A 72,089-nucleotide genomic window follows, 5' to 3' on the forward strand; every position below is an offset into this window, starting at 1 on the left:
GTACCTGATGAAGACGTCAAGCTAACCCCGTTCTTGCCAAGGTCAGATCAATTATGATCCTCAGATCATCACCTAGTAAGCACTCTTCCTTTAAATTAAATCATCCATCTATACCTTACAATTGTTGCACCATAATTCCTTATTTTCTATTTTATTTAAACCAAAGTTAGCAGGCCAACCTCATCACCTTGTCATTTTCTGGCAAATTTTAAAATCTGACTGGTCCCTATATTAACTATAGGTAAGATATTTTTTTTCTATTTGATTCATTCTTAAATATTTCACACAGATGCATCTATGTTTTCCTCCAATGCACCATCACTCACTAAGTGACTCAATTAGTTAGAGGTGTTGAGTTCAAAATAGAGTTTAAGGATTATAAGACCCTACTAACTCAAACAGATAACGTGGTTTCATTTCAAGGAAGCTGATCTAATTAAGTAGGGTTTGGCTAAGTAAAACGGAATAGCATTCGTGTTTCAAATCACGAGTTGGATCGAATGATTGGTGATTCCCAAATCAACGCACGTTGTGGACAAATATTCACTGGAATCTTATCAAATCTTCTTCAGATTTCTACTCATAAATCAGGTAGATGATATTCCCGGTTGAAAACATTACGTTACGTTGAATTTAGTTGATAATTAATATGTACATTGAATTTATTTGAGCATCATTATGTAAATTGAAATTAATTGAAATTATTTAATTCTCATTATATAGATTAAATTTATTTGAGCATCGCATCGTAGCATCAATTTTATTTGATTTCTATTTCATATTGTAGAATGTATTTAATTGACTCGTGTTGTGGGTGCTCTGCCCTAGAAATGATCAACTCATTATGGGTGCTCTGCCTAGGTCATTCCCGAAAAGGATATTTATTTTATTTTGTATTTTAAATTTTAGTAATTGTGGACATTCGATATCTAGCCGTGTTTCAGGATCTATGTCGTATATGAATATTCAATCCTTGGCTCGTGTTCCAGGATATAAGTTCAATTTTCTTTATGTGAGATTAAGTGGGGTGCTCTGCCCTAGCCAAGTCTAAAAATGGATCAGAAGTCATTTTGTTTTATTATTTGACTTCGTTATCAGAATTTTAGTTGTTATTATTAAAATGTTAAAGTTCTCTTATATTTGGGTTGTAAATGTGTAAATATAATTTTGGTGTACACATTCGTGGGCCACAATTCCCAATAGGTATGGGACTATTTGGGATCGGGAGTCAATCATTTTGGAATCACTTCGCATGTTAGGTATGAGACTAATGTCAGTTGCAGTCTTTGGTGCTAGGCCCCTACCAGCCCGTGATACCACGTACCATGACTCGATCTTTTAGTATATTCTCTTTTGTAACATGCCTACTTATGATAAGTCGGGTTGACTTTATTTATTTTATCAAGCTATACTTGATGCCAACGTAGTATTTCCAACTTTGAAAATGATTTGACCCTATGAGCCATTGCGCTAACACCTCCGTAGATTGTTTTGCAGTTACAAAGATGAAATAATGCGAGTAAGTCAAACAAGACTTCGGTTTTATTTTTTGTTTTAGGATTAGTTTCATTTTAAATAATGATTTATTATTTAGTTTATTGTTATTCCAATGTAATAAAGATTTGATGATGGTTTAGTGAACTTCCAATTAATGAGAAGGTTTATTATTTAATTTTCTCTTTTAGTTTGACTCTGATTACCTTGAAAAATGCATAGAAACTGTGGGTTGTATCGTATATTTTGTTTAAGTACAATCACAGTCCAGGAATTCGGGTTCGGGCCTGCCCAACTCGGGTACCGAATTTCGGGAAGTGATAACCTAGACCTTTAATGACACATGACAACCTTGACTCTTAACACATGACAATCTTAACCCTTAACATATAATAACCCAGACCCTTAACAAATGATAACTTGGACTCTTAACACATGACAACCTCAACCCTTAGTACATGACAACCCGGACACATAACAAACGACAACTTGGACCCTTAACATATGAGTCCATGACACCCTAACACGTGACAACCTCAACCTTGGTTGACATGTGTTAAGTGTCGAGGTTAAAATAACTATTCAACCAAGGCAATACATTACAAAATTCAGATTATATCTCCTTCATTGTTTTCCACATGACAACCACAGCCATCCCTCTTTACCTCAAATCCCTTCCAACAATCACTTTTCCCAACAACAACCATGACCATCTCTCTCTATTAATGACTAAAAGTGACTTCCATCTCTAAGAAAATGTTATTTCGTAAAAAAAATAAAATAAAAAATCCATATAAAATACCTTTCATGTATCAGTGGCTTCTATTTTCTAAGAAATGTGATCGTCGAAACAAAAACAATACTAATTTTTAAGGCTGTAGAAGTTGTTGGTAGTACCCATACATCAAAGAAATTAATGGTAGTGACCTTAAGCGGGAAAATGCAGTCAGAGGGATGGTGATGGATCCTAGGAAGACATGTTTCACAAAGGAATAAGCAGAGTTCCAGCAAAACAATAATGGGTCCTTAAATGGCCTCCGACCCTACCTAAAGGGTCTTTGGATGATGTCTCTAAGGCCAACCATGTGGTACGCCTTGAATCCATTCTATCCATTAAAGTTAGAATTTGATAAAAGGTCATGGTCCAAAGAATAACCCACATCTGCTAATCATGTGGACCACACCACATGAAAATAGTTGACAATCACTACAAGAAATGCTGGAATTACCGGTGCTTTTTTACAAGTGGCTGACACCCGTAAATGACCCGCAGTCACAGATATGTTGTAAAAGCTCCGAAACCCTAAATCATCTCACCTCTCTCTCTCTCTCTCTCTCTCTCTCTCTCTCTCTCTCTCTCTCTCTCTCTCATCTCCTCCCTAAAAAACCCACCAACTAACCCTTTCTCCCTTAAAAAAAAAAACCCAATCTCTCGTCTTCTCCACAAAATACCCTTATCTCTCCATCGTCTTCTCCTCAATCGATAGTCCCTCTCTTGCTCTCGGTCTCAATTTTCCTCTCTCTCTCTCTCTCTCTCTCTCTCTCTCTCTCTCTCTCGTTGAAGATGGTCGGTTTGCCGTCCATGCCAACATCGATGCTGATAGAGGTGAGTTTGGAGATGATCAGATCTCTGAGTTAAAGGAGGCATTTGGCATGTTTAAGAAGGACGAAGACAGTCAGATCCCTTCGATCTTCACATTTCCCCCCTTTTCTGCTAGAAATCTGTTGATTTTATGATTTTTTATAGCATTTTAATGGTTGAAGAATTTTTTTTTCTTTTTTTAATTCGATTTGATGTTGATTTCATCAAATTTGATGGTTTACTTCTGAAATTCTCTGTTGCTAAGTTCTATTCAAAATGACAGATGTGCAGGACATCCAATCCGTTGATCAAAAGGCGGGGACCATCATGAAAGATCAACTGAGGTAAAACTCAGGCTGACTGATTCATTAGGTGGGCCAATCTAGTACAATGATACAGATCGTAGGTCTTCCATTGATTTCAAACACAGGGCCTACCTGAAGAATGAATGGCTTGGATTTTTCTCCTGGTGATCTCCACCGTAGGTCCACATTTTGCATTGCTCAGATGTATACGCTAGGGGCATAAAAGGCATACCATGCTAAAGTATGAATGGTTGTATGGGCGCTTGTACAGACTTTAGTGGCGCTTTTTACACTTATACCAGTGCTTCTGTCAGAAATACCAGTGGCCACCAAAAGCATCGATAAAGGCAGAATGAGCACTGGAAAAGGATACACAATTAGCAGCGCTCAGACAAGTGCCGGTAAAAGTGTACGTGCGTCGCTAAAGCTTTTACTGACACCCCCATTTATCGGCGCTTGCCTAGCGCCGGGAAACGAAAATGCCAGCACTTTGAGGGCTATTAGCGGCGCTTAAAAGTGCCAGTAAAGGCACTTCTGCTTGTAGTGAATGAACGACCATCATTATCATTTGTTGGGTTTTGTGGGCCACAAAGAGCTCATATCAAATAAGATTACCGCCTTTCCAAAAAATTAATAGGCTACAAAGAGGATAAAAGGATTGGACCTACCCTCTAGTGGGACCAATCACTATGTGATGGTCACAACATAATGCGGGATTGAAGCTACAAAGGTTCTCCAACATGCAAAGGTCTATAAGGGCATTGAGTTTCAAAGCAGGGGCATTTTCATCTACTAATTCTCCAAAAAGTTATTAGAGGAAAAAAAAGAAGAAAAAAGTAAGACTTTGTAAAGGAACGCCAATCTGGTAAAAACCACGTAGCACTAGGAAATTGTGGTCCCAAAAATTAAGCAGATCCAAATTTCAGGTGGATCACACCACATAAACAGTGGCGATTGAATGCCTACCATTAAAAACATCCCAGGTCCACTGCAAGTATATTCATAAAGTTTATTTGCAATCCAAGATGTTATTAAGGTCAAACAAACCTGGATGAAGGGAAAATACAAGGATTAGCTTGATCGAAAACTTCTGTAGCATACAAAAAGTTTTAAATTGTCTTTCACTACTTTTTTTTCCAGTGGTGTTGTCCACCTGAGATTTAAATCTTCTTACATTTTGGGATAACATTCTAAAATGATCTGCAAAAACAGATGAACGGCGTGGATATACTACACTTTCATCAAGGTGGGCCCCACACTGCGTGGATATAAAAAGAACAGCTAATCTGCTTCTCTTAGCTTCTTCCTTTCCAAATAATATTTATACAGATAAATTGAACCCTCACATACAAATTCTCTCACAGGAAGTTTTTATGGACAGATATGCCTGTGACAAATCCACTCCATTCATTAGTTCTCATATTAGAATAGGACAGGAGTCCAAAAATAGGCAGATCCAAAAAACTCATATTGTCCACACCTGACGAAACAACAGAGATTGAACGCTTACCATTGGCAACTTTATGGGCCCACTGAAGTTTTGTATCAGGATGATATTTGTTCCTACATTTTATCTGGCTGTAATAACCCTATGAACAGTTTGGATGGCATACAAGTATCATGATCTTCTCCGGGAAGATTTCAACGGTGTACATTTTCATTTTCACTAATTTGCGTGGGATGGTCCACCTGAGTTTTTGATCTGTCTGATTTTTAGAATCATGTTCTATTATGATCTTTAGAAACTGATGGACAGAGTGGATTTATCACGAGCATCTCTGTGGGTGCCACATAAGAACTTTTTGATGCAGGGCACAGGCAATTTTAGGCCTCATACCATAGTAATATATGGAGATGGGTTTCCACCATGTTTTTTTTTTTTTTTTTTTCACACACAACCCCGCACGCTTAGAATTTCACCACTATGGACCGGGAGTTGAAACTCCTGAGAGTCTACCACCCGAGGAAGGGTAAGGACCCAAAATCACATTATTATTCACCTTGTGATTGCATCTTAGAAGATGATCTAAACCGTTCATGTCCTCCTTGCTGCCCTATAGAACCTACACCACAATCCTAATGAAAATTCACACATACATGGTACTTGTGATACTGTGGGCACTGTATCCTATCAAAACCCTTGTCCCTCGATGATGGACAACAATCCTACACCATTCAAATTTTAAAATTTGTAGACTCCTCAATAAGTAAGCAGAAAGAGTGATAAGGGATTCCCGCCGTAATATAGTATATAAGAATGGGATGTTTGTACATAAATATCTGTGATGCACCGGATATTTTACCTTTGAATAAAGGTGACCTGATCACGTACTCATGGTGCGGAATCATATGATACTCGGCCCACATTGTGGCACAATACACAGGAATTCTAAATTATGACAGTTTCGGTGTTATGGTTTGGTAATCCAGACCGTTAATTCATGTTATCATTCCAAAGATGGAACATACCTAAAACGTCTTACTGACCATCTTAGCCTTTTGATAAACAGATAAGAAGAGAAATATAACAATGGTCCATGTTAAACTAAAAATTTTCTTTAATTATATTGTCATTGGGATTTCCAGTTACTAAGACCTTTGAGGCATGCTCCATCAGTGGTTGGGCTCAACAGATCAATGGTCTAGATTGTGGGACCATTGAGCCCACTTGGAAGAATTGAAAACCTCTGTATGATGTCCCCTGATGTGTGTTATTGTATTATATAGTTACCGTTGGGACTGTATACATTGACTGTCGCATGCAAACTTTTGCTTTTTCTTCCTTTTCTTTTTCTTTCTCCTTGCGTGGGCCTCTCAAAAAGAATGGATAGCTACAGTTACAGCTGGGCATGAGTCGTATAAGACAGGGGGCTGAGGGCTGATCCGAATCAATCCCATTTTGAAATAGGCCTGATCCGTACTTGACCCGGCCGGTACGAAGTCCAGCATGCATGACTCGATCCGAGTCCGGGTCTGGCTTGGACTAATCCAGACCGAGTCTCATTAGGTCACAACTACCGGAGTCAAGTCAAGTGCGGCAGGTATCCACGGGCTAAAATCACAACTCAAAACCTAGATTCACCTGACAGAATTGTAACCTCACCATCAACCACACGGCATCTCACGGCATCTCATCTATGAAACGTTAGATTTAAGTTTATATATATATATATATATAGACACACACACAGATTTAAATGAGTAGCCGAGCCGAGTGGTCCCGTGCCAGCTCTAGCAACAGTGGATGTAAAGCTATTGCGGGTCCGCATTACCTACAATATAACTATAATAACTAAAGTCACTAGGAAAAGAAGATAATTGAACTGGTAGAGCAGGAACTACAATATAACTATAATAACTTTAGTCACGGGGGAAAGAAGATAATTGATTTGGTAGAGGGGGAACTACAATAACTTTTTGTCCAATCAGGTCTTTGCTGCCAACATGCCACATGTGTGGAAAATCCATGCCGTGCATATGATAGGCCCATCACAAAGATCGCCAGCTGGCCTAAAAATTAGACCAATTTGCAAATGAGGTGGTCCATACTTGTATGTTGTGTCAATCCATTAGTTGGCATTAATTCCAACTTGTGGTCCACTTAATTAATGAGTGAAGGGACTGATTTTTGTCCCAGATGATCTTTATGGTGGAGCCTACCATTTGCATGGAACGGATTTCATGACTAGGTGGTTTGTTGGTGAGAAAAGCCTAGTTGGATGACCAGTTACTTGATGGTATATTACTAATCCTGTGGAGAGATTAGGTTAACACGTGGGGAGTGGATTAGGTGTTTTTAGGATAACACTGAACTAAGTGGGGCCCATTGGTGGGGGCATTTCATTGGCGTTCAGGCACATGTATCAGAGGACCTGACAATGGTTTTCAAGTTCACAGCATCCACGTGCTAATGAAATGACGTCTACAATACTCTTTTTGAGTGTTTGACATAGTATACTTGGATTTTCTTACTACATTAGTTGTACCAGCCCATGACAAGTAAAAGTAAAAGCTCTAATGTTTACATGCATGGGCTCATGTTGGGATATGAGCCAACAACCTGGTAGATCTAGAACTCAAGTGGGCCAAACGATGCCAAAGACAGGTTGAAATCATCTTAAAGTCTACTACAACATTTATACAATGCAAACTTATTCATAAGCTGTGCCACTAGGGGCGTGTTTGGATTCACGGTTTCGAGTGTATAGTATCGTATTAGTGGGGTTGATGGGATATGTCCCTCGTTGGTAACGAACGGTGGACGACGCATTCAACGCGCACTAATACGCCCGAGAACCACTTTAATCATCGATGGAATTGTACCGCGCAACCGGTCGGACGTTCAGTTAAACGTAAACAAGAAGAAAGCATTTTCTTCTTTCACTGTGTTGCTGGTAATGCCCAGTATGACCGTCTTTTGACAAATTCACACCATCCATCATCTTCCTCTCGAGATTTAAACCTTGAATGGTGAGCTTTGATCATCCGATGATGTGGCCCGCTGAGACAATTAAGCTGAAACAACAGCCGAACGGTCTTCTTTTGATCATTGTAGCAATCATGAAGAAGTACATGGTCATGAAAGGTCAACATGTTTTTTATAGGTTTTCTCCCTCTACCTAATGAACAGTTCAGATCCACCTTTCACTGCATGATGGTGGCCCACAACGAAAAGACGGAACCTCTGTTTCGCAACAGAGTCAACGTACGTCAACTCTGTGAAGTTTGGTGGCCCACTTATTAAAGCTTCTTGAAAAATCTACTCCATCCATTGGATTTAGGACGAAAAACCATCTAGAAGGGAGTGCTTTTGGAGTGAAATCAGCGTGACCCATGAGGGTGTTTACTCCGTTGTCCATTTTATGTTTAACGGTTGAGATTCTTCAATAGTTTGCATAGAAACGAAAAGACACCTAGGCAAGGGTAATGCCCACCCTCTGAAGTGAATGAACGACTCAGATCATTCAATGGAACAATGAATGGGCCCCACTATACGTACGTATATACATTATGTGGCCCTTATCCGATCGTTTCCAAACATTGATCTAACATGAAATTGTATACATGCTAAAGTAGTACGTCATATCCAAACATTGGTTAGTGGCACATCTCCGCTGGATGTATTATGAATATCGCCCAACGTATACGTGAACAGTATCGGATACAATACAATACAACTAAAACGTGAATCTAAACACAACCTAGGATACAAGGAAAGCAAAAATATTAGCCCATACCAAAACTTCATTGCCCATGAGAACGTTTCAACAACATGCATCCTCATTTCAATAGCTTGTCTTACTAGAGTTTGAGTTCTTCCTGACTCTCGGACTCATGTCTCGACTAATAAATTGAGCAGTTAACACACAGGCTTCCTATGAATTTATGAAAGAAATTTGTCAATGTAGGAGCATTTTCATACCAGGTTCAAGTGAAGTGGCCTATAAGATACGAGGCCACACTCGAAGTGGGCGACCCATGTAAAGTTAGTGGCTCATGCGAGGCAGGTAACTCATGTGAGGTGGAACCTATGTGATGTGAGGCTCAAGAGGGGATTCGACAGAGAGCCTATAACCGATAAGATGTGAGGCTCATGAGGAAGTTTGACCAATAAGCTAACCCATGAGATGCGGAGCTCACGAGAAAGTTTGGCCGATAACCTAACCCATGAGATGTGAGGCTCACGAGGAAGTTTGGTCGATAACCTAACCCATGAGATATCGGGCCTGATATGTGAGATAAATAGATTGATTCACTATGCTCTACCACTTCGATTTTTTAAAGTAAATGACTAAATATCCTACATCATTTGCATCCATGAATAGTAACTGAATTTTACAATGACACCCATGGTTTGAGGATCATAACATGACCTGATGGGTCCAAGCAAATCTTGCATCTTTTTTCTTAAAAATTTATTTTCAGAGACTAATGAAGAGTTATTTTTTATTTTTTTGTTCGGCCTCAGAGAACCCAAAGAGTAGCTTCCATGACTTCCCCAGCTACTCCATCGGGATACCCTTGAAATGACTCGAACTGTATTCATAGGGCGTGAGGTGTAATAACCAGCTGTGCTATCTAGTTGGGTGCGCACATGGGTGTTAGTATGTTTCATCATGCATTTTTGGGCACACCCAATCCAAGGTAGGCCCCTCATATCAACAGTTTAGATCATCAAGCCTAGACCCACTTGTAGAAGCTCAGAACACCAACCATTGGATTTTTCTTCCCTTATTTATTTCTAGTGTTGATTATAACCGTGCTTAGGCCCACTTGGTTGGTAATAAAATTATAACTTACCTTCCAAAGAAATATAAAGTCTTATAAGTTCACAAGAATGTTTTGTTAAAGAATAGATACATAGGTAAAATTAATAGATACTTGATTAGATGTTAGATATTCTTGTATATCTTCTATTCTCTGACATGTTCACCCACAACCCCTCCTGTTGTAACTTGCCATACCTACCAGCTATATATGTATGTGTGTGTCTCGTGCCTAACTTGCATACCTACCAGCCATGTGTGTATAGAGAGAGAGATCTCAAGTCCAACTGGTTGGACCACAGGTTACCATCCACCCAACGGATGACTTCAAATATATGAAGTCCATGCGACATTCAACCCTTTGAATTCGTGTCCCACCGTGAGAATCATCTAGTGCACAAATCAGCTGCGTCTACTCATCAGGTGTACCGCAGTATAGAAAATAATATCTAGCCATTATATATATATATATATATATAAGTATATATATATATATATATATATATATATATATATATATATATATATATATAAGTATCCTCTTTTAAATGATTAAAAGTAACTTTTTTTTCTTTGTTGCGGAAATTGATTCAAATGATGAGAGAAACTTATTAAACGGTTTGGATGTCAATTATACATGAAATCTAGCAAGTTATTGACTGTAACTTGCCATCTAAACAATTGGACTTGTGACCTTCTCTCTCCGTGTGTTTGTGTGTCTATATATATATATATATATATATATATATATATATATATATATATATATATATATAATCCCTTCATCCAAGTCTGTGTAACCTAATTAACCGTCATCATGTATGATGTGAGTCTAAAATCTGAATGGTCCACGTGATGCAGCACCCCATGAAACCTTAAAGGCCTAACTTTTACTTTAATCCAAAACTTTGGTTTTCTCCCTTGATTTGTATCTCTCTTTCTTATGACCCACTAGAGTTTTAGATCAGGGTGAAAAATATTGGTCCCCGGGGGTTTTATGGGATTCCGTATCTCATGGACCATTCGGATTAGACGCCTATGATGCGTGTGCAAAGGTGCATAGGTGAGCATTCCTCTATATAAAAAATTATGGTCCACCTAACAGATATTTTCTAACTTGACAAGTACAGAGACATCCAAACTGTCCAATAGATTGGTCGCAAAAATCAGCCCTATCAACTGATAAAATGGACTATACTTTTATCTTTCTATTTATGAATGGGGTGTAGGTAAACTTTCCGCTACATCTATATAAATGAAAAGAGACTAATCTATACAAATTACAAAGAGAAATCCAATTGGATTTTTATAAAGTGGAGCAACTTACAAAACTTTGAGAGAAAATGGATATATTTGAAAGAAAGCAAAATTGTCTTTATATGCTAAAACAATAGCTTCAAACACAAGAAAGGAAAAACGAGGAAAAAGACATCCAAACAAGAGAACAAAAGCTACACAAAGCCCTTTTGCTCGTTGGGCCATATTCGCTTGGTAATGGCAAGCATGCCCTTTTCCTTCTCTTTTAAGTGGGCCCACAAAGAGTAGCTTTTGTACTGTGAGCATCGTCTCTCTCTCTCTCTCTTCTCTCTCTTTCCATTGGGCATCATCTCGTATGGGTTAGCTTTACCCAAATTATATCTATTGACAACTGAAATAACAGACTTTCAAACTACCGAGTCTATTTAGGACTCACTGAATTGAGTCTTTTCTTTTGGGTGTATTAGGTAAGCTAGGCAAGAAGGCCATCTTGCTAGCTATCTCACTGCTAAATGGGCCCATGGTGAATGTATGTGTTTTATCCACACTGTCCATCCCTTTTTCCAGCTCATTTTAGGGGTTGAGCCGAAAATTGAAGTATATCCAGTACTCAAGTGGACCACACCACAGTAAACAGTGGGAATAATGATCTCCACCGTTGAACACTTCCTATGGCTCGCATTGATGTTTATTTGTCATCCAACCTTTTCATAAGATCACACACACATGGATGAAGGGAAAACACAAATATCATCATAATCTGAAACTTCCGTGGCTTTTTAGAATTTTTCAATGGTAGACATTCAATTCACAATGTTTCCTGTGGTGTGGTCCATTTGAGCTTTGGATATGCTTCATTTTTAGGCTCGAGCCCTAAAATTATCTAGTAAAATGGATGGTCAGAGTGGATAAAATACATAAATTATGGTGGACCCACAAAGTTTACTCATACTGAGTTAATAGGCAATCCCCTTCCTCTGGTTGTCTGATGGGCCTACTATATCTATGGTCAACATTAAGGGCCCGTTTACCACCAAATAAGTTACTTTTTCCACTTACAGCAGTAGATAAGTAACTTATTTGAGATAAGTAAGGTTGATTTATTATTAACCATAAATAGCTTTTTTTATTATTTAAAGTTACTTAATCACTTTAATTTAATAAGTAGAAATCAAGATAAACTACTTGATGTATAAGTAGCTTATCTTAAGTAACCTATAAGTGTCAAAATAGCTATGATAGTCTTATTTATTAGCATGACTTTGGAAACATAAGACATTAGTGATAAGGCCCACTGGATGGACAGTCCCGATTGAAGTTCGCTGGACTCTACTCCACCGCTTGAGGATATGGGGGGGCAATAGGCTGGGGCAGCCCAACTGGCTGGACGAGCTTCACCCCACTTTGGATGGGCTTGGACCTAGGGCTGTCAATGGGCTGGTCTCAGGCATGCAAAAAATCAAAATTTTGAGTAGGACCAGCCGGAAAAAATTCAAAATCCAGGCCGAGGTCAACCCGTTGACAGCACTTAGGACCTATTATCTTAGCCCATGGACCGGGCTTATGCCTCAAATGCACAGCCCGATTAATTTGTAGGTTGGGCTTGGGCCCAAGTCATTTTAGCTTGACCTGACTTCGCAGGTACATCGCCTGTATGCCATTCCATTCCTCATTCAGGCAATCCATTAATCTTTGATGTGGGCGGTCCATCATGTGGGCCATCCATTATGGCGGGGCCCACCTTGGATGTTGCCATTATCATTACCACTTTTGATGTAGACCGTCCAGTATGTGGGGCCCACCTCAATGTGGGTCATCCATCACGTGGGACCACTATCAAAATAAATTGCCCATCATGTGGGGCTCACCTTCAATGTCCATCACCTATCATACAGGGCCTACCTTTCATGTGGACCGTACATTGTGTGGACCCCACCTTTGATGTGGGCATTCATTATCTAGGGCTGAATTGGACGCGGGCCATTCAACATTAAGTACCAACCTTTAAGATGGGGCCCGCCTTGATGTGAGTCATCCATCATGTGAGGCCAACTTTAATATCCACTGCCCCTCATGCGGAGCCCACCTTTGCTATGGATTGTCCATAGTGTGGGCCCCACCTTCAATGTGGTCATCCATCATCCGGAGCCTGCTTTGAATGTGGACCATTCATTATTAGGGGCCTACCTTTGATGTAGATAATCCATAATGTGGGCTCATCTTGAAATAGGCCATCCATTATGTGGGGCCCTCCTTTGATGTGGACCATCCATTGTATGGGCCCCACCAAGAGAAAAGTAGAAAAGTCAAAAGTGCAAAAGCAAAAGAAATGTTTAAATTTACAGGGATAAGTAACATTCAACACATAAGTTACTTATACAATGGTGTTTACCAAATTAACATAAGTTAAGAAGGCAACTCATTAACTCGAGTTAAAAGGGTGCTATCCAAATGGACCCCACTTGATCAACTGGTAGATTAGGAAGATTGAAGTGGGAAAATGGATTTTATCAATTTCGGATTGGACCTGGCCTCAACTAATTTTGGGGGTTTAGGCGTTTTATGCTAGCTCAAGCCAACTTGGGCCTGGGTCTTAAGTGTGGGGTGGGTTGAGCCGGCAAGACTGAGCATGGCCTAATACAAACCCAGCCCATTCTATTCTTGGCAACATCATGGACGGGGGAGCCAAGCCTTACATAGCGGTGGAGAATTGGTGCACTGCATGATCTTGCATCCTACAGCGGTGGGGCGCGACTTGGCTGAGATCCTAGAATTAGAGAAGTGGGCATTTCCCTAACCATTAGACCCACCTTGATGTTTGTGTTGTATATCCATGCCATTTGTTGATGTTGAAATCTGGTTATCTTTGTTAGCCTGCCTTATACCTACAATTTAATGGAGAAGAAGAGCAGTCTTGCCTCACCTTTGCCGCTAAATACCCACAATTTAATGGAAAACAAGAGAATGCATTAGGGGCACCGATTAAGATCAAGTCGGGGACCTTCCGATGCCTAAGCAGGTGTATGGACTCACAATATGTGTAGTAGAATCGAGATAGTTATTTATACCTTTTACCCATGGCAGATGTATTTATAAATTTTCTAGGCGATCTGCGTATCTGAGATGATTTGCTTAAAGGGTCGTATTGGAGTTGGATTCTAATTTTAAGAATATATCCGACTTTACCTCGATTGACATAATTTTCGGTGGAGAATTCGGGAGGTAATCTCACCTGTATACAGAGAGGATTCTTTTTTCCATTCCGAGGTCGAGGCCAGTATCCGAGGTCAAGGTCGGTACCTGAGGTAAAGTCAAAGGCTAAAGTAACAACTCAGACCGATGTAGAAAGTAGCCGACACTAAAGGTTGGGATGATTTTTCGGCCCTCAAGTAATATATAAAGTCACTGATTCTCACTGCTCGGATCATATATTTCATATATTTGTTTAACTCCATTTTACTCATAATAGTGGCCCCATACTTTCGAGCTCTATACTTTATGTGCTTGGGAAGTAACTTTTGAACTAATGTATGAGCGATGAGTCTTGATTCTTTAACTAGAGAAGGTCAGCTCGTTCCATGTATGTTCCTCGATTTTGTTGCCTAGTAGTTGATGTGGGAATTGGAAAGGGATGGGCCTGCTGCTGTGATCGAGGAGGATATTATGATAGTTTCTCCATATGATGAGTCATGCATAGCGTGGCGAGCGTCGTTTTGCCTTTATGTGTGGGTAGCATGCATGATGACTTAGTAGATATGATAGTCGAGCATGTAGGATTTTATTCGATAGTCGAGCATGTAAATTTATAGTCAATAGTCGAGCGAGTAGATTTTCAGGTCACATAGCTAGTATACTAAATATTAAGAATTAGAAAGAGCACATTCTTCCCTTTAAGTGAGGGAGGTCACTCATAGTTAAGCACATAGTAGATAGGATGAGGGACTTTTTCCCTTCAATGAAGGGGGGTTCCTTGTGGTTAAGCACGCAGGTCTAGCAAACCAAATAGTAGAAATAAAGAAATACTTTTTTCCTTAACTAGGGTGAGGTTTCCTTATGGTCGACTTGGATATAAAGATAGTAGACAAGATAATAGAAGCAAAAGAGAGGACCTTTTTTCCTCAACTGGGAGATGTGCCTTATAGTCGAATACAAGTAGCCTTTACTAAGGCGACCAGTCAAGCATACTTGTTTAACTTGTTGGATTTCCTCATGGGTAGTAGATCTTCAAGTACTCGGTGTTCCATGGGTGATGTAAGAGCTTACCCTCCATGTCTTCTAGTCGATATGTCCCTCGTAACGCATCCATGTCTTCTAGTTGATATGTCCCACGGTACCTGAGGTCGAGGTCGAAGTTGGCCGATGAGCCTTATTATCGAGTTTGGTTGACTGGTTTAGCTTGGTCATCAGGTTCACTTGCTCATCCCAACTTCCCTAAGTACCTGCTCTGGCTTGGTGTTTAAGAGAGTGTATAGATGGAAGTGACTTTCTGGACGTCGGTTGGTACGCTGGCCTCAGTTTTGGTCATCCTCCTTCTTTCTTTTGCCGTTAGCGGAAGAGGGCTCCCTTTCTTCCTTTCGCTTCCTATCCTTAGCTAAGTTGTTTCTTCTTCGAATAGCTATTCGTGAACTGAAGAATTTATCGGTGTTATAATATTTTTGAACTCAGTTAAGTAGATAGGCGATGGTAGTTGGAGGGTTTTTATCAATAGAGAAGATGAACTTTCCTTGTTTAACGCTGGCTATCATGGCGACCAGATCTATCTGGTTGGAATAACCATCGATTCGGACAACTTCAGCATTGAAATGGATGATGTAGTCTCTTAGCAGCTCGTCTTCTGTAACATCCTGAATTATTGTTATTTTAGATTTTCAAAAATCCTTGAAAATTTTCGATATGGCTAGCCTACGTTGTGACTTACTGACCCTTGATGCTCAAAATAAGCCTATACGCAGGTAGTATAGGTAAAGAATTGTACAAATTCAATTAATTAACCGTATAAAGCCGACGAATCCACCCAATCACTTAAGCATCGAGTTTAATCTTGTGATTTGTTCACATAGGGCCGAAATCTAGTTAACCTTTCATTGACTAATCAAGACGACCACAACTAAATTAAGGATCTACCCAAAACTGAAATAACTAAGGATCAGATCGTTATTAACAAACCAAAGTGACCCAATTATTCGTTTACTCTACGAACCAACGGTTTAAAGTAATTATGACCCTAAATATAAGGCTCATCCAAGGGTCACACCACAGGAATTGGGGATTGGAATGCCTACCATTAAAACCTTTTTGGGGCCCACCGAAGTTTATAATGGGGCTAGTATTCAATTTTGAGCATGGATTGGATACCACCCTATAAGTACCTAGATAGAGAAAGACGGTCCCATCAGGGGACCTGTGGGTCTACTGTAATGTGTGTGTGTGTGTGTGTGTGTGTGTGTATATTTATATTTATATTTATATTTATGTTGTTCATTTATTTTGATAAATCATTTTAAGCACAAGGAGGTAAATTAAAAGCTCAACTAGATCACACCTTAAGAAACAATAGGGATTGAATTTCCACCATTGAAAACTTTTTAAGGTGCACGTGATATTTATTTTTCATTAAACCTTTTCATAAGTTCACGTAGACCAGTATAAAGGGAAACAAAAATATTAGTTTGATTCAAAACCTCTATGCTCCTAAGGGCCTGTTTGGCTGGACCGATCCCACGGAATTAGGAGGGATGGGATCACGATATCCCGGGAGCCAAACAGACCTGGTGAACTTGTCCCAAGATATAAGCAATCCCATGGATCTTAAAACAATCCATTGACATCACCATCATTACCTTAAAATTGATCCCATCCCTTGGATGGATTGGAAGGTAAAATCCCGGGATATGCCGGGCATGCCAAACAAACCCAGTAAGCTTGTCTCGGGATATAGCAATCCCATGGATCTTAAACCAATCCACTGACACCACCATCATTACCTTAAAATCCATCCCATCCCTCCTAATCCCATGGGATTCGCTTGGCCAAACAGGCCCTAAGAAGTTTTTATCGGTAAGAATTCGATCTCTACTACTTTTCATCGTGTGATCCACCCTTTTGAGCTCATCCCAAAAATGATCCTTCAAGATAGATAATGTGGATAAAATGGAAACGGATTGGCTACTCCCCCTTCCACCTGCCAATGGCTGGTTGTTGGTGCTCTGTGGGCCCCACCATGATGTATGTGTTTCATCCATTCCGTCCACATATTTTTATAAATCATCTTAGGTTATGAGACCAAAAATGAGGTATATCCCAATCTCAAATGGACCACGTTACAGGAAACAATGTTGAATTGATGTTGACTATTAAAAACTTTTTGGAGCCCATAAAAGTTTTGGATCAAGTTGATCTTTGTTTTTTCCCTTCATCTAGGTCTTTATGACCTAATCAATGGATTGGATGTCAAATAAATAGTACACTAGGCGTTGGGAGGATTTTAATTGTGGATATCCAATCACTACTGTTTTCCTATGGTATATATGGTCCACCTTAGATTTATATCCCTCTAATTTTTGGTATTAAGCTTTAAAATGATCTTTAAAAATGGATGAACGGCATGAATGAAACACATACATCATGGTGGGGCCCACATAGCATCGACCACCAGCCACCGGGCTAGTGGCAGTAGAGCTGGGCAATCCTGACCCGATCCAGTGGATCCGACCCATTCTGATTCGATCTGACCTGATCCAAACCGATCCAACGGCCTGGATCAGTGCGAATTGGGTTGGCTAGGCTAGATCCGAAATCTCTTCGGGTCGAATTCGGATCCATGCCTACCCGGACCGATCTGACCCGGAATCCGATCCGATTGGATCCGAATCGACCCGATCCGGATGTATGTGTTTCATTCATTCCGTTCATTCATTTTTAAAGTTCAAGTTATGGCTTCGTACCAAAAATGAGAGGAATATAGATCTTAGGTGGACCACACCACATGAAAACAATAGTGGTTGGATATCCACCATTAAAATCCCCCAAGGCCTACTATACTGTTTATTTGACATCTAAGGCCTACTATATTATTTATTTGACATCCAATCCGTTGATTAGGTCATACAATCCCAGATGAAGAGAAAAAACAAAGATCACCTTGATCCAAAACTTTTATGGCCCTCAACATGTTTTTAATGGTCGGCTCTCATTCAACACTGTTTCCTGTAATGTGGTCCACTTGAGAATTGGATATACCTCATTTTTAAACTCATATTGTAAAATGATCTGTAAAAATATATGGACGGCATGGATGAAACATGTACATCATGGTGGGGCCCACCCAGCACTGACTATGTCAGGGAGAGTAGCCAGTCCGTTCCCCTCTCCATATGCCCACATGATATATATCTGACATCCACTCTCGTCCCGTCTCCAACTATATATAGGTATGTGTCGTGAGAAGACGAGCATTGATGCTCCTCGAGCTCCGAGTTGTACGAACGGTTCAAAGGATATCAAAGTTGCATGGCCCACCATGATGTATTTATTATATCTACACCGTTCATATATTTTTAAATATCATTGTAGAGTATTATTCAAAAAATAAATAATATCCAAAGCTCATTTGGACCACACCACAAATAGTAGCAGAGAATGATTTTCACCGTTAAACAATTCGTGTGGTCCCCACGATAGTTAGATCTATCTTATTTTTTGTCTAACCCTTAAGCTGAGCTCGCCAAATGGATGGATAGTTTAGATAAAACACATACCCATCATCAGCAAGTGACGTGCTTCGGTACAGTCAGTGACGAATGACGTGACACTGCCATAAACATGGTAATACATATGGGAAAGCACTGATATAATTTTTTCAGAGTTATGTAGGGCCCACCTTGCTGTATATGTTTTATCTAAGCCGTTCATCTATTTTGATTTATCATTTTAGGCGTTGAGCAAAAAAATGTGATATATTAAAGGCTGAAGTGGACCACACCACATGAAATAATTGAATTAAATTTAAATGATTTGAATCGTATCAAATCCGATCTGACTTGGTTTCCCTAACCAAGCCGGACTCAATTTGGGTCAGGCCAACCATGTATCGGATCCGTCCGAGTCAGGTGACTCGGACTCGGTCCCGGATCGGTCCGAGTTCGGATCAGGCTATAGAGATTTCGGATCGGATCAGGTTATACCCCATCCGATCCAATCCGGACCGATGCCCAGCTCTAAGTGGCAGGGGAGTAGCCAATCCTTTTCGGGATAAAACATATACATCCCAGTGGGCCCTACAGAACCCCTAACAAGACTGTCAGTCTCTATATAAGCCCTGATGAGGGTAGTAACCAATCCACACCCTCAGTTTTTCTCTCCAACAAGACTGCGTATCTAGCTAAGTCATGTGAGGGTGGTAACCAATCCACACCCTCAGTTTTTCTCTCCATGGGACTCACCTTATGTACGGATTGGATGTCATAAAAAATCATGGTGACCCAAGGAAGGTTTCAACTATGGGTGTTCCCATCCCACCTTTCCCTGTGGTGTCGGCAACCATACTCCTAGATATATCTGATTTTTGGGCCCGTCCTCTAACACAAGCTGGCTAAAATGATGGACGGAATGGATTTTACACACACATCAGTGGGCCCCACAGGTAGGGCTTTTTGTTGTGCGGGCCTGGTGTGGAAAAAGAAAAATGAAAAAAAGATCTTCGGCTCAGTGAAATTTAGGGGCCTTATCAGGGAATCCTCAGCATCAGATTATCATTCTGGATCCAACGGTTTGTTGGGCCCGCTCGCACAAACCGTAGTAAACTCTGTGGGGCCACCATCATGTATATATCCTAACCACACTGTTCATCCGATTTTCCATATAAATTTAGAGGATTAACCCAAAATGTAAGCATATCTAAAGCCGAAGGAAATAATACGAATTAAACACCCACCGTTGAAAATTCTTAAGGGCTACAAAAGTTTTGAATCAAACTAATATTTGTGTTTTCCCTTTGTCCATGGGACCATGTCGATGACAAATAAACATCAATGTGGGCCCTACCAAAGTTTCAACGGTGGACCTCGTTATCAAGTGGTAGTTGGATATACTTTAATTTTGGTCTCATTTCCTAAAATAAATTGATAAAACGGATGGACGGCCTGGATAACACACATACATCACTTTCGGGCCACATTGTTTAGTCAGTACACAATCCGCTCGGATTTCCTGGGAAAGTCTTTCGCAGGAAGTTCCTGCGCTGGAAACTTAGGTTGGCCCACCGTGATGTTTGTGAGAAATCCACCCGTTCATACGTTTTTTGAGCTCATTTTAGGAGATGGCCGGGGCAAAAAATGAGCCTGATCCAAGACTCGAGTAGGCCAAAAAGTGAGGATTGTACGTCCACAGTTGAAATATTCGTGTGGCACAGAAATTTTGAATCAGTATAATATTTGAGTTTTCTGTTCATCCCAGTAGTAATGAAGTTATGAACGGTATGGATGGAGGGTAAACATCACTGTCGACCCCAGGGAGGTTTCAACGGTGGAAATTTCCCTACCCACCTTTTCCTTTAGTGCGGCCCACTTGAATCTTGGATGCTTCTAAATTTTGGTATCAAATCCTAAAATAAGCTTAAAAAACGGATGGACGGGGTAGATTTCTCACAAACATCACAGTGTTGCCCACCTAGGTTTCCAGCGCAGGAACTTACTGAGAAAGAAATCCGCGTCCTGTCTCAAGATCCAGTGTCCTCGGGTCGAGTAATAAGTTTTGTAGAATTCCTCGTCTCTCTATATAAGAGGTGAACTAGGGTTTTTCCAATCTCCCTCTGGTGTTGGTGCTGAAGAGCTTGAGCTAAACAGCTGCTGCAATCGCTTCTTCTCTCCAAATTGCGCAGGTGCGTAACTTCACCTTAAAAAATCTAATATATCTGAAATCTGTGATGCATTGATTTGTATCTTAGACTTATACTGGATTCTGATGTAAAAAATAAATAAAAATTGGACGATCCATTCCCGCCAAAAAAAAAAAAAACATACATACATACACACACACACATCCGTACGTACGTACAGAATCATTCCATACATACATATGTAGAACATACCTGATAGTGTGGTTCAGCCGTATAACGATTTTGTTCGGAAATTGTGCTCAGAAATCTTGCTCACGAACAATGTGGGTGCTGTTGCCTTAAAAGCGGGTCGACCTGATCGTCAGGTGGGCCAGGCATGTATGGATGGATGTATATGATCGGCGGCCCAAATTTGACATATTTATAATCCACTTGGTCACTAGACTTGTTTGATTTTGAGGCAACAGCTTATGCAATGTAGGGCCGACCTGATGGATGGCCCGGATGTGCTCGCTCATATGTCATGCCAGTAGTAATGAGCCGTTACAGGGGTTGTAATGGATGTTACAGGTCATTTTTTTCTGTAATGGCCCTTACGGCCCCGTAATGTGTAATGGTTGCGACCATTACCTTTACGTAATGACTTTTACGGCACACCATGGGGAGAACTAAAATGCACGAACAAAAGGCAAAAAAAAAAAAAAAAAAACCCAAAAAGGGTTGGCTCGATCTCTTATGCTAAGGGCATTTCTCACCCGTCTCATCGTCTCAATGTAAAAATTTGGTAAAATGCTAATGCTTTTATAAAAGATTGATGCACGTAATATATAACGTTGTACAACTTCCTTTTTGGGGTGACAACTCTTTTTGTGGAAAAGAGGGGAAAAAAAAAACAAAAGAAGAAGAAAAGGAAATAAATGATGCATGATTGAAGAACTAAAAGGAATAAGCTACTCTAAAATGAAAAAAGAAACCAAACTAGGATGAAAAGGAAACTAAGAAAACTACGACCTTACTTTGGGGACTCCGTTCTTACTAAGCCTTTAACTTTGACTCTTCTTACTTCAAAACTTCTTTTCTTTGGCTAGAGATTTAGAGTATTTGAGGTTTCGAGCTCGAGGGGTAAAATTATTTTTATATTGGTTTCTAGGGGAAGCGGATTGTATGGATAGAACATTGAGCGCCACTATGATTGGCACCTTTGCATTGGCGCCACTCGCAGTGGTACCCATGCCCAGTCAGATCCCCAATACTTCTCGACCTTAGAATTGTACATTATGTCAATGCGGGCATTGGATCGGCTTGAAATTTAAATTGTAGGTTTATCTAGTTATGAAGTTTATAAACTATGGTTGTTTTTCAACTTTTATAAAGGGTCTCCCAAAAATGACCAGGTAGCTTCCAACTTTTTTGCAATGCATCTCTTAATCCAAAAGTTGGATTGATTTGAAATTTTAGCTAGGTGTAAGTTGGCTATATACTTTAAGTTGTCTGGTTGGTTTTTATTTATTTATTTATTATTTAAAGATCAGAGTAATATTAATGTGGAAACAACCGGTCGGCCTATCTTTTCTTTTTGACGCGGCAAAAGGTTACACTAGCAATGGCATCTTTTGTTCTCTCTATTTTTATTTTTATTTTTTTGCTTGGTTTTGATGCTAAGATGTTTGGTGCTATTTAGATGGGGCACCAAGATGCAAGAGACTCACTATTTGGATGATTTTTTATGCCCATGTACATGCACATGGGCACAATGATGCATATGAAAGGGTGTTGGAATGCGACAGAAGCAAAGATGTTGAACCTTGGTGTCTAACTGTGCGCAAATGCGTCGATTCCACATGCTACGATTGATATCCTAATTTTGTTTGGTAGGCACCCAAAAAACAACCTACCCTCCAATGGAGGTTGCTCATCTTTCATGAGTGTACTCAGTGATAACCAGGGAACTCAAAAAAACCAAGTTTTCACACATGGTACATTGCTAGTATGCCACCTTCTGTATTCAAGTAAAATTTCATGGAATTCCTTTTTCCTAAACAACAAATTCGTAAATGGAGGGAAAATTTTCTAGAAAATTGTGTTGAAAAACAATAAAGTAAAACAACTTTTCCTTTCTCACAGTTTCCTAGAAACTTTGTTTACCAAGAAACACCATTTCCTCCTATTTTCTATGAACCCAAACATGCAGTTATTGTCCCTATTATTAGACCAAATGTGCTCCCAAACTGCCAATCAAACTAGTCCTGCAACTGCCCACTACAAGTCACCCCATTCCAACCTGTATCCTGTCCATTAAACAACCCATTACTTTACCCTCAAACTTTCATTATGTAGTTCCTCTATCGACTATGATACGATGTTGTGGATGCCCACTAGAATTGGGACCTTGTTTGAAGATGAAGACTAGTAAGATGGTCAGCATGAGATGACTCTGCTATACTTTATGGAATTAAATTTGCTGTTGCTAGTAGTGCATTCACCAACAACCCCTAAGGAGGCGAAAATTGAGGACTGGTTATGCACGAATGTCAATGTAGCCTTGTAGGGACTGGTAGATCAGTTGAGGATTAAAGTATAAAAACACCCCCAACCATATATGATTGCTTGGGTGAATGATGAGTATTTGCAATGTCCTGCTTGGTCATCCATGGATGTATGGTTGCTGCATGGAACATTATAGTTTTGACAACACATGTATGTTCATGCATGAAGAGACGTAGATCATTGTCAAGCCAATTAAAGATGATCCGACCAAAATGCCATTGCTTCTCTGACTGCAACTTGGCTTCGGTTCAACCTGAACCCGATTTCAGGTTGTCAGGGTCCTCGAGTCAGGTTAGGTCTGGAAAATTAGAACTTGATTTGAAGATTGGATTGGGTTTGGGTTGAGAAAACTCAGTTCGGGTTAGGTTGGGTTGGGTCGGATTTGGGCTGGATTGGTTTAGGGTTGAGTATAGAGGAATTCGTGGTGGGGCAGGTTGCTAGTTGGGTCCTTTTGAGGTTGGGTTGGGCTCGGGTTGACCCCAAACCTGACCGAGTTGCACCTCTAATTGCTGTGAAGCAGGAGAATAATGAAAGTGACAAGACTGAACAAATGGCAATAGAGGTGAACATGCTAGATGAGAGGCAATGTGATGCAGGACATATGCATGTTGCTAAATAATGAGGTGAGATTATTCAGCAAATTAAATTAATTAATTAAAGTCACAAAACATGCTAAAATCATCAAACATCTCAAGATTCCAACAAGAAACTATGAATAGTCCAAGTCACAATTAACAAGCTATGCCATGCCATGCATGATCATTAAATACTTGAAACTAGGATCTAATGGATGTAAGAACATCCAAATAGCATAGGAACATGTCTATTTCAAAAAGAAAGACCAAATACTACTAGGGCTTGCTCAATTAGGTTGTAGGTAAACCTAGGGTTTAGGGAATTTGGGGAAAGGTCGAAATTAGGGTTTAATTAGCTCAATTGGCTATGGGGTTTTGGGTGGTAGGATATTAGGGCTGTTAGGTTAATTAGGGAAATTAGGAATTTGGGAGATTTGGAGAAAATAGGAAATTAGGGAATCTAGGATTAGGGCTAGGGTTTAGGGTAGGGAATGAGGGGATTTTGATGAGATAGCAAAAGGGAATCAAATGAGGAAAGAAGGGGCTGTACGGGCCAGCCTCGGTCTTCACACGTGGTCGTATGGTCAGATGTGTGGGGTTTGGGGCTAGGTTTTGGGTTTTGCTAGGGTAGGCTTTTGATGAGGAAGGTTAAGGAAAAGAATGGGGAAGGATTCTAGAAGGGTTTGGAGGTTTGGAAAGGTAGAAGATGAAAAGCTCAAGGGAATACCTTGAATGGAGAAGATGAACTATATATGATAGTTGAAAGCTTCGCACTTCCGAGATTGAAGTAGGGCTCATAGTGATCTTCATTCCAAATCGCTTGGAATAGGTCTTCACATCATATGAAGAGGGAAAACAAAGAGTTTTTTTTTTTCTTTGAAGAAAAATAATCCACCATGAGAGATCCCCATAGTCTTAGCAACTTTCAAAAATTACAAAAACATCACTATGCAATGCACTTCTACTAAATTACCCCTATTCTAAAAAAACATAATACATCTCTCCTAAAGTGTCCAAAATATAAATTAAACTATAAAATAAATCTTAAGATTATCCTATGCCATCGAATGGCCTATGTATCATCCATCGGACTCCACAAATGGTCACGATCACGATCCAATGGTGATGATGCTCCTAATCGCGATCCAACGGTCAAAATGATATGTCAATGAAGATCAACGACCTGATGCTCCTTAGGAAGATGCTCATGAAGATCCAGGCCCAGCAGGCCCCATGTATTGGTCATCCAACCATAAGGACACTGGCGCTTTCCTCCTTGTGTACGCTCGAACGGGTGGTGCGCGGATGTCCTCATCACAATGGGTGGGACGTGAAATGTATCTATTGTTAAAGATGTGGATTGTGTAACAAGAACGTTGTATCGACCATGGTGGTTATATGCACCAGTCTTTTTAGTAGCGTGACAAAAACGCTACGTTGTGTGCACATGTAACATATGTCCTTGGTACTGTACGCTACAAGGCATGTAGCGTTTGCTACGTTTAGCGTAGCATGTTGCCTAGGTAGTGTATGCTACGTCGCTACCTGAAAACCCTTTTTTATTTTTTAAGTGTTTTTTCACTATTAGTTTAGTAGCTATTTTGTAAATGGTGGTGACTCGTCCCCATCACACATGACACTACATTAGGTCAATCTGGCCCAGGGTGTCCCAAATCGGTTATGTATCGGGCGATACGTAACGGTAACGGTCGACACCGTTACGCGATACAGGGTCGAAACGGGCACCCCTCCGATTTTGTGATTGTAACAGCCGTTACGAGCTAAAGGAAAAGGGGAAAAAAAAAACGTACCTTTTTGTTTTTTCTTTCTTTTCTTCTTCTTCTTCTTCCTCTTCTTCTTCTTCTGGACTGCTGCGGCTACGGCTGCGGCCTTCTTCTTCTTCTTCCCCCCCTCTCTCTCTGTGTCTCTCTGTCCCTCTTTTTCTTTTTTGGTTTCCCTCTTCTTTTCCTCTTTTTTCATTTGGCGTCGGAAATAAAATGGGAAGCAGATTTGCTGGTGTACCACACACCAGCTATGTAGCTACTGCAGGTACGTGTCATGCTAAGACGAGCGCTGACACTCGAGCTCCGAGTTGTATGAACGGTTCAAAGGAGATCAAAGTTACATGGGCTCTACAGTGATGTATTTATTATATCGACACCGTTCATCTAATTTTAGAGATCATTTTAAAGCATTACTCAAAAAATGAATCATATCCAAAGATCGTCTGGACCGCACCAAAAATAATAGCGGAGATAATGATTTTCATCGTTAAACAATTCGTAGGGCCCACTGTAACGTTTATTTTCCATCCAATCTATTCGTAAGGTCAAAAAGACTTGAATGAAGAGGAAAAACAAATTTCATATTGATCCAAAACATCTGTGATCCCAAAAAGGGTTTCAACGGTAGACGTTCAATCCCCCACTGCTTTTTGCTGTGTGGTCCACTTGATAATTAGATCTGTATTATTTTTCACGTCAATCCTTAAGTCGAGCTCGTCAAATGAATGGACGGTTTAGATATAACACATACCTCATGATCAGGCCCACAGGAATTGCTGACATCAACTGAATGGACTAGGTACGTGACACCCTTTTAACGGACAACTTAATAAATGGTACATGTGCCACATGGGCCCCACCATGATATATGTATTTTATCCATGCCGTCCATCCATTTTGCCACATCATTTTAAGTCATGATCCAAAAAGTTAGTAAGATCCAAATCTCAGGTGGACCACAACATAGGAAACAGTGGTTATAGAATGCTCACCATTAAAAATTTCTTAGGGTCCACTGTAATGTTTATTTTCCATCTAACTTGTTAATAGGGTCACACTGTTCTTCTGTGGATATAACACATTCATCACGGTGGAGCCCAAAAAACTTTGACACTTGTGTGCTACACTTCACAATTCGAGTCTTGCCTAATTCGAGCTTTGGATCTGCCTCATTTTTGGGCTCATGCCCTAAAATTATTTGGCAAAATGGATGGACGGTGTGGATATAACACATTCATCACATGTGGGGCCCAAAAAACTTTGACACTCGTGTGCTACACTTCACAATCCGAGTCCCACCTAATTTGGGCCCTTAAAAAATTGTATACAAGACACATATTAACTTAAAATTTACCAATTAAATTATGGACTATAATTGCTAACTCATAATGCTAAAATCAAATTGTTTGAATAGTTTAATTGTTAATTTGTGGACGCTTATTTTTTAAAATAGGGCCTTTTGATTTTTTTTTTTCATGATTCACTATCCAATAAATGTCCACCAATTCATAAGTGGGATAATTCCAATAAATTGCATGATTTTGAGGTTGATTTGGGGCATGGATTGGTCCTCCAAGTCAGCCCCAAATTGGCAACGCCATCTACCTGAATTTAATATCATTTTTTTAAAGAACTATTAGGAGAAATGATATCAAATTGTTAAGTATATAAATTAGATATTTAGAAAAATAAATATATGAATTTTGTAGTCAAATTTAGGTTATCTGGTTCATAAATTCATCAGACAATCCGATACAACTTCTCACCAAAGAGTGGACCGTTACACCACCATAAACATGTTCCAATTTATAAATGAATGCATATTTGGAATGCTTAGAATATTCCGGATTTAATCCATATTTTTTCATATTTTTTTGGCAAAAAAAATAAAATTGCGCCGTTACGGGCCGTTATGCCCCCGTATCCGTATCGGTTTCGGAGGGCACCGTTATGCCAACCGATACCGATACGGGACTTGATCTGGACCATCCAATTTGTGGTGCCTATTGTGGATAGGTCATATCCCTATTATCACACCCATCTAACAATCATAAACATCTGAATTTGGGATGAAAACGTACAGCTGGAGAGTTTTTATTTGTTTTAAATGGTATCAGACTCACAAAAACAAAACCCCATATAAAACTCGGTCTTTCGAAAGAGGGGTTTTCAAAACCCTACAAATAGTTTAGTAGCTATTTGTTTTATTCTCTCAATCAACTCAACCATTTGGGGAAAAAATTTATGGTTTTGATCGGCCCTATGAAAGGATCCTGTGGCTAGAATTTCAAATGCATTGGACCCCAAACAAAAGAGAAATCAATTCCCTCATTTCATGTCCGTACGGCTGTGGGTCTTGAGATTTGTAATTTCTGGTTGATTTGGAAGAGAAATAAAGGTATGTTTATAACTATTAACCTCAATTAATTATTTTTATTTTAGTTTTATTGATAAAATGATTGATTTAGGTTATATTTTGTCTTTTTTCCCTGTGTTCCTGTTTTGTCATTTTTTTCCCTCTTTGGGATGCCGGTTCTATAGCATAAGCTTGTTTGACAAGCATTTGTTGCATGTGGCCTACTGTGGTGTGTGTATGACAAGGCATACTACTTGGTCAGTCCATCATATGGGTCACCACATTATGTCATGATTGCATATGCATGGTTATCCATTGTTGTTTCTTGACCTGTTATCCAACTGCTGTCTACTGTTTTAGTGTTTTATTTATATTATTTATCATTTTTTTATTGTTTTAATTTAAAAATATAGAAGTATTGTGTAGCTTATGCTACACAGCATGTAGCTTACTGTACACTCTATAGAGGGCTGAATGCTACGCTATACGCCACATGCTATTTAAAACACTAGTATACACCATACAGCTGAAAGGTTGGTGACGTAGGACAGCCCTAATTATGATGCATGCTCATGGAAATAATTAAACAGGAAATAAAAGGAATAAATGATCTAAAATTCTAACAATAATCATCATAATTGAGAAAATCATAAAGGAAACATGCAATGGAGCGGGCCATCACTACAACCATGGAGTATGGAATTCAATTACTACTTAGGTTGGATCCGGAGAGGAGACCTTCCGATCTTGCATGGTCAAACCCAAACGATCAATGAAGATCACTTGTCCGAAGAACCAAGAAGTTTCTCGGATTAGGGATTGGAGAATTTGGGGATTTCGGGTTTCGATCGGTTCTCAAGATTGTGATCGAAGAGGACTTAGCCAAAACAAAAAATAGAAGAAAGAAAGTTATTACCTTGAGGAAGTTGGAGGGGCACAAGAAGAAATTAGAAGAAGAAGATCAAGGGAGAGAAGAAGCACCAATAGAGAGAAGAGAGGAAGGAGGCAACCAAAGGGTGTGCTTTTCATTCATCAATAGTTGAAATTCGTGTTTAGGGCTTTACCCCACTTAAATAAGCAAATAAAGACATAAAATTACTAAAATACCCTAGAATAAGCAAATAAAGATATAAGATTACTAAAAGACCCCTACCTAAGTCAAAAATTGCACAAATAACATCAGTATGGGAAATTTTGGGCGCTCGGTCTTCTTTCTCCAATCTTCTTTCACATGTGTCTTCCCTGAGTGGGGTCTTCTATATGTCCAATCACATATGAAAGGTCTTCAGCTCCTCAATAGTCTCATATCCATAAGGACGGCACTTGTGGTTGGCGCTTTCTTCGTTGGTACACCTTGAATGCGCTTGTGTCCGCATCAATTCCCCTCGGGTGAGAAAAACTCGACTCCGACGAGTTGAAACTTTTGTAGCGCTCGAGTAGATCTGGATCAATACCCTGCAATGCGTCGCCCGACAGCCACATAGATTCAGATGATGGTTTGTTCTTCCACCTGACAAGATACCTTTGGAAACCCTCATCTCTTGTGGATACTATCTCGTCATCCAAGATTTCCTCAATTGCTTCTTTATGGGTAATGGGTGGAGGAGGGGTGGAAGGGGTTGGGTAGCAAACTCAGAAAAAGGCCATGAAAGGGACGATGTATCAACAATGGGAGTATGGGCACGGACTAGATCTTTCACATTAAAAGTTGGATTAATGCTCATTTCAGGTGGAAGGTCAACCCGATACGCGTTGGACCTAACCTTTTGTAATATCTTGAATGGTCCAGCACTACGCGCTTGTAATTTCTTTGCAGATTCTTGAGAGAATCGCTCTGGCCTTATTCGCACCATTACATAGTCTCCTTCTTGAAATTCTTGCACTCTACGATGAGAATCAGCTGAAAATTTATAATCATCATTGCTCTTATTTAACCGCTGTCTAATATGTGTATGCAAATCATAAATATGGCGTGCGAATGCATCGGCTGACTCAGAAGACCTTTGGGTAACAGACATAGGTAAGAGATCTATGGGCATTCTAGGTTTATAACCACTTACAATTTCAAAAGGACTCAACCCTGTAGATCTATTAACTGACCCATTATAAGCAAGTTCAGCAATTGGTAAAATTAGGTCCCAAGTCTTAACATGTTCACCCACTAGACAATGTAGAAGATTTCCAAGGCTACGGTTTACCACTTTAGTTTGACCATCTGTTTGTGGGTGGTAAGCAGTAGAAAATTGCAAACGAGTTCCCATAATGTGCCACAGTGTCTTCCAAAAATAGCTAGTAAATCGAACATCACGATCAGACACTATGGTTTTAGGTAACCCATGGAGACGCACCACACCATCAAAAAAGATACGAGCAACATGAGACGCATCTGACGTCTTCGAACATGGGAGGAAATGCGCCATTTTAGAAAAACGGTCCACAACGACAAAAACGGAATCGTGCTTTTTTATAGTCTTGGGAAGCCCGAGCACGAAGTCCATACTAATGTCCTGCCACGGAGCATGTGGCACTGGCAATGGCGTGTACAGCCCGGTATTTTGCTTTCTTTGCTTTGCCAGTTGACATGTTCGACACTGCCCTAAAACTTTGGCTACGTCTCGCTTGAGGCTTGGCCAATAGAAACGATCTTCCACGAGGGCAATGGTCTTATCACGACCAAAATGGCCAGCTATCCCTCCTGAATGAAGCTCCCAGATGAGGAATTCACGAAGGGACATACGGGGAATACAAAGTCTCTCCCTTGAAAAGAAAGCCATCTTTAAGAACATATTCACCCATAATATGCTGGTCACTAGAGAGCGACGCGTAAGTACCCCCAAAATCAGGACATATGGGGTATTCATCTTTCAAATTCTCAAATCCGACTACCTCTACACTCAAAGAGGTGAGCAACGACACTCTCCTACTAAGGGCATCCGATGGTTTGTTATAAACCCCGGCCTTGTGTTTCAAAACAAACGAATATTCCTGAAGAAACGCTACCCACTTGGCATGCCTTGGGTTGAGTTTCTTCTGAGAATGCAAATATCTCAAAGCCTCATGGTCAGAAAACAAAACGAATTCTTGCGGTAGGAGGTAGTGTCGCCAATGTCTCAGGGATTGCACTACCGCATAAAATTCTTTATCGTAAGTGGAGTATTTTTGTTTTGCCTCATTCAGTTTCTCACTGAAATAGGCCACTGGGTGTCCTTCTTGACTCAACACTCCACCTATACCGACACCAGACGCATCGCACGCTACTACAAAGATTGTAGAAAAGTCAGGTAGACGCATGACAGAGCTTCCACCATCTTGCCCTTAATTTCTTTAAAAGCCTTGACGGCGGCTTTAGACCACACGAACTCTCCCTTTTTCATGCACTCGGTAATGGGAGCCATGATCGTGCTAAAACTCCTAATGAACCGACGATAAAAAGTTGCTAGGCCGTGAAAACTTCGCACCTCAGGAATGTTCCTTGGTTCTGGCCACTCAACTATGGCCCTGACTTTTTCAGGGTCTGCGCGCATCCCTTCAGATGACACTATAAATCCTAAGAACATAACTTGGTTAGACATGAATGCACATTTCTTAAGATTAGTGTACAACTTTTCCTTCCTAAGGACACTACAGACCTTCTTTAAATGTTTAAGGTGTGATTCCTTAGTGGTACTATAAATAAGAATATCGTCAAAGTACACCACTAGGAATTTTTCCATGAACGGCCTCAAAGCTTGGGTCATCACCCGCATGAAAGTACTAGGTGCGTTAGTCAAGCCGAAGGGCATGACCAACCACTCATACAACCCATCTTTCGTCTTAAACGCCGTCTTCCACTCATCTCCTGGGCGTATACGAATTTGGTGATATCCACTCTTGAGGTCTATCTTAGAGAATATAGTGGATCTGGCCATCATGTCAAGCATATCATCAAGTCTAGGTATAGGGAACCTATACTTGACAGTAATTTTATTTATGGCACGGCTGTCCACACACATGCGCCACGTGCCGTCTCTCTTTGGTGTCAACAATGCAGGCACGGCACACGAGCTCATACTCTCTTGGATGAAACCCTTTTGCAGAAGCTCATCAACTTGCTTCTTCAACTCTGCATGCGCTGCAGGGTTGATCCTGTAGTGAGGAAGGTTCGGTAGAGTAGACCCTGGGACAAGATCAATGGCATGCTATATGTCCCTCATAGGTGGCAACTCATTCGGTAAGTCTTCAGGAAATACATCACTGTATTCCTTCAGGACCGAGGTCACCTCATGGGGCAACTCTAATGGAACCTCAGGTGTAATTTCTCTAGCCACAAGGGCATACACCATAGAATCCTCCTTAGCCTCTTTTTCAAACTCTCTTGCGTTGATTATATGTAAAGACTTAGGTTTGGATTTCCCCATTTCTCTAGGCTCACTTGCCTTCTCATCCTTCTTCTTCCCTAGTGTATTCTCAGGTGGCATGGGATTAAGTTTGATCTTTTTACCATTATACATAAAAGTACATGCATTCGAACGGCCAAAGATCGTGACATCATTATCGAATAGCCACGATCTACCTAGGATAACATGTCCCACATCCATAGGTAAAACATCACACCACAGGGAATCTTTGTATGACCCAAACTCGATGGGGACTAGACATTATTGGGTGACAGGTAGGGATGTCTTGTCAACCCAAGAAACTTTATACGGGTCTGGATGAGGTGTGGATTTCAGTTTTAAGCGATCTAAGGTGCTAGTGGAAATCACATTCTGACAACTTCCACTGTCCACTATCACCTTACAATTCTTTTCACCACACTTGGCAATAGTGTAGAAAATAGTGCTTCGACGCCAGTCAACACTACTTCTAGACTGAGCTAACACACGCCTGACTACTGCAAGTGTTGCTTCTCCATCCACTTCTTCTTCATCAGTAAATCCTCCTTCAGGGTGATACTCTTCAACTTCATAATCACCCTGGTCATCTCCACCCTCGTGGGGCTCGCCTATAACTAAGGCTCTCCCACGGTTCTTCGTAGGACACTGATTAGACATGTGGCCAAGGTTGCCACACTCATAGCACCTCACTTGGCTCATGTTACTAGGACCGGCACCAAGAACCCCTTTGCCCTTGTCCTCCCTAGGCTTAGGCGGAATGGTCGCCTGTGCCCTAGGTTGATTACCAATATTAGGTCTAGTTCCTTGGGAACTAGATCTAGCATTGGAGTCTCGGGACTCAAAACGACGAAAGACAGGAGCCTTCGATATTGCTCTAACTCCTGCACGACTTGATATGCTTCATCTAAGTCCGTTAAGGGCCGAGTAATAAGCTCGCGCCGAAGATCCGCACAAAGGCCCGTCTTAAACGCGAGAGCGTTACTAGAGGGTCTTCTCGGATATCACATCGCATCACATACTCTTCAAATTTAGCGATGTAGTCCGCGCAGGCATTGACCCTTGGCGTAAGGATTGCCATTGGTCAAGGAGCTTTGACGGTATGAGAGAGGAAGGTACTTCTCCTTCAACTTCTCTTTCATCTCATACCAATGTGTGATAGGGGCTCTACCAACTCTCTCTACGCTACGCTCGGTGTTGGTCGCGTAGAGCTTGGCTTGACCCACAAGCTTCATCTTAGCAAACCGCATTTGACGGTTTTCTGACATGTCATACCACTCAAAGTAGTGGTCCATGTCAGCAACCCAGTCAAGGAATGCCTTGGGATCCAAGCGTCCATCAAAACTTGGAGCCTCAACTCTCACACTCTTCATCGCACGCTCATCTGGATCATAACGGTCTTGATGACCACATGTGGCTCGTGCCTCTCGCACCACACCACGACCGTTACCACGATCTCTATCCTCACTACCACCACGTGTGGCCACGTTCTTCAATGATTCCTTCCACTTGGGAGTGCGCATCTTCCCCTACCGCGGGGTTTTCCTTTTGGGACGCCTCTAGTTGCTCCACCTTAGTCATGGTGGTGGTAATTTGGTTCTCAAGGCGGGCAAACTCACGCCTTTGACCCGCTTCTAGGGCGGTTATCTTTTGTATCAATTGAGCAAGTTGCTCAGATAACTGCTCGTTATTCATGGTAGGTTGAAGTCCGAAACCTCTACCTCTTCTCGTGGGCATACAATGAAGACTTGAACCAAACTCTACCTAACTAGACTACTAGGTGTTATGACTTTCAAGATGAATGCGATGAATGCAAAACTACTATGAACTGACACAATTAAGTTGAAACAGAAAACAACTCAAATCTGAAAATTTTCCAGATTAGGAACTTTCTAAAATTGAAAAGTTTCTAAAATTGAAAACTTTCTAAACCTAGAACTTTCCTAAGTTAAACCTAAAAATCAAAACCCTAATTTGATAACTCGATCTAGACAAAAACCATGCAAGCCTAGGCTTTGATACCAAATTTGACGTAGGACAACCCTAATTATGATGCATGCTCATGGAAATAATTAAACAGCGGAAATAAAAGGAATAAATGATCTAAAATTCTAACAATAATCATCATAACTGAGAAAATCATAAAGGAAACATGCAATGGAGCGGGCCATCACTACAACCATGGAGTATGGAATTCAATTACTACTTAGGTTGGATCCGGCGAGGGATGAGACCTCCCGATCTTGCATGGTCACACCCAATCGATCAATGAAGATCACTAGTCCGAAGAACCAAGAAGTTTCTCGGATTAGGGATTTGAGAATTTGGGGATTTAGGCTTTAGATCGGTTCTCAAGATTTTGATCGAAGAGGACTTAGCCAAAACAAAAAATAGAAGAAAGAAAGTTATTACCTTGAGGAAGTTGGAGGGGCACAAGAAGAAATTAGAAGAAGAAGATCAAGGGGAGAGAAGAAGCACCATTAGAGAGAAGAGAGGAAGGAGGCAACCAAAGGGTTTGCTTTTCATTCATCAATAGTTGAAATTCGTGTTTAGGGCTTTACCCCACTTAAATAAGCAAATAAAGACATAAAATTACTATAATACCGCTAGATTAAGAATATAAATATATAAGATTACTAAAAGACCCCTAACTAAGTCAAAAATTGCACAAATAACATAAGTATGGGAAATTTTGTGCGCTCGGTCTTCTTTCTCCAATCTTCCTTCACATGTGTCTTCCCTAAGTGGGGTCTTCTATATGTCCAATCACATGTGAAAGGTCTTCAACTCCTCAATATTCGCCTATCCACAAGGACGGCACTTGTGGTTGGCGCTTTCTTCGTTGGTACACCTTGAATGCACTTGTGTCCGAAAGTATTGGACATATGGTTGATGTATCAAAAGTATAGATGGAATTGGAGTCTCATCTCTCAAGTAATATCAAGTACTATATATCAACTGGTTACTTATACACAACAGTACAACATAAATACAGACGTACAGTTGTATGGTTTTGTATTCAGATATAGAACTTACATTTATCAATCAGTTCTCTATTTCGGATCTTGACCCAAATTGTATAAGCATTCATTGTGTATGCACCATCCCATCATTGGCATATAGAGATGGTGTAGATTTGGTGGGGACTGGTTGGCTTTCTTTCAAGGTTTTTCACATTTAATTGGAGATTTATGTAGAAGGCTATATCTTTATAGCTGGGTTATATCTATATAGCACAACAGCAAGATGAGGCTTCTTGGTTTGAATTGATGGTTATTTAGCATAAGTTGCTCTAGTTTCTAGTTACATTAGTTGCTCTAGTTTCTAGCTACATTAGTTGCTCTAGTTCCTAGCCACATTAGTTGCTCTACTCTCTTTAGAATGTGTTGCTCCATTCCATTATTTTGGGCTTAAATGTCATGCTTGTGGCATATCTTTGGAGGTTTGACTGTATAAGGTTGAGATTTATCTTTCAAAAAAGAAAAAGAAAAAAAGAGGTAGAGATTTATCGAATTCAATTCCGGCATTTCTGTTGTATGACAATCACTTTTAGAGTAAAATTGTCAAGAAGCATGTATCTTACCAACAAATGCGCTTGCACATCGTCTCCCATTAGAAATTATTTACAAGCTTTTGCTTTATGACACTATACGCAGCAAACGCCATTAAAAGTTTCAAAACAACCATAAAGAGGAGGGTCCTAGTCCGTTTTGTTGCAACTGATTCTTACTAAATGATTTTCTATACTATTCTTTTCGTTATGGATGGCCCTCTAAAATGACCAGAGGTGGGTTGTTATGTGTTTGGTTGCTCTCCAATTCAAATAGAGGAAATGACAGTGTAGGGCAGGTGCTATTTTATATCATAGTGACAACCAATCCCTAATTGCAATTGCATGCATTTCAAGTTGGACTTATAATGATGGCCATTTCATTTTAGGGCTAGTACTTCCTCATTATGATATGAGCGTAGTTTTTATGTGGGCATTAGACCCTCATTGTGAACTGAGGCATCCTGATGCAGGACAATTAACCACTTGCTCTAAAAGCTTAATCCCTTTATCTCATAGCCCAGGCCCCACATCTCATGGGTTAGGACCTCGGCTGAACCCCCTTCGTGGGCTTGTGGGCCCCAAATCACATGGGCCGCCCGCCCCGAGTGTATCCCCGCATCCCATGAGCTACCCCACTCGAGCCTGGTGTGAAATGCCCCTGCATTAATCACCCCTGGTGAGGAGTCTCGAACACGAGACCTCCCTCGTGGGCCCCAAATCACATGGGTCACCCACCTTGAGTGTGTCCTCGCATCCCATGGGCTACCCCACTTGAGCCCGGTGTGAAAATGCCCCTGCGTTACATCCATCCTTTGATGATTGCCACTTCATTGAATCAAACAATTGCAATTCAACTCAATTGAGCATCCAAACATGACTTTAGTTACTTTGTCGTGCTTCTAATAGCAGTCAGCTTGCAAAATCTCTCTTTTTGTCTTTTTCTTTTTTGCTTTTTCTTTCTTTCATTCTTCATTCTTTTTTCTTTTTTCTTTTTTTGAACTCCCTATTCACACGTTGTCAGCTTGCAGAATGGATATGCAAGTGAAGCTAGCAGTGGTGGTGAAGGTGATGGGCCGCACTGGTTCAAGAGGACAGGTGACTCAGGTCAGGGTCAAGTTCTTGGATGACCAGAATCGACTCATCATGCGGAACGTGAAGGGACCCGTTAGGGAAGGTGACATCCTCACCCTGCTCGAGTCTGAAAGGGAAGCAAGGAGACTGCGCTGAGCAAGGTTCTGTTCCCCAACTCCCTGGTTTTGTTAGGTATGTTTTCATTTACATCATCCCTTGTTTGGCTATGCCAAAATCCTTTGAACTTTGTATGAGAGAGCAACCGACTGCTGAGATGAAAATCACAGGATTTGGGATTGATTTAAGATTTTAGACTTGATTACTAGAGAAGTCATCAAAGAACTTTTTAGATTGTGAGGAATGTTAAGCTCAATGTTACCCCTGCTTAGGGGTGTACACGAACCGAGCTAGCTCGGTTAGCTCGCTCGACTCGACTCGAAAAAGCTCGATTCGACTTGGTTCGAAACTGAGTTCGAGCCGAGTCAAGCTGATTTTTTGAGCTCGAAAATGAGTTCGAGCAGGCCCCAGCTCGACTCGACTCGGATCGAATCCAGCTCGAATCGAACTCGGATCGAACCAGTTTGGTGACTCGGTTACTTTGCCATTGATATTGCTCACCAACTGTTTGATAAAATGACTCAACGAAATGTGGCTGGTGGCAAGGAAGGTATGTACATGAAACAAATACCCTTTTTCTTTGTTCTTTTTTTTTTCTTGGTTTTTATGTTGCTTAGAAGGTGTTTGATAAAATACCTGTAAAACCATTGCCTCTCTTTGTAAAACAGTGGAATTTTGAAGTTGCAGTTCAGGCGTTTGTGGAAATGCCTCAATGGCAAACTCGGCTCGATTTTGGCTGGCTCGAACTCGTCCCAAGCTGCTGACTGAACCGAGCTGAGCTGGCCAGTCAGGCTCGAGGACCGAGCCGAGTTCGAGCTGAGGTCAGCCAGTGGCTGAGCTGAGCCGAGTCGAGCTGAGGCCATGTAAGGGCTCACCCAAGCCATGGTGCCATCATTGGTATTTTGGTCAAAACTGAATGTGCCCTTGCTTATTTTGGTGGATCAATCCTCGTTTACTTGGAATTACTCTAGTTTGCATGTCCTAGTTAATTACTATCATGTATTGGAGCTTTGCTAAGCCTAGCACATATGCCAGCATGGCAGAAAGGTGCAATATCTAAGCCATCCATCAGAAGGGTACCTCTATGTAGATTTCATATCAAAAGAATCAGGATGGTCCACTATTCATGTGAGCCAAAGCCAAAATTAACTTAACAAACGTACGGTTCCGAGAAAATCAGCCGAACTTTTCTAAAGTGTCCTCTTCTTGTTAATATCATGACATGCCTACTTGATGGACCACATTTTATCTTTTGGCAGTAACATTTAAAGAGTGAGGTCCTTATGATGGATGGCTTGCATATTTCACCTGTATGCTACCTTGGCATATTTGGGTGGCGTGTGCATTGGCTGACTTTGTACACATGTGGGCATAACAAAGTTCCATGAATTGCAAATTGGCAGAGCTCTAGGGTGCGTTTGGTTGTGCCACCATATTGTGATTGGTGGTGCCTGCAGAGAATGTAATGCAGTTGAGTCTGGTAGTTTTGAAAATGGAACTGGCATTAAGCAGGCTTATGTTTCCCAGTTTTTCCTCGCCAAACATCCATTGTCATTTTTTGTTGCATCTTGTCCAGTCAATGACCAGAACATCCAAAGGGAAGCCCAGTGTCTCAACCTACCAGCTGCTCTATTATTGCCTTCCTACCTTAATTCCCTTGCACTGGGTGGAAGCAGCCTACTCGTGAGAATGATATGGTAGGGGTTGTTTTGGCCTTGTGTAGCTTTGATCACAAGCCCAAGCCAGACTAGATGTGATGCTGACGATGATGGTGCAGGGATTGTATGAATAAACACTCCCTACATGAATAATCACACATCTTGATTTAGGTGGATTGGGATTTTTAGTCGATGAGTTGCAGAGTGGGAGGAAGAAGTCCATCTGTAGTCTCGAGTATTTTAGAGTGGGACCGACCCAGTTCACCTTGTAAAGTTGGTGTTGGAGAGGGAGTGAAGATAGCTCTTGAGGTATGGTTGATTATGTATGGTGGTGGTTGTGATCCCAGCTGTTGAATTGAAGTGAACTGCAGGTTGTGGTTTGTTGTTGTGGATGGTCATTTTGAAATCAGTTTGGGATCTCTTTGAATCGAATTGAGCAGTGGAGTGTGATTGGTTTTGGATGGTCCTCAAATCAACTAAGGGTCATCTAATGATCAAGTAGTTGTTGAGTTGGGCTGGAGTGTGATTGGTTGTGGATGGCCCTCAAATCAATTAAGGGTCATCTAATGATCAAGCCAATCAGCCACCATTGTAGCACAAAAGGGGATCAGATTTTCATGTGTGACCCACATCGATGTCCATGAGAAATCCACTCCATCCATTACTTTGGGCAGCTCATGTTGGGACATTAGCCACAAATGAGGCAGATTCAGTACTCAAGTGGGCCACACAAGACAGGAAACAATGGCCAATGGGGGATGCAAATGACTACCATTGAATTCCCACAGGATGAGCTGAAAACATAAATAATTAGCTTGATCCAAAACTTGTTTAGCCTATGAAGGTTTTTCATTGGTAGGTTTCCCATCCCCACGTATGGATTTGCCTCACATTTGGGTTCATGCCCTAACATGAGATGGAGAAACTGATGGATGTAGTAGTCACACAGACATATCAGTGCGCCCAAAATAGCTTATCTACAGGAACTTCCTGTCCTTTATAGGACAATGTAGCTATTGCTTCTGTTGGAATCCAACCTCCCATCTGATGGTCGTGATTGAGTTAAGCATCCAAACAGAAATTGTCAAAGAGAAAAGAACCTGATCATGGCTCGCAACTGGGCTGTACCTGGGCTTTTGACAGAAGCTGAGCGGTTTGAATTGACTGCCTACTAAGGGTGCTGACCCGGGTGAGTCCAGGTTAGCCGATTATTATTAATTGGACCATGATTTTGGGCTTCTTGAATGATCGGTCGTTGGACCATTAAGATAATAATGGGATTGTTCAAAGGCTTCATTGGCGACTTCAACTAGTAAATTTTATGAATTGACCATGCCCGTTATCAGCTGTGGTCCAAATCAAGCCCATATCTGAGTATGAACCCAGTATTTTGAGCAGCCCAGCCAGTTGCAGCTCCCAAGTGGATTCCACGTTTATTGGGTAAATCTTTTATAAATTTGTTCTGAAAATTAAAAAGAAAAGAGAGAAAAAGAAAGTGTGGGGCCCAATAATCAATTAATCATGGTACTAAGAGATGCTGATAAAAAACGCCCACATTCTTTAGTGTGTTTTTGTTGGATGGCTAGAATCATCTACTCGAAGTGGCCTTTGAGATGGATGGGGCAATCAGATTTGGCCCCACATCATCATGGATGGCCCCAATTCAGTGACTGGACCTTTTCTAGTATAATCATTATGAGCCATCCATCATCGGGTGTTTAGGATGATCAGTCAAAGGTTCGTTCCATTTAATGGACAGTTTGGATCAATTGATCGGACCTTTTTCTAGTCTAATATATATGGGCTGCCATTTCTTGTCCTTTGGTCAGGCGGTTAGGATCAACGGATCAAAGTGAACAGACCTGATGGACAATCCCGTCCATTTCTTGTCTAGGAGGTCACTGATGGGACCTTTTCTAGTAAAGTAATTATGGACCGTCCATTTCCATAAATTAGTGGGAAACTTGGATAGTGGGGAGTAGGTTTATCCAAGTAAAACCGTAAAATGTGAAAAGCTGAGAGCAATGGTTCATCTGGGCTTCAATGTAGAAATGATCTTTAATTAAAGTGCCTCATTTCTAAAACCTGTGGGCCCATCAAATGATTAGAGTGGCCAGATTTTCACCTCTACATTATTGGATTTAGCTCTCATGAGCCATCCCACCATAAGTGCTATCCAACCATGGTTTGGATGGCATACCATCTAAAACCACGCCTGTACAAGCCCATGAATTATACAGCTGTATCGATCTGAAATAGCTACTGATAGATACAGAAACAAAATTTTCAACATTCTATCCAACTGATGGACATCATCCATATAAACAAATCAAATCAAGAAAGGTTGTTATATTCAGGAAAAGAGTACAAAACCAAAGCTCAATTTCATTGATCCAACACTTTGAATGTTACTGTTGGAATGAAGAGTACAAAACCAAAGCTCAATTTGTGCATTGGAAGTCCAAAAACTTAATACTACCTGGATCATTAGTAAATTAACGATTTGCATTGGAAGTCCAAATACAGATCTCTAACCTATCATTAGTAACAAACAACTACTTGGAATCAAATACAGATCTCTAAACATTACCAAGCTCTTCTTCTACGTTTGTGAAAACACAACATAAGTCATTATCTGCATGCAACACTATCATCTTGTTTTGGGTTGCTCATGTAACACTCTCATCTTCGGCTCATATGAGGATTGCTCACTGCCGCTTCACTTCTTCGGCTCACATAACTGAGCCTGCTTCACGTGCAGAAACCATTCACTTCTTCCTAAACATGGGGAGTTAGCCTCAAATTCCAAGGAAGTGCGAACGAAGCTAAGAGCTAAAACAGGCAGTCTAGGCTCATACAAAAGGAAAAGGGAGACTTGAGGTAGAGATCAGAGGCTTTAGATAACTAAATTCAGACCATCGAAAAGGAGATAATGTAAGACTTGAGGCGAGATCGGAGGCTTTAGATAACTTGGAATAGAGAACCATGCGAAGAGAACGATAATGAAAGACTTGAAAGATCGGAGAGGAGGCTAATTTATGTGAATAGAGAATATAGGCTGAAGAGTAACAATGATGCATCTCAGATGAGTGAGAGCATGAAGGACAAAAGAACCCAAAACAAGATGGAGAGAATGATTAATTGAATACACAAACGATATTTTACGAGTCCTTCTGATCCAACGATGGACATCAGGCATACAGTTATGTCAGGAATCAAAGTCAAGCAGCAAGAGCCTATCCTAGATGGCGACATCATCGCATAGGACAATGAAACTCAAAACAAGATGAGACGTTGTATACAAGAAAAGAGTACACAAACCAAATTTTCAACCTTCATTAATCAATGCGGCCAAGTAAATGAACTTCGAAAACAGTTTGTGCATTGGAAGTCCAAAAACAAACTACCTATCATTAGTAATAAGCAACGACTTGGCATCGAATACAGATCTCTGAACGTTACCAAGTTCTACTTCTACATTTGCGAAAACACAACATAAGTCATCATTTGCATTGGGAAGCGCAAACACATGTTGGTTGTCATGTGACAATCTCATCTTGTTTTGGGTTGCTACTGTCCTTCCTGCCTTCACTAAGGAAATACACCCACATTCCTTAGTGTGTTCTTATTGGATGGCTAGGATCATCTACTCGAAGTGGCCTTTGAGATGGATGGGCAATCAGATTTGGCCCCACATCATCATGGATGGCCCCCAATTCAGTGACTGGACCTTTTCTAGTATAATCACTATGAGCCATCCATCATCGGTTGTTTAGGATGATCAGTCAAAGGTTCATTCCATTTAATGGACAATTTGGATCAGTTGATCGGACCTTTTTCTAGTCTAATATATATGGGCTGTCCATTTCTTGTCCTTTGGTCAGGTGGTTAAGATCAACGGATCAAAGTGAACATACCTGATGGACAATCCCGTTCTTGTCCAGGAGGTCACTGATGGAACTGATGAGACCTTTTCTAGTAAAGTAATTATGGACTGTCCCTTTCCGTAAATTAGTGGGAAACTTGGACAGTGGGGAGTGCGTCTATCTAAGTAAAACCGTAAAATGTGAAAAGCTATGAGCAATGGTTCATCTGGGCTTCAATGTAGAAACGATCTTTAATTAAAGTGCCTCATTTCTAAAACTTGTGGGCCCATCAAATGATTGGAGTCGCCAGATTTCCACCTCTACATTATTGGATTTAGCTCTCATGAGCCATCCCACCACAAGCGCTATCCAACCATGGTTTGGCTGGCATACCATCTGAAACCACGCCTGTACAAGCCCATGAATTATACAGCAGTATCAATCTGAAGCATATACTGATAGATACAGAAGGCAATTTTTCAACCTTCTATCCAATAGATGGACATCATCCATATGAACAAATCAAATCAAGAAAGGCTGTTATATACAGGAAAAGAGTACAAAACCAAAGCTCAATTTCATTAATCCAGCACTTCGAATGTTACTGCTGGAATGAAATCTGAAAACAGTTTGTGCATTGGAAGTCCAAAAACAAATTACCTATCATTAGTAACAAGCAACGACATGGCATCAAATATTGATCTCTGAAAGTTCCTAAGATCGCCTTTTACATTTGCAAAAACACAACATAAGTCATCATCTGCATTGGGAATTGCAAACACACGTTGGTTGTCATGTAACAATCTCATCTTTTTTTGGGTTGCTGCTGTCCTTGCGGCTTTCAGCTCATCTAAGAAGCTCACTGCTGCCTTCACTAAGAGATGCTGATCAAATGCGCCCATATTCCTTATTGTGTTCTTGTTGGATGGCTAGGATCATCTACTCGTAGTGGCGTTTGAGATGGATGGGCAATCAGATTTGGCCCCACATCATTATGGATGGCCTCAATTCAACGACTGGACCTTTTCTAGTATAATCACCATGTGCCATCCATCATCGGGTGTTTAGGATGATCCATCAAAGGTTCGTTCCATTTGATGGACAGTTTGGATCAATTGATCGGACCTTTTTCTAGTCTAATTTATGTGGGTTGTCCATTTCTTGTCCATTGGTCAGGTATTTAGGATCAACGGATCAAAGTGAACATACCTGATGGACAATCCCGTCCATTTCTTATCCAGGAGGTCACTGATGGAACTGATGGGACCTTTTCTAGTAAAGTAATTATGGACCGTCCAATTCCATAAATTAGTGGGAAACTTGGACAGTGGGGAGTGGGTCTATCCAAGTAAAACCATAAGTCATCATCTGAAAAGTTGAGAGCAATGCGTTCAAACACGTTGGCTTGTCAATGTAACAATCTCATCTTTAATTAAAGTTGCCTCATTGTCTAAAACTTGCGGCTGCTCATCAAATGATTGGAGCTCACCAGATTTTCACCTCCACATTATTGGATTCAGCTCTAATGAGCCATCCTACCACATGTGCTATCCAACCATGGTTTGGATGGCATAGGATCATCAAACTCGCTAGTGGCATTTGAGCCCATGGAAGGGCACAGTCGATTTGCCCCAAATCAACTGATAGATACAGAAACAAAATTTTCAACATTCTATCCAACTGATGGACATCATCCATATAAACAAATCAAATCAAGAAAGGTTGTTATATTCAGGAAAAGAGTACAAAACCAAAGCTCAATTTCATTGATCCAACACTTAGAATGTTACTGTTGGAACAAAATTCGAAAATAGTTTGTGCATTGGAAGTCCAAAAACAAACTACCTATCATTAGTAACAAGCAACGACTTGGCAACGAATACAGATCTCTGAACGTTACCAAGCTCGTATTCTACATTTGCGAAAACACAACATAAGTCATCATCTGCATTGGGAAGCACAAACACACATTGGTTATCATGTAACACTCATCTTGTTTTAGGTTGCTGCTGTCCTTGCTGCTTTCAGCTCATCTAAGATGCTCACTGTTGCCTTCACTTCTTCCTCACATAACTTAGCCTCTTCCCGTGCAGAGAAACTGACAGCTGAGTAAAGCTAGGGAGTTGCTCAAATCCAAGGAAGAGCGAACGAATCTAAAAGCTGAAATCAGGCAGTCAAGTGAATAGCTAGACTCATAGAAAAGGAAATGGGAGACTTGAGGCAGAAATCAGAGAGGCTTTAGATAATGAAATCTAGACCATAGAAGTGGAGATAATGAAACGCTTGCGATCTGTAGAAGAGGCAAAACTTTGGCTAGAGAATGTCCTTGGAGAGAACGAGATGCTCTCCAAGATGAGAGACGAAGGGAGGAGAGAGGTGGAGAGAATGATAATTGAATACCATCAGTGTTTTTACGAGTCAAGTTTGAAAGAGGAAAAGGCTAAGTTATGTGAGGAAGAAGTGAAGGCAGCATTGAACATCTTAGATGAGCTGAAAGCAGCAAGGACAGCAGCAACCCAAAACAAGATGAGAGTGTTACATGATACACGAACCAATTTTTCAACCTTTTATCCAACTGATGGACGTCATCCATATAAACAAATCAAATCAAGAAAGGCCTATCCAACTGATGGACATCAAACAAATCAAATCAGTAATGGCTGTTATATACAAGAAAAGAGTACGAAACCAAAGCTGAATTTCATTAATCCAGCACTACGAATGTTACTGCTGGAATGAAATTCGAAAATAGTTTGTGCATTGGAAGTCCAAAAACAAACTACCTATCATTAGTAACAAGCAACGACTTGACATCGAATACCGATCTCTGAACATTACCAAGCTCTTCTTCTACATTTGCGAAAACACAACTTAAGTCATCATCTACATTGGGAAGCGCAAACACACGTTGGTTGTCATGTAACAATCTCATCTTGTTTTGGGTTGTTGCTATCCTTACTGCTTTCAGCTTATCTAAGATGCTCATTGCTGCCTTCACTAAGAGATGCTGATCAAATACGCCCACATTCCTTGGGGTGTTCTTGTTGGATGGCTAGGATCATCTATTCGAAGTGGCCTTTGAGATGGATGAGCAATCAGATTTGGCCCCACATCATCATGGATGGCCCCAATTCAGTGACTGGACCTTTTCTAGTATAATCACTATGACCCATCCATCATCGGGTGTTTAGGATGATCGGTCAATGGTTCGTTCCATTTAATGGACAGTTTGGATCAATTGATCGGACCTTTTTCTAGTCTAATATATATGGGCTGTCCATTTCTTGTCCATTGGTCAGGTGGTTAGGATCAATGGATCAAAGTGAACATACCTGATGGACAATCCCATCAATTTCTTGTCCAGGAGGTAACTGATGGAACTGATGAGACCTTTTCTAGTAAAGTAATTATGGACCGTCCATTTCCATAAATTAGTGGGAAACTTGGACAGTGGGGAGTGGGTCTATCCAAGTAAAACCGTAAAATGTGAAAAGTTGAGAGCAATGGTTCATCTGGGCTTCAATGTAGAAATGATCTTTAATTAAAGTGCCTCATTTCTAAAACCTGTGGGCCCATCAAATGATGGGAGTGGCCAGATTTTCACCTCTACATCATTGGATTTAACTCTCATGAGCCATCCCACCACAAGTGCTTTCCAACCATGGTTTGGTTGGCATACCATATGAACCCACGCCCGTACAAGCCCATGAATTATACAGCTGTATCGATCCGAAGCGATGGACATCATCCATATAAACAAATCAAATCAAGAAAGGCCTATCCAACTGTTGGAAATCATCCATATAAAGAAATCAAATCAAGAAAGGCTGTTATATACAGGAAAAGAGTACAAAACCAAAGCTCAATTTCATTAATCCAGCACTTCAAATGTTATTGCTGGAATGAAATTCGAAAAGAGTTTATGCATTGGAAATCCAAAAACAAACTACCTATCATTAGTAACAAGCAATGACTTGGCATCGAATACAGATCTCTGAACATTACCAAGCTTTTCTTCTACATTTGTGAAAACACAACATAAGTAATCATCTGCATTGGGAAGCGCAAACACACATTGGTTATCATGTAACAATCTCATCTTGTTTTGGGTTCTTCTTGTCCTTCTTTCTAGCTCATCTAAGATGCTTCACTCTGCCTTCACTAAGAGATCTTCCTCATCATAACTTAGATTCGGAGAAACTGGTAGCTGAGTAAAGCTGGGGAGTTGCTCAAATCCAAGGAAGAGCGAACGAATCTAAGAGATAAAATCGAGCAATCGATTTGAGCACCTAGGCATCATACAAATGGAAATGGCCCCAGACTTCGATGTGAAATCGAGAGGCTTTAGATAACGTATAATCACGATGACCCATCCATCAGTCGGAGATATTAAGGATGATCGGTCGAGAGAGGTTCGAAACATTGGGCTAGATGGACATGTCCTTGAGATCAATTGATCGGATGCTTCTTCCAAGATGAGAGACGAAGGGAGGAGAGAGGTGGAGAGAATGATAATTGAATACCATCGGTCGTGGTTACGGAGTCAACTTTGATCAAGAGTGAACAGGTACAGTTATGTGAGGAACAAGTCCCAGGCGATTGAGCATCTTAGATGCCAGGAGGTGAACGAAGGGACCTTTTCTAGTAAAGTAATTATGAGACCGTTACCATGATACACAAACCAATTAGTGGGAAACCTTGGATCCAGGCGGGAGTGGACATCATCCATAGTAAAACCGTAAAATCAAATCAAGAAAAGGCCTATCCAGAGCAATGGTTCATCATGGCATATAAACAAATCAAATCAGGAAAGGCTGTTATATACAAGAAAAGAGTACAAACCAATGAAGTTAAGCACCGTGGGCCCATCACAATGTATGTGGAATGGCCAGATTTTCACCTCTACATCAGTTTGTGCATTGGAACTCTCATGAGCCAAACCTACCTATCATTAGTAACTTTCCAACGACATGGTTTGCTGAATACCGATCTCGAACTTACCAAGCTCTTCTTCTACATTTGCGAATACACAACATATGTCGTCATCATCTGCATTAGGTAGCGCAAACACACATTGGTTGTCAACCTGTAACAATCTCAACTTGTTTTGGGTTGTTCTTGTCCATATAAAGTATCACTCATCTAAGATGCTCAGGCCGCCTTCACTATAGAGATGCCGAGTACAAATACGCCCACATTCCTCAGGGTGTTCTTGTTGGATGGCTAGGATCATCATACTTCAAATGGCCTATTGAGAATGAAATGTGCAAAAGATTTTGGACTGCATCATCATGGAAATGGCCCAAAAACATACTGGACCTTATCTAGTTAGTAATCAAGCAATGACTTGGCATCGAATACAAATCTCTAAACGATCGGTCAAAGGTTCGTTCCATTTAATGGACAGTTTGGATCAATTGATCGAACCTTTTTCTACTCTAATATATATGAGCTGTCCATTTTTTGTCCATTGGTCAGGTGGTTAGGATCAATGGATCAAAGTGACCATTCCTGATGGACAATCCCGTCCATTTCTTGTCCAGGAGGTCACTGATGGGACCTTTTCTAGTAAAGTAATTATGGACCGTCCATTTCCATAAATTAGTGGGAAACTTGGACAGTGGGGAGTGGGTCTATCCAAGTAAAACCATAAAATATGAAAAGTTGAAAAGCATTGCAGAAGAAGCCAAGAAAGGTGGCTTGGATCAACAAGAACTAGATTGGGACAGCTATGAGAAGATGAAAGCAGAAATACTTTGCCAACAGCTTCAGTGGGCAGCTGATAAGGCAAAAGCAAAGGAGATTGCAAAAGTAAGAGCTCAGAGAGCAGCAAAGGCAAAGTCAGAGAAGAAGGCAAGGCTGGCCCGAGAGCGTAAAGAGAGAGAACAGAAGGCAAATGCCAGAGAATTTAAGAAAAAGGCTGAAAAGAAATCAAATCAAGAAAGGCCGTTATATACAGGAAAAGAGTACAAAACCAAAGCTCAATTTCATTATTCCAGCACTTCAAATGTTACCGCTGGAATGAAATTCGAAAACAGTTTGTGCAATGGAAGTCCAAAAACAAACTACCTATCATTAGCAACAAGCAATGACTTGACATTGAATACAGATCTCTAAACGTTACCAAGCTCTTTTTCTACATTAGCGAAAACACAACATAAGTCATCATCTGGATTGGGAAGCGCAAACAAACATTGGTTATCATGTAACACTGTCATCTTGTTTTGGGTTCCTGCTGTCCTTGATGCTTTCAGCTCATTTAAGATACTCACTGCTGCCTTCGCTTCTTCCTTACATAACTTAGCCTCTTCTCGTGCAGAGAAACTGGCAGCAGAGTAAAGCTGGGGAGTTGCTCAAAACCAAGGAAGAGCAAATGAAGCTAAGCGCTGAAATCAGGCAGTCAAGTGAATAGCTAGGCTCATACAAAAGGAAATCGGAGACTTGAGGCAGAAATCAGAGGCTTTAGATAACTAAATCCAGACCATCGAAGAGGAGATAATGAAACACTTGCGATCAGTAGAGGAGGCGAAACTTGGGCTAGAGAATGTCCTTAGAGAGAACGAGATGCTCTCCAAGATGAGAGATGAAGGGAGGAGAGAGGTGGAGAGAATGATACTTGAATACCATCAGTGTTTTTACGAGTCAACTTTGAAAGAGGAAGAGGCTAAGTTTTGTGAGGAAAAAGTGAAGGTAGCAGTGAGCATCTTAGATGAGCTGAACGCAGTAAGGATAGCAATAACCCAAAACAAGATGAGAGTGTTACATGATACACAAACCAAAATTTCAACCTTTTATCCAACTGATGGACGTCATCGATATAAACAAATCAAATCAAGAAAGGCCTATCCAACTGATGGACATCATCCATATAAACAAATCAAATCAGGAAAGGCTGTTATATACAAGAAAAGAGTACGAAACCAAACCTGAATTTCATTAATCCAGCACTACAAATGTTACTGCTGGAATGAAACTCGAAAATAGTTTGTGCATTGGAAGTCCAAAAACAAACTACCTATCATTAGTAACAAGCAACGACTTGGCATCGAATACAGATCTCTGAACGTTACCAAGCTCTTCTTGTACATTTGTGAAAACACAACATAAGTCATCATCTGCATTGGGAAGGGCAAACATACATTGGTTATCATGTAACACTCTCATCTTATTTTGGGTTGCTGCTGTCCTTGCTGCTCTCAGCTTGTCTAAGATGCGCACTGCTGCCTTCACTAAGAGATGCTGATCAAATATGCCCACATACCTTAGTGTGTACTTGTTGGATGGCTAGGATCATCTACTCGAAGTGGCCTTTGAGATGGATGGGCAATCAGATTTGGCCCCACATCATCATGGATGGCCCCAATTCAGTGACTGGACCTTTTCTAGTATAATCACTATGAGCCATCCATCATCGAGTGATTAGGATGATCAGTCAAAGGTTTCCTCTATTTAATGGTCTGTTTGGATCAGTTGATCGAATCTTTTTCTAGTCTAACATATATGGGTTGTGTATTTCTTGTCCATTGGTTTGGTGGTTAGGATCAACGGATCAAAGTGAACATACCTGATGGACAATCCCGTCCATTTCTTGTCCAGGAGGTCACTGATGGGACCTTTTCTAGTAAAGTACGTATGGACCGTCCATTTCAATAAATTGGTGGGAAACTTGGACAGTGGGGAGTGGGTCTATCCAAGTAAAACCGTAAAATGTGAAAAGTTGAGAGCAATGGTTCATCTAGGCTTCAATGTAGAATCAATCTTTAATTAAAGTCCCTCATTTTTAAAACCTGTGGGCCCATCAAATGATTGGAGTAGCCAGATTTTCACCTTTACATCATTGGATTTAACTCTCATGAGCCATCCCACCACAAGTGTGTTTACTCTCCTAGTATAGGGTTGTGATGTAGCAATAAACTCGGTGAGACCGAGGTCGAATATAGATCTCTGAATGTTACCAAGCTCTTCTTCTACATTTGCGAAAACACAACATAAGTCATCATCGGCATTAGGAAGCGCAAACACACATTGGTTACCATGTAATACTCTCATCTTGTTTTGGGTTGCTGTTGCCCTTGCTGCTTTCTACTCATTTAAGATACTCACTGCTACCTTCGCTTCTTCCTCACATAACTTAGCCTCTTCCCGTGCAGAGAAACTGGCAGCTTTGTAAAGCTGGGGAGTTGCTCAAATCCAAGGAAGTTCGAACGAAGCTAAGAGCTGAAATCAGGCAGTCAAGTGAACAGCTAGGCTCATACAAAAGGAAATGGGGGACTTGAGGCAGAAATCAGAAAGGCTTTAGATAAAGAAATCCTGACCATCGAAGAGGAGATAAAGAGAGACTTGCGATCAGTAGAGGAAATTGAAACTTGGGCTAGAGAATGTCGGAGTGGACGAGATGCCCTCCAAGATGAGAGACCAAGGAAGGAGAGAGGTCGAGAGAATGATAATTGAATACCATCAATGTTTTTACGAGTCAACTTTGAAAGAGGAAGAGGCTAAGTTATGTGTGGAAGAAGTGAAGGTAGCAGTGAGCATCTTAGATGAGTTAAAAGCAGCAAGGACAGCAGCAACCCAAAACAAGATGAGAGTGTTACATGATACGCAAACCAATTTTTCAACCTTCTATCCAACTGATGGATATCATCCATATAAACAAATCAAATCAAGAAAGGCCTATCCAACTGATGGACATCATCCATATAAACAAATCAAATCAAGAAAGGCTTTTATATACAAGAAAAGAGTACATAACCAAAGTTGAATTTCATTAATCCAGCACTTCAAATGTTACTGCTGGAATGAAATTCGAAAACAATTTGTGCATTGGAAGTCCAAAAACAAACTACCTATCATTGGTAACAAGCAACGACTTGGCATCGAATACAGATCTCTAAACATTACCAAGCTCTTCTTCTACATTTGTGAAAACACAACATAAGTCATCATCTGCATTAGGAAGTGCAAACACACGTTGGTTGTCATGTAACAATCTCATCTTGTTTTGGGTTGTTGCTGTCCTTACTGCTTTCAGCTCATCTAAGATGCTCACTGCTGCCTTCACTAAGAGATGCTGATCAAATATGCCCACATACCTTAGTGTGTACTTGTTGGATGGCTAGGATCATCTACTCGAAGTGGCCTTTGAGATGGATGGGCAATCAGATTTGGCCCCACATCATCATGGATGGCCCCAATTCAGTGACTGGACCTTTTCTAGTAAAATCACTATGACCCATCCATCATCGAGTGATTAGGATGATCAGTCAAAGGTTTGCTCCATTTAATGGACTGTTTGGATCAGTTGATCGAATCTTTTTCTAGTCTAACATATATGGGTTGTGTATTTCTTGTCCATTGGTTTGGTGGTTAGGATCACCGGATCAAAGTGACCATTCCTGATGGACAATCCCGTCCATTTCTTGTCCAGGAGGTCACTGATGGGACCTTTTCTATAAAGTAATTATGGACCGTCCGTTTCCATATATTAGTGGGAAACTTGGACAGTGGGGAGTGGGTCTATCCAAGTAAAACCGTAAAATGTGAAAAGTTGAGAGCATTGGTTCATCTGGGCTTCAATGTTGAAATGATCTTTAATTAAAGTCCCTCATTTTTAAAACCTGTGGGCCCATCAAATGATTGGAGTAGCCAGATTTTCACCTTTACATCATTGGATTTAACTCTCATGAGCCATCCCACCACAAGTGTGTTTACTCTCCTAGTATAGGGTTGTGATGTAGTAATAAACTCAGTGAGACCGAGGTCGAATCCCAAGGGACTGAAACCTGTACGTAATCTGAAAATAACTAGAACTAGAACTAGAAAAAGATGAAATCTAAATCAGGTGGATTTGAGAAAATAATTGTGAATAAATTAATTAAAAACTAATAAAAATAAAGGTGGGAACTAGAGTGCCAAGGATCCACTTGTAGCAATTGGGAAGTTACCTTGTATTGATTCAAGGACACAACTGGAATCAGAGTCCCATCCTATCCAGTTGGTAAGAAGAGATTTGTCAGATCTTTGAATGTCTCATGGATCTAATCATCAACAGATACGATTGGTGTAGATTTGGAAGTGATTCTATCACCTAACCATGCCCCGGAGATTATCGCAAACAACAGTAATTTACCAATACTACAGCCAATCACAAGAGAATTGTGAAAGTTAGGAAGAGGTTCCGTCACCCAACCATGCCAAGGAGACAATGGTGAACAACAGGGCCTTCTAAGTTCACAATCTCAATAATGGAAAGAACAGACTCAAAGCTATTGCAGATCTACTGTAAGTTGAGTCACAATAAACTATTAAAAACTAAAAGTATTCCTTAATAATCAAACTAAAATCCACAAGAGTTTAATAACCATGAATCAAAGCAAAGCTAACAGCCCAATCAAACTACAAGCTTCACCTCTTAGCCTTAACTAAGAGGTTTAGCCCAACATAATTAGGCTACCCTTAAAAGAAAGAAAAAATAAAAAAGAAAAATAAAAGACACTACTTGGTGCTGATGATGCCTCCACAGTTGCCCGTCCTCGTCCCCGTCCAGGATTTCCAGCCCCCATCTTCTCCCGTCCCTCTCCTCTTTTATAGATCTAGAGTTGGTGAACCGACTCCGTTGTGCTCCACCGTTCACAGCAGACTCCTCGCGGAACTCTGCTTCTGCGCATGAAAATGCATAGTTTTGTTGCGTTTGGAACAAGTGCAAGATGAAAGTGAAGCCAGTCCGGTCGATCCGACCACCTAGGAGGAGTTTAGACCCCAGAATCTGCAACTTGAATGGTCTGGATCATTAAATAGATCGATGGAGATGGGCCACCACTGTCCAGATCGTCCGAAATTTTTGGACGTGCGTAACATAGGCACAAGAGCTGCGCTGAGCTCTCGGTGGGGCCCACTTTGGCTATCTTTCAAGAAATCCACGCCGTCCACTGGATTACTTAAGAAAAACCATTCAGACCTGATCGAGTTTGGGTTAAAACCATGGTGGCCCACAGTTTATTTTGTTACACCGTCTATTCTGCGTTTTGGAATATCAACAGCCGCCTGCACTTCATTCCGCGATTCCAACGCCCATGTTTATAGGGCCCTTTTAAGCCTGATGGACGGTTCCGATTATATGGATCATAGTCCATGGAGGCCCACAAGAAAGGACCGCAGCCTCTGTTGCGAAACAGAGTCGACGCACATCGACTTTGTTACTTGCGTTGGCCCACTTATTGAATCCAAATGGAACATTTACTCTGTCCATTGGTTTCGGGACGAAAAACCATCCGGGAATGAGTGTTTTTTTTTAGTGAAATCGGTGTAGCCCACGAGATCTTCTACTCCGCCGTTCATCTTGCATTTGATCGCGATTTACACATGTGTGCACGCATGGGAACATAAGGACACCTAGGCGAGGGTACAGCCTCCCCTATGGACGTAATGGACGGTCCAGATCTTGCAAAAGGATGACGAGTGGGGCCCACTAGTGAAAAATGGACGGATAACGCAAAGACGCTGTCCGTTCTTTCGCAGAGGAGAGAGGATTCCGATTTTTGGTGCATGTCATGTGTAAGTGTGTTGTGCATACGCACACCCTCCAGGTAGGGTCCATCGTGACGTTTATGAGAAATCCTCTCCGTCCATCTATTTTTTCACCTCAATTAAGGCGTTGAGTCCAAAATTGAAGTGTATCTAGAGATCAGGTGGGCCCCACTTAAGGATTTAAAGGGCTGATCCATCTTTTGGGCCACTTCTACAGCAATCCAGTGGCTGATTTTTGACGTGTACGGTTAATTTATGATCCTTAGGCCACATATAGAGTTTTGAGCTGAACGGATGGTGGGAACCCTGTGATCTTGCCTTCCGGACATCTTTTTGGCTACTTGAGCTTCAGTTTTTTTATTTTCTTGGATCCCTGGCATGCAAATCTGTCGATCTTGGTCCTCTGAGGTCCGTCCCTTGCTTTGGTGAATTCTGGGCATTAAATCTGTGCTTTTAGCACCCTTGTGTAGTCCAAGCTCCTAAATACACCTTGTATCACAAACACGATTAAAGCAGGGCGTTAAACAGTACAATGTTTGTAAATCCAGGAAATAACCGAGGTCTAATATGCAATATTTGGCCCTCAACACAACTCCCAACCAGCATCTTGCTAGTCCCAAGCAAGGTATGCGAAAAATAAGTTGAGAGTTACAGGACAATTATTATGAACTCGAGTGATTTTTGGAAAAAAATATAGATACTAGAAGTCTAAGATTCATGATTGTTAGCATTACTCTCTCTTAGACTCAAGCGCATGGTAAACTTTATCGTCAAGTTCAAGGCATTAATCCATCCATCAAAAAAATTCTAAACATTAGGATCCCTGAGTATATAGTCTAGTCTCGACTTATCAACATTAAGATTCAATTCATTATTTCATGATATCATTGGTAACCACAAGAGTATTCAGGACACCCAAAACCTAAACTAAAACGTGCCTCATAGATCATTCTTTTTCTTTCTTTTAGCCTTTGATTTTTTATTAACAGGAGCACCAAGGAGGGGAATCAAGTACTTACTTATGGGGAGTAAGCCTATGGTGAAGACTGTACACCCAAACCTTTTCACATATGTCCATGGGGAATTAAATCTACACGTATAGGGAGAAAACCTATGGGGAAGATTATTTGCCCAACTCTTTCCAAAGGCATTTGTTTTTTTGTTTTTTTTTTTTCGCTAGGTATTTTCTTTTTCTTCAATTGATCATGACGGGCAAATTCCCTAGGTTGGTTCCTTCCATGCTGAATGATCACCAAGTTAACCCTTCAATATCAAACTGAAACCTTAATGTGAAAGCGGGATGCGACATGTGAAATCATGATTCAATCAATGTTTATAACTTCTAATTCTGGATTGACACTTCAAACTTAACCGTGAAATCTAATAGATAATTGAATTCAAGAGTCATAAATCACCAACATCACTTATCTTATAATTCTAAATCCAAGATAGTCGTCAAAATCATTTCGAATTCACAAGAATTTTCAAAAAAATTTAAAAAGTTTCACAATTTTTGCTCAAGACCAAGAAAACACTAATTATGTAACCTAAGCTCCCACCCCCAACCTAAAATCTACATTGTCCTCAATGTAAAAGAAATATGGGACAACGAAAGTACAAGAGGAGTAATGGAAAGATAGTACCTGGACAAAAGAATCAAGAGGTTTTTCAAAGATATCTACGTAAGAGCGGGTCAGCACAAGAGAAACCAACAGAAGTAAAACAAAATTAACAAAAATAAAGTCTACCTACACCATTTTCGCAGGTGCTCTCGATTGCATTTAGCATATGCAACAAGCCTTTAAACCCCTAGGTTGCCCCTAGTGGACAAGTTGTAATCTTGTGAGGGTTTGCAGTCATGTTACTCATAAACATTGAACTAACTAACTAGGAAAATGAAATGGAATGAAAAGCTGGGTTTTGTTGCGTTTGGAACAAATGCCAGATGAAAGTGAAGCTAGTCCGGTCGATCCGACCACCTAGGAGGAGTTTAGACCCCAGAATCTGCAACTTGAATGGTCTGGATCATCAAATAGGTCGACGGAGATGGGCCACCACTGTTCGAAACGTCTAAAATTTTCGGACGTGCGTAACATACGCACAAGAGCTGCGCTGAGCTCTCGGTGGGGCCCACTTTAGCTATCTTTCAAGAAATCCACACCGTCAACCGGATTGGCGCCAAAAACTTGTTCACTCCCCAAGTATAGGGTTGTGATGTAGTAATAAACTCAGTGAGACCGTGGTCGAATCCCAAGGGACTGAAACCTGTACGTAATTTGAAAATAACTAGAACTAGAACTAGAAAAAGATGAAATCTAAATTAGGTGGATTTGAGGAAATAATTGTGAATAGATTAATTAAAAATTAATAAAAATAAAGGTGGGAACTAGGGTGCCAAGGATCCACTTGTAGCAATTGGGAAGTTATCTTGTGTTGATTCAAGGACACAACTGGAATCAGAGTCCCATCCTATCCAGTTGGCAAGAAGAGATTTGTTAGATCTCTGAATGTCCCATGGATCTAATCATCAACAGATATGATTGGTGTAGATTTGGAAGTGATTCTATCACCTAACCATGCCCAGGAGACTATGGCAAACAACAACAATTTACCAATACCACAGCCAATCACAAGAGAATTGTGAAAGTTAGGAAGAGGTTCCGTCACCCAACCATGCCAAGGAGACAATGGTGAACAACAGGGCCTCCTAAGTTCACAATCTCAATAATGGAAAGAACATACTTAAAGCTATTGCAGATCTACTGTAATTTGAGTCACAATAAACCATTAAAAACTAAAAGTATTCCTTAATAATCAAACTAAAATCTACAAGAGTTTAATAACCATGAATCAAAGCAAAGCTAACAACCCAATCACACTACAAGCTTCACCTCTTAGCCCTAGCTAAGAGGTTCAGCCCAACATAATTAGGCTACCCTTAAACCAAATAAGATAAACAAAAGAAAAAGCATACTTGGTGCTGATGATGCCTCCATAGCTGCCCGTCCTCGTCCCTGTCCAGGATTTCCAGCCTCACTCTTCTCCCGTCCCTCTCCTCTTTTATAGATCTAGAGTCGGTGAACCGACTCCGTTGTGCTCTACCATTCGCAGCAGACTCTTCGCGGAACTCTGCTTCTGCAAAAGAAAATGCAAAAGGACTTGCGTTTGGATCGAGTGCAAGATGAAAGTGAAGCCAGTCCGGTCGATCCGACCACTTAGGACGAGTTTAGACCCCAAAATCTGCAGCTTGAATGGTCTGGATCATCAAATAGATCGACGGAGATGGGCCACCACTGTCCAGAACGTCCGAAATTTTCAGACGTGCGTAACATAGGCACAAGAGCTGCCTGAGCTCTCGGTGGGGCCCACTTTGGCTATCTTTCAAGAAATCCACACCGTCCACCGGATTACTTAAGAAAACCCATTCAGACCTGATCGATTTTGGGTTAAAACCATGGTGGCCGAGGTCGAATCCCAAGGGACTGAAACCTGTACGTAATCTGAAAATAACTAGAACTAGAACTAGAAAAAGATGAAATCTAAATTAGGTGGATTTGAGGAAATAATTGTGAGTAGATTAGTTAAAAACTAATAAAAATAAAGGTGGGTACTAGGGTGCCAAGGATCCACTTGTAGCAATTGGGAAGTTACCTTGTATTGATTCAAGGACACAACTGGAATCAGAGTCTCATCCTATCCAGTTGGTAAGAAGAGATTTTCAGATATCTGAATGTCTCATGGATCTAATCATCAATAGATATGATTGGTATAGATTTGGAAGTGATTCTATTACCTAACCATGCCCAGGAGACTATGGCAAACAACAGCAATTTACCAATACCACAGCTAATCACAAGAGAATTGTGAAAGTTAGGAAGAGGTTCTGTCACCCAACCATGCCAAGGAGATAATGGTGAACACCAGGGCCTCCTAAGTTCACAATCTCAATAATGGAAAGAACATACTCAAAGCTATTGCAGATCTACTGTAATTTGAGTCACAATAAACCATTAAAAACTAAAAGTATTCTTTAATAATCAAACTAAAATTTACAAGAGTTCAATAACCATGAATCAAAGCAAAGCTAACAACCTAATCACACTACAAGCTTTACCTCTTAGCCCTAACTAAGAGGTTCAGCCTACCATAATTAGGCTACCCTTAAAAGAAAGAAAAAATAAAACAGAAAAATAAAAGACACTACTTGGTGCTGATGATGCCTCCACGGCTGCCCGTCCTCGTCCCCGTCCAGGATTTCCAGCCCCCATCTTCTCCTGTCCCTCTCCTCTTTTATAGATTTAGAGTCGGTGAACCGACTCCGTTGTGCTCCACCGTTCGCAGCAGACTCTTCGCGGAACTCTGCTTCTGCGAATGAAAACGCATAGTTTTGTTGCGTTTGGAACAAGTGCAAGATGAAAGTGAAGCTAGTCCGGTCGATCCGACCACCTAGGAGGAGTTTAGACCCCAGAATCTGCAACTTGAATGGTCTGGATAATCAAATAGATAGACGGAGATGGGCCACCACTGTCCGGACGTAACATACGTACAAGAGCTGCGCTGAGCTCTCGGTGGGGCCCACTTTAGCTATCTTTCAAGAAATCCACACCGTCCACCGGATTGGCGCCAAAAACTTGTTCACTCCCCAAGTATAGGGTTGTGATGTAGTAATAAACTCAGTGAGACCGTGGTCAAATCCCAAGGGACTGAAACCTGTACGTAATCTGAAATTAAGTAGAAGTAGAACTAGACTAAGATGAAATCTAAATTGATTGTAATTTAAGGAATAATTGTGGAAAGATTAACTAAAAACTAATAAAAATAAAGGTGGGAACTAGGGTGCCAAGGATCCACTTGTAGCAATTGGAAAGTTACCTTGTATTGATTCAAGGACACAACTGGAATCAGAGTCCCATCCTATCCAGTTGGTAAGAAGAGATTTGTCAGATCTCTGAATGTCTCATGGATCTAATCATCAACAGATACGATTGGTGTAGATTTGGAAGTGATTCTATCACCTAACCATGCCCAGGAGACTATGGCAAACAACAGCAATTTACCAATACCACAGCCAATCACAAGAGAATTGTGAAAGTTAGGAAGAGGTTCCGTCACCCAACCATGCCAAGGAGACAATGGTGAACAACAGGGCCTCCTAAGTTCACAATCTCAATAATGGAAAGAACATACTCAAAGCTATTGCAGATCTACTGTAATTTGAGTCACAATAAACCATTAAAAACTAAAAGTATTCCTTAATAATCAAACTAAAATCCACAAGAGTTCAATAACCATGAATCAAAGCAGAGCTAACAACTCAATCACACTACAAGCTTCACCTCTTAGCCCTAATTAAGAGGTTCAACCCAACATAATTAGGCTACCCTTAAAAGAAATAAAAAATAAAACAGAAAAATAAAAGACACTACCTGGTGTTGATGATGCCTCCACGGCTGCCCGTCCTCGTTCCCGTCCAGGATTTCCAGCCCCCATCTTCTCCTGTCCCTCTCCTCTTTTATAGATCTAGAGTCGGTGAACCGACTCCGTTGTGCTCCACCGTTCGCAGCAGACTCCTCGCGGAACTCTGCTTCTGCGCATGAAAACGCATAGTTTTGTTGCGTTTGGAACAAGTGCAAGATGAAAGTGAAGCCAATCCGGTCGATCCGACCACCTAGGAGGAGTTTAGACCCCAGAATCTGCAACTTGAATGGTCTGGATCATCAAATAGATCGACGGAGATGGGCCACCACTGTCCGAAATGTCCAAAATTTTCGGACATGCGTAACATACGCACAAGAGCTGGGCTGAGCTCTCGGTGGGGCCCACTTTGGATATCTTTCAAGAAATCCACACCGTCCACCGAATTGGCGCTAAAAACTTGTTCACTCCCCAAGTATAGGGTTGTGATGTAGTAATAAACTCAGTGAGACTGAGGTCGAATCCCAAGGGACTGAAACCTGTACGTAATCTGAAAATAACTAGAACTAGAACTAGAAAAAGATGAAATCTAAATCAGGTGGATTTGAGGAAATAATTGTGAATAGATTAATTAAAAACTAATAAAAATAAAGGTGGGAACTAGGGTGCCAAGGATCCACTTGTAGCAATTGGGAAGTTACCTTGTATTGATTCAAGGACACAACTGGAATCAGAGTCCCATCCTATCCAGTTGGTAAGAAGAGATTTGTTAGATCTCTGAATGTCTCATGGATCTAATCATCAACAGATACGATTGGTGTAGATTTGGAAGTGATTCTATCACCTAACCATGCCCAGGAGACTATGGCAAACAACAACAATTTACCAATACCACAGCCAATCACAAGAGAATTGTGAAAGTTAGGAAGAGGTTCCGTCACCCAACCATGCCAAGGAAACAATGGTGAACAACAGGGCCTCCTAAGTTCACAATCTCGATAATGGAAAGAACATAATCAAAGCTATTGCAGATCTACTGTAATTTGAGTCACAATAAACCATTAAAAACTAAAAGTATTCCTTAATAATCAAACTAAAATCCACAAGAGTTCAATAACCATGAATCAAAGCAAAGCTAACAACCCAATCACACTATAAGCTTCGCCTCTTAGCCCTAGCTAAGAGGTTCAGCCCAACATAATTAGGCTACCCTTAAAAGAAAGAAAAAATAAAATAGAAAAATAAAATACACTACTTGGTGCTGATGATGCCTCCACGGCTGCCCGTCCTCGTCCTCGTCCAGGATTTCCAGCCCCCATCTTCTCCCGTCCCTATCCTCTTTTATAGATCTAGAGTCGGTGAACGGACTCCGTTGTGCTCCACCGTTCGCAGCAGACTCCTCGCGGAACTCTGCTTCTGCGGATGAAAATGCATAGTTTTGTTGCGTTTGGAACAAGTGCGAGATGAAAGTGAAGCCAGTCCGGTCGATCCGACCACCTATGAGGAGTTTAGACCCCAGAATCTGTAACTTGAATGGTCTAGATCATCAAATAGATCGACGGAGATGGGCCACCACTGTCCAAAACGTCTAAAATTTTCGGACGTGCGTAACATAGGCACAAGAGCTGCGCTGAGCTCTCGGTGGGGCCCACTTTGGCTATCTTTCAAGAAATCCACACCGTCCACCGGATTACTTAAGAAAAACCATTCAGACCTGATCGATTTTGGGTTAAAACCATGGTGGCCCACAGTTTATTTTGTTACACCGTCTATTCTTCGTTTTAGAATATCAATAGTCACCTGCACTTCATTCCGCGATTCCGACGCCTAGTACATGTTTATAGGGCCCTTTTAAGCTTGATGGACGGTTCCGATTATATGGATCATGGTCCACGGAGGCCCACAAGAAAGGACCGCAGCCTCTGTTGCGAAACAGAGTCGACGCACGTCGACTCTGTTACTTGCGTTAGCCCACTTATTGAATCCAAATGGAAAATCCACTCTATCCATTGGTTTTAGGACGAAAAACCATCTCGGAATGAGTGTTTTTTTGAGTGAAATCGGTGTAGCCCACAAGATCTTCTACTCCGCCATTCATCTTGCGTTTGATCGCGATTTACACATGTGTGCACGCATGGGAACATAAGGACACTTAGGCGAGGGTATAGCCCCCCCTATGGACGTAATGGACGGTCCAGATCTTGCAAAAGGATGACGAGTGGGGCCCACCAGTGAAAAATGGACGGACAGCGCAAAGATGCTGTCCATTCTTTCGCAGAGGAGAGAGGAAGATGGGTCAGCGTGCGCTGACCCGTTTTCGATTTTTGGTGCACGTCGTGTGTAAGTGTACTGTGCATACGCACACCCTCCAAGTAGGGTCCATCGTGACATTTATGAGAAATCCTCTCCGTCCATCTGTTTTTTCGCCTCAATTAAGGCGTTGAGTCCAAAATTGAAGCGTATCCAGAGATCAGGTGGGCCCCACTTAACGATGTAAAGGGCTGATCCATCCTTTGGGCCACTTCTACAGTAATCCAATGGCTAATTTTTGACGTGTACGATTAATTTATGATCCTCAGGCTACATATAGAGTTTTGAGCTCAACGGATGGTGGGAACCCTGTGACCTTGCCTTCCGGACGTCTTTCGGGCTACTTGAGCTTCAGTTTCTCGATTTTCTTGGATCCTTGGCATGCAAATCTTTTGATCTTGGTCCTCTGAGGTCCGTCCCTTGCCTTGGTGAATTCTGGGCAATAAATCCGTGCTTTTAGCACCCTTGTGTAGTCCAAGCTCCTAAATACACCTTGTATCACAAACATTATTAAAGCAGGGCATTAAACAGTACAATGTTCATAAATCCAGGCAATAACCGAGGTCTAATATGCAATATTTTGCCCTTAACAAAGTGCTATCCAACAATGGTTTGGCTGGCATACCATCTGAAACCATGCCTGTACAAGCCCATGAATTATACAGCTGTATCGATCGGAAGCAGCTACTGATAGATACAGAAACCAATTTTTCAACCTTCTATCCAACTGATGGACATCATCCATATAAAGAAATCAAATCAAGATAGGCCGTTATATACAGGAAAAGAGTACAAAACAAAGCTCAATTTCATTAATCTAGCACTTTGAATGTTATTGCTGGAATGAAATTCGAAAAGAGTTTGTGCATTGGAAATCCAAAAACAAACTACCTATCATTAGTAACAGGCAACGACTTGGCATCGAATACAGCTCTCTGAACGTTACCAAGCTCTTCTTCTACATTTGCGAAAACACAACATAAGTAATCACTGCATTGGGAAGCGCAAACACACAATGGTTATCATGTAACACTCTCATCTCGTTTTGGGTTGTTGTTGTCCTTGCTACTTTCAGCTCATCTAAGATGCTCACTGCTGCCTGCACTTCTTCTTCACATAACTTAGCCTCTTCCCGTGCAGAAAAACTGGCAGCTGAGTAAAGCTAGGGAGTCACTCAAATCCAAGGAAGATCGAATGAATCTAAGAGCTGAAATCAGGCAGTCAAGTGAACAGCTAGGCTCATAGAAAAGGAAATGGGAGACTTGAGGCAGAAATCAGAGAGGCTTCAGATAACGAAATCCAGACCATCGAAGAGGAGATAATGAAACACTTGCGATCAGTAGAGGGGCGAAACTTGGGCTAGAGAATGTCCTTGGAGAGAATGAGAGACGACGGGAGGAGAGAGGTGGAGAGAATGATAATTGAATACCATCAGTGTTTTTACGAGTCAGCTTTGAAAGAGGAAGAGGCTAAGTTATTTGAGGAAGAAGTGAAGGCAGCATTGAGCATCTTAGATGAGCTGAAAGCAGCAAGGACAGTAGCAACCCAAAACAAGATGAGAGTGTTACATGATACACAAACCAATTTTTCAACGTTCTATCCAACTGATGGACATCATCCATATAAACAAATCAAATCAAGAAAGGCGTATCCAACTAATGGATATCATCCATATAAACAAAAAAAAATAATATCAAGAAAGGCTGTTATGTATAAGAAAAGTGTACGAAACCAAAGCTGAATTTCATTAATCAAGGAGTACGAATGTTACTACTGGAATGAAATTCAAAAATAGTTTGTGCATTGGAAATTCAAAAACAAACGACCTATCATTAGTAACAAGCAACGACTTGACATCGAATATAGATCTCTGAACGTTACCAAGCTCTTCTTCTACATTTGTGAAAACACAACATAAGTCATCATCTGCATTGGGAAGTGCAAACACATGTTGGTTGTCATGTAACATTCTCATCTTGTTTTGGGTTGCTGCTGTCCTTACTGCTTTCAGCTCATCTAAGATGCTCACTGCTACCTTCACTAAGAGATGTTGATCAAATACGCCCACATTCCTTAGCGTGTTCTTGTTGGATGGCTAGGATCATCTACTCGAAGTGGCCTTTAAGATGGATGGGCAATCATATTTGGCCCCACATCATCATGGATGGCCCCAATTCAGTGACTGGACCTTTTCTAGTATAATCACTATGACCCATCCATCATGGAGTGTTTAGGATGATCAGTCAAAGGTTCGCTCCATTTAATGGACAGTTTGGATCAATTGATCGGACCTTTTTCTAGTCTAATATATATGGGCTGTCCATTTCTTGTCCTTTGGTCAGGTGGTTAGGATCAACGGATCAAAGTGAACATACCTGATGGACAATCCTGTCCATTTCTTGTCGAGGAGGTCACTGATGGGACCTTTTCTAGTAAAGTAATTATGGACCGTCCATTTCCATAAATTAGTGGGAAACTTGGACAGCGGGGATTAGGTCTATCCAAGTAAAACCGTAAAATGTGAAAAGCTGAGAGCAATGGTTCATCTGGGCTTCAATGTAGAAATGATCTTTAATTAAAGTGCCTCATTTCTAAAACCTGTGGGCCCATCAAATGATTAGAGTGGCCAGATTTTCACCTCTACATTATTGGATTTTGCTCTCATGAGCCATCCCACCACAAGTGCTATCCAACCATGGTTTGGATGGCATACGATCTAAAACCACACCTGTACAAGCCCATGAATTATATAGCTGTATCAATCTGAAGCAGCTACTGATAGATACAGAAACCAGTTTTTCAACCGTCTATCCAACTAATGGACATCATCCATATAAAGAAATCAAATCAAGAAAGGCTGTTATATACAAGAAAAGTGTACAAAACCAAAGCTCAATTTCATTAATCCAGCACTTCGAATGTTACTGCTAGAATGAAATTCGAAAAGATTAGGCTTTGATACCACTTGAAAAGGCCTAGCTATATGTCCTAGAGGGGGTGAATAGGACAATGCCAAATAAAACTTATAACAGCGTTAAAAAGAATATGATAACCAAAATAAATCACAATGCAAGAAAGTAAAATAACCTCAAAATTCAGATCTTGAGAGGTTGATACAAATGTTGTTCTAAGGACAACCTTACACCAAAAACCGAGTTTATGATAGGACAACCTTATTTCTAGAAAGATCTTTGTATCAAATCTCAAACCAAAGAGGAATATAAAAATAAATACAAACGAATTGAAATAAATTGTAATCACAAATGTATTGTTCTAGGGACAGCCATACACCATAAAAATGGCGGGGCAACCTTGCTGGAACAACTTTTAAAGGAAATTGAATATCAAGCTGATAAAGGAATAACAGAAAATAAATTCTAAAGTATTACAAAATTCTCACAATGCTTGAATTAAATGATTACAACATTCACCACCATACATACATCCCATAAAAGAATAATTAAAGATCAAGTATAAATCATTCAACCACAACACAAGGGATTATAGTGGTTCGCTTGTGTGTTCACCAAGCTGTTAAACAATAGCCACACAGAATGCTACTCCACTCCTAATATCCTCACACAGGGATATTAGCATTCACTAACAAAATAGGTTTTCCCGGTTCACCCAAAACCTTTACAATTGTGTCTTTGTCGTGGGCTTACACAATTAAAAACTCCACTTACGAGTTTTCTGGCTCTCCTCAAATAACCAATACAACAAGATTTTTCGGCAAATCTTGAAAGAAACCAAAACAGAAAGGAATTTACAATTAAATGTAAAATACGATTATCTCCTTCGTTGTAGCGGCCCGGTAGAACTAAGTCGAGTAGATGATTGAATGTCCAAGTTCAATGTCCAAGACTCAATTACAATGGTTCTAATTCTAATAGATTTTAAATTAAACCAAATAGGGCTTGCCTTAATTGATTTTGATTCCAAAGAAAGGAAATAACAATTCCTCTTATCAAATTAGATTGGAATAGCGAAACAAAATCAATTAAATAAAGCTAAGGAAAGAGAATATTAAATAAGCACACTTAGCTTAGATGGAGCACGAATTATCTCTCGAAGTTCGAGGAAGATTGGCTTGAATGAATTAATTAATTCGATGATTTCTTGTGATTCGTGCATTATTTATAGGTGAGCGGATCGCGTCTTCTGGTCTAAGGAGCTCTTTGACTAGTCGAAGCAATATGAGATATTTGAAAAATCGGCGCGATAAGCTTTGGCCGTTCTACGGTGTCGAAGGTCTCCTTCGACGTCGTAGGTCACCTTCGATCGTCGAAGGTCTCCTTCAATGGTCGAAGAACTGAAAAACATTCTGGATTTTGAGTCGAAGATTTTCGATTGGTCGAAGATGGACACTTCTCATTCCTTCGTGGTCGAGCAGTTCTGGACTAGTCGAAGCCTACGATTTTATCCGAAATTTGTAACAAACTCACGATTGATCGAGGATTTCTTAGAGTGGTCGAAGCAACTCTAGGACTAGTCGAAGAAGGCCTAGGACTAGTCGAAGAACAGACCAAACTTATGTAAAATAAACATTCGATTTATGTATCCAGAATGACCTACTTCTAAGGTCAACCTATGGTCAGTCAAACCTCAACCATGAAGTAAGGACATTGAAACATTAGGAACTAGTGACCTTGAAGTATGAGCCTTGAAGTCTTGATGTAGTTCAATCTTGAAATCTTGATGTAGCTCAATCTTGAAATCTTAATGTAGCTCAATCTTAAAAGTGTCTTGAGTTCTTTACAAAATGCCTTGTACTCTTCTTGAAGTCTTGTAGCTTGAGTCTTGTCTTGTGAGCAGTTCTTGCATTCAAGATTGATCCTTGTACTTGTGAGCTTTGCTTGTTGTGAGCTTAGCTTGTTCATGAATGTTGATCCTTGAGAGAGCTTCACTTATGCAAGTTATATATAACAGTGATTTTGGCACCACAAATTTGACAACAGACAGGGATATAAACTATAGCACTTACAATCTCCCCCTTTGTCAAATTAGTGACAAAACACATAACCAAGATAAACATAAAGTAAAACAACTGGTTAAAGAGTTATGAACCAGGTCATATAAACTGGCTTACCTGCAAATCAATATTCAATATTCAACATTCAACATTCAACCAGTTTCATTCAACTAGTTCAAACATACTCCCCCTGAGTAACATAACCAATGCTACTCCTCTCACAATCACATCATTAAGAACAAACCATTCTCCCCCTTTTTGTCACAATATGACAAAGGAAACAACAATAAAGGAGAACTAAATAAAGGGATATATGAGAGTAAACATGAGGAGTTATGAGAGTATAGCAAAACAGTGATAGAGATACTCAGTATAGCTTCACATAGAATAAATATCCAGCATAAAACATAGATAGTATCCAACTCAAAATCATCAACCAAGTGCTAAGTTATAAAGTTATTACGGACAAGTCTCATATAAACTAGTCAGAACCAGATGACGGAGCAGGAATAGAGGGATCAAGTTGGTGCATGCCTTTGTTCAATCGCTTAAGATATTTGCGCATGTACTTGAATTGTAAATCATGAGCAAAAGACATGTTTTCCATCTTAACATATATATTCTCAACTTTATCCTCTAATGCACTAAGACGAGCATCAACATCGATGGTTCAAAATCTGGATCATTTGTTGAGTCGAATCCAGTTCCTCAAAAATGTCATCCATATTAATGTCATCACCGACTTCTTCATGACCACCACCACCACCACCACCTTGTTCGGGAAGTAGATCCAACTTCATCTTATTGATATTAGTATTGTTGAATATCAGATGATGGATTGGTGCCTCATCAACCGGCATATCGACTAACATATGTTTAGCCAATACAGTCATTAAAAAGGCAAAAGGAATGTCACTATGACCAGGATGGAGTTTAAACTGAAGAATAAAATGACAAATTAAGGATGGTAAACAAATCTAAGTACCATTGGAAATAGCATGGATAACATGAACCATAAACGAAGTCAAGTCAGTTTTATTACCCGAACGAGGATACAGATTAGAAACAAAGATTTTGTGGAGAATTCTGTACTTGGGTAACAAATACCTTGCGAGAAGCGCATTCCCTTTTTGTGTCCATTGAACATCCATGTTGCACAAGTCTTTAGTGAGCATGCATTTTTCAGACATTGAGAGTTTATCAGTTAAGTTATGGATAGGAATACCCTCATCATTCACAGGAATGTCCATAAGGGCTGAAATTAAATGACGATCAATGTCAAAAGGCCCTTCTCTAGTAGATATTTTAAAAGTTAAATTATCCTGTGAGAAAGCACTAATACATGTATATATGGATTGGGCAATGGACCGGTATGCAGGCCCACCCAATGTAATAAGTTCACCCAACCTACAGCTTCAAGCATAGGAAGGATGTCAAAAGGTGCAATATGATTAACATCAACAAGATGTTCAACAATAACATTACGTAATCTAATGTCCCTAACATATGATGGATCATCATTGGGAAAAAGAAGATGACGCTTAGAGATAATGGACGATCTGGGGAAAGAAGAAGGACACGGGAAGTAGTTTTTCTACCTCTAGAAGCCATTTGCAACAAGGATATCAAGGAATTAAGAAGTTGCAAAGGATTGAGAAGTGGGTTTACTTAAAACAGATTTTTCAAAATCCAAACCCCAAATCTCAATGAAATTCAAAATACAAAGATTAAAGCTTGAAAAGTAAACAATCTAGACACAAATCTGTAAGAAAAACATGATTTGGAACACTAACCTTGAAGAACATGAACAGTGGGTTCGACGAGTCGAAGCTCAGCTCCTTAGAGAAGAAAAATGAAATGAGGAAGAAAGCAAAAATCCTCAAATTTTAAGTGATTCCCGAGTTCTACGACTAATTGTGGATATCTATGACCGGTCGAAGGTCGACTGGTCGAGTATACTCACGACTGGTCGAAGAATGTCCAAAAATTCATATTTCTTGCAAATTATACAAAAATTAGAATTCAAGCTAGCAAATATATACACTATAATACAAGTAGGCATAAATAATCATTTTAAAATGCACGTGCTAAGATCAAATTTTATCTTTTTGAACCTGCTTTTATCGAGAGGTTTTGTGAAAATGTCAGCTCGTTGATCTTCGGTAGGAATATATTCTAGAGATATAACTTTTTCTTCTACTAATTCCCTTATATAATGAAATCTAATGTCAATGTGCTTAGTACGAGAATGCTGAATAGGATTTTTTGAAATATTTATCGCACTGGAATTATCACAATGTAATAACATAGAATCCTGTTTAATTCCATAATCACTTAGCATTCGTTGCATCCAAACAAGCTATGTACATGCATTACCAGCTGCAATATACTCAGCTTCAGCTGTTGAAAGTGATATAGAATTTTGTTTCTTACTAAACTAGGAAACTAGACAATTTTCAATGTAAAAACAACCACCACTGGTTGATTTTCTATCATCTAGATTACCAGCCCAGTCAGCATCCGAGTACCCAGCTAATTGGACACTGGTCTCATGAGGATACCAGAGACCGAGATTTACAGTACTTGCGACATATCTAATAATTCGCTTGACAGCAATCAAGTGAGATTCTTTTGGATCAGATTGATATCTTGCGCAAATACCAACACTTAGAGAAATATCAGGTCTACTAGCAGTTAAATATAACAAACTACCAATCATACTCCGATAAAGTTTTGAGTCAACATTTTTACCATTAGAGTCTTTTGAGAGTTTCAGGGTAGTACTCATAGGAGTATCGAAATTCTTGCCATTCTCAAATCCAAATCTCTTGATTAGATTCAAAGCATACTTAGATTGAGAAATGAATATTCCTTCAAGTTGTTGCTTTACTTGCAATCCAAGGAAATAAGTCAATTCCCCAACCATGCTCATTTCGAACTGTGATTTCATCAAATCTGCAAACTCAGTAGTCAAGTCAGTACAAGTTGATCCATAAATGATATCATCAACATAAATCTGCACCATTAAGATATGATCATTATGTTTTTTAACAAACAGAGTTTTATCAACAGATCCCATTTGAAAATTATGACTTAAAAGAAATTTCGTTAGTTTCTCATACCATGCCCTAGGTGCTTGTTTTAATCCATAAAGTGCATTTTTAAGCCGATACACATAATCAGTATTTTTGAAATCTTCAAAACCCATTGGCTATTCAACATAGACTTCTTCATGTAAATCACCATTTAGGAAAGCACTTTTCACATCCATCTAATAGATCTTTATCTTTCTAAAACATGCAATGGATATAAATAGTCTGATAGATTCAAGACGTGCTACTGGTGCAAAAGTTTCATCGAAATCAATCCCTTCAATTTGAGTATAACCTTGTACCACTAGTCTAGCCTTGTTTCTAATTATATTTCCACACTCGTCAGACTTATTTTTGAAAATCCATTTTGTTCCAATGATGTGTTTATCTTTAGGTCTTGGTATGAGATACCAAACATCATTTCTTACGAATTGGTTGAGTTCTTCTTGCATCGCAACAATCCGATTTTCATCAGAAAGAGCTTCTTTTACGTTAGATGGTTCTATTTGGATGTAAAACATACATAATTACATATATCCTCAAGTTGTCTACGGTGCGAAACACCGGTGAGAGGGTTTCAAGAATTTGTGTGGTTGGATGATCTTTAATGGTCCTCAACAGAATCAATCCGATTCGATGAAGTATCGGGTTTATCAATGATTAGTACTTCATCATTATCTGAATTAGAAATTGGCGTGTTTAAGTGATCATCAATGACAACATTAATGGATTCTTGAATCACACCAGTCCTTTTGTTCAGAACCCTATAAGCTCGACTGTTTAAGGAATATCCTAGAAAAATACCTTCATCACTCTTCGTATCAAATTTTTCTAAATTTTCACGATCATTTAAAATATAGCACTTGTTGCCAAAAACTCGAAAGTATTTAACAGTAGGCTTTTTATTGAACCACAATTCGTAACTGTTTTATTATTATCTTTGCTAGTGTAGACTCGGTTAATAATATAGCAAGCTGTGTTGACTGCTTCAGCCCAAAGATTTTTAGAGAGCTTCATGCTATTCAACATGACATTAGCCATTTCTTGAAGCACCCTATTCTTTCTTTCTACAATTCTATTTTGTTGTGGAGTTTTGGGAGCAGAGAATTCATGTAATATTCCTTGGTCGGTACAGAACTTCTCAAAATTGTTATTCTCAAATTCAGATCCATGATCACTACGAATTTTACTGATTTGAGAAGATTTTTTAGTTTGAATCCTTTTGAAAACTTTTCTTACTTCTTCAAGGGTTTCAGATTTATCCCTTAAGAAGACTACCCAAGTGAATCCGGTAAAGTCATCAACTATTACCAGGATATACTTTTTCCCACCACGACTTTCTATTCTGGTAGGTCCTATCAAATCCATGTGGAGAAGTTCGAGTGGTCTTGATGTGGTATTTGAATTCACCTTTTTGTGTGAGTTCTTTGTTTGTTTGCCTATCTGGCACTCACCACATATTTTATCTAATTTCTGAAGTTTGGGTAAACCTCTTATAAGTTCTCGTTTGCTCAATCTATATAAATTTCGATAATATACATGTCCAAGACGTTTGTGCCATAAATCAGTCTCATCTGTATGGACCATGTAACATGTTTGATTAGATGAGCTGGATTCGCTAATAATATAGCAATTTTCAGACGTTCTACGTCCAGTTAATATTACAGAACCCTTATTGTTTAGTATCTCACAGCTTTGATTAGAAAACCGAACACTATGGTTATTATCACATATTTGAGATATACTAAGCAAGTTATGTTTTAAGCCTTCAACATATAAAATATTTTTAAACACAGGAAGATTAAAAAGTTGAACCGTACCTTGGCCTATAATCTTGCGATTGCTACCATCACCAAATGTGACTGAACCATCAGTCATATCTTTCAGATCCGTGAATAAAGCTTTGTCACTTGTCATATGCCTGGAGCATCCACTGTCTAGGTACCACTTTGAATGACTTGTTGCTTTGAAAGCAGTGTGAGCAACCAAGCAGGTAACTTTAGGAACCCATTTCATAACTGTTTTGGGTTTAGGAACATAGTTGGTCTTCTTTTGTGTATATTTGTAGGAATGACCTATAGAGTTAGATTTTAAGAGCTCCTTGAGTAAATCAACTATCTTTTCAGCTAGTGGAT

At 40.3% G+C, this 72,089-nt stretch overlaps 1 protein-coding gene across 2 annotated transcripts; it reads left to right on the plus strand.

Moving 5' to 3' along the window:
* The first annotated feature begins 20,622 nt into the window (after positions 1–20,622).
* Positions 20,623–37,359, plus strand: LOC131232948 (small ribosomal subunit protein eS28-like). 2 transcript variants are annotated; one of them, XM_058229490.1, is made up of 2 exons: positions 20,623–20,781; positions 36,956–37,359. In XM_058229490.1, the coding sequence occupies exon 2, from the start codon at positions 36,957–36,959 to the stop codon at positions 37,152–37,154; it is 198 nt and encodes a 65-aa protein (XP_058085473.1). In that variant the 5' UTR covers positions 20,623–20,781; position 36,956; the 3' UTR covers positions 37,155–37,359. The 2 variants fall into 2 exon arrangements, with proteins under 2 accessions (XP_058085473.1, XP_058085474.1); XM_058229491.1 differs by lacking the exon at positions 20,623–20,781 and adding an exon at positions 27,903–28,043.
* Positions 37,360–72,089: the final 34,730 nt, after the last annotated feature.

Source organism: Magnolia sinica, chromosome 18, assembly GCF_029962835.1.
Source record: "Magnolia sinica isolate HGM2019 chromosome 18, MsV1, whole genome shotgun sequence".
NCBI classification, from domain to species: Eukaryota; Viridiplantae; Streptophyta; class Magnoliopsida; order Magnoliales; family Magnoliaceae; genus Magnolia; species Magnolia sinica.

Bases quoted from the DNA above. Each gene is read 5' to 3' on its own strand.
- LOC131232948 (XM_058229490.1), top strand. From the start codon at position 36,957: ATGGATATGCAAGTGAAGCTAGCAGTGGTGGTGAAGGTGATGGGCCGC.